The sequence below is a fragment of the Juglans regia genome, chromosome 12 (genome assembly GCF_001411555.2).
Source record: "Juglans regia cultivar Chandler chromosome 12, Walnut 2.0, whole genome shotgun sequence".
In the NCBI taxonomy this organism is placed as follows: domain Eukaryota; kingdom Viridiplantae; phylum Streptophyta; class Magnoliopsida; order Fagales; family Juglandaceae; genus Juglans; species Juglans regia.
This window is the reverse complement of record NC_049912.1, coordinates 14324701-14396789: the sequence shown is the minus strand read 5'-3', so window position 1 is coordinate 14396789 and position 72089 is coordinate 14324701. Positions and strand designations below refer to the sequence as shown.

The following is a 72089-nucleotide window of genomic DNA, read 5'->3' as shown; positions in this document are numbered from 1 at the left end:
CTCAGTGGGGAAAGCTTCGACTAACAGAGGATGAAAAACTCTGTGTTGATTTAGATGATGTTGTTCCAGAGGAAATAAAGAACAAAGGAGAAAGAAGCTTGGTGGGAAAGCAGTGGTTAGAAAGGAAGATTAGCTATGGGATACTGGAGTCTATGATGGCAAAGATTTGGAAACTTAGTAAGGTAGCAAAATTTCTGGAGGTGGGGATGAATGTGTATGTCATCATCTTTGCTAACAATGCAGATAAAGAAAAGGTGTGGGGTGGGAAACCATGGTTGTTTGATAACCAGATAATCGTGCTCAAAATGTTCGATGGTTTTACTCCTCCATCGATGATGAGTTTTGATCATGAGGAGCTATGGGTGCACATGTATAATCTGCCGTTAGCCTTGATGACAAAGGAGAAAGGTGAGCAAGTGGGGGAACACAGTTGGGAAGGTGGAGGATGTTGATGTACAGGGAGATGGAAGTGGTTGGGGAAGTTACCTAAGGGTTCAAATCGATATGGATTTAACTAGGCCTTTGGCGAGAGGTAAAACAGTTTCAGCTCAAAGCAGGAGCATATGGGTTCCCTTCAGGTATGAGAAATTACCTTTTCAATGTTTTTCCTGAGGTAGAATTATTCATGGGTCTAATGGCTGCCCATAGAAGAGAGAGTTGAGGGATGGGAGTAGTGGGAGAGATGAGCAATTTGGGGCCTGGTTAAGGCTATGTTTGGGTACTAAACATTCCTCAACACTTTTTAAGTATTCTCGTATTTTTGAAAATATTTCACATGCCAAACAACTTAAAATACTCTCGATGGGACCCACAAACCCACTTCAATCTCTACTCATAACTATTCACAAACATTCTATAATACTTATCACTATTATATATAAATAAAAAATAAAATCACTATAATATTTATCACTATTAAATATAAATAAACAATCATTATAATATATAAATAAAAAAAATCACTATAATATATAAATAAAAAATATTTATCACTATAATACATAAATAAAAAATAAAATCACTATAATATATAAATAAAAAATAAAATCGCTATAATATATAAATAAAAAATAAAATCACGATAATATATAAATAAAAAATAAAATCATTATAATATATAAATAAAAAATAAAATCACTATAATATATAAATAAAAAATAAAATCACTATAATATTTATCGCTATTAAATATAAAAAAAATTATTATAATATATAAATAAATAAAAATCACTATAACATATAAATAAAAAATATTTATCACTATTATATATAAATAAAAAATAAAATCGCCATAATATATAAATAAAAAATAAAATCACTATAATATATAAATAAAAAATAAAATCACTAAAATATATAAATAAAAAATAAAATCACTATTATATATAAATAAAAAATAAACTACTATAATATTTATCACTATTATATATAAATTAAAAATAAAATCACTATAATATATAAATAAAAAATAACATTACTATAATATTTATAACTATTATATATATATAAATAAAATCATTATAATATTTATCACTATTATATATAAATTAAAAATAAAATCATTATAATATTTATTACTAAAAATAAAATCACTATAATATTTATGGGACCCACACATTTTTCAACTACCTACTCAAAAGTCAATAACTCAACATATTTCACACATCCAAACAACTCAAAATACTCTCAATGGGACCCACAAACTCACTCCAATCTCTATTCATAACTATTCACAAACATTCTCAACACTTCTCACTACCCAAACGTACCCTAAGAGTGAGTTTAGTGGGGAAGAAGAAGGGAGGCTCAAGGTTTAATGGGGAAACAAGAAGCGAGGGGTCATGGAGAACCGAGGTGGAGGAAGAGAGAGTGTCTAGTCTTGTGGGGGGTAAGGAGGTAGGAATGGAGGCAACAACCCAGGTCGCAGGCCAAGTTCATGAATGCGTGGTGGATAATGTGGAGATAAGGGGAGAGCCAGGGGGAGTAAAGGGGTCTATCCAGCCTGGAGATGAGTTTGAAAGGATGGATAGAGTAGCGCATGAGGGTCTTAATGATAAACTTGTTTACCAAGAGGGTGAAGAGGTTCTAAGGGACCTGGTAAAAAACAGGAAGACATGGAAGAGAAGGGCTCGAAATGTGGAGAATAGAGAGGTCCTGTCAATAAAATTATCAAACAAAAAAAGACCTTGTGAGGATGTTAGGATGGTTGATAAGGAGGTAACTCTATAGAAAAAACAGAAAATAAAAAGTAAAGGAAAGTTTATTGCTGCACAGGAAGTTTTAGCGGAGGCTATTAAACAGCCCCGCCTAACATTATGAAAATCTTAAGTTGGAACTGCCAAAGGCTTGGCAACCCTCGAATAGTCCAAGACCTCTTTTGTTTAGCATAGGAGAAGATGCCAAATGTGGTTTTTGTGATTGAGACAAAGTTGCAGCTTCGAAGGTTGGAAGGTATTAGAAGAAGGCTGAGAATGGAAGGGTGTTTTGGGGTGGATTTAAATGGAAGAGGAGGTGGCCTAGTATTGTTTTGGAAAGAGGAAGGTTTGGCTGATATTCTGAATTTTACTCAGAGGCATATCAGTGCATGGATCTGTGATAATAAAGGGAGATAACAATGGCTTTTGACAGGTTTCTATGGACATCCCGAGACAAGCAAAAGACAAGAGGTGTGGCAGTTGTTATCTTCCATAAAACCTGGGAATAATAAAGGTTGGTGTATTCTTGGGGATTTTAATGAGATACTTACGTATGATGAAAAGGAAGGGGGCAGGCCTAGGGGAAAAACTTCATGAATAATTTTAGGAATGCTTTGGAAAGGGGAGGTTTATCTAATCTAGGTTGGAAAAGGGGATAAGTTTACCTAGTGTAATAGACATGGGGATGATACTTTCACCAAGGAGAGGCTGGATAGGGTGGTTGCAAATAAGGCTTGGATTGAAGCACAAAGGGAAGTTAGTGTGGAGGTTCTAGTGGCTAGAAGTTCTAATCACAGGCCTGTTTTACTGAGTTTTTCCCAAACAAATAACTCATATTTCAAGAGCAGTAAATTTTTCAAATATGAGGCTTGGTGGGCTTCTGAAATTGACTGTGAGAGGGTGGTTAAAGAAGGGTGGCAACAATCAACTAGGGGAATGGGACCTTTTGAGAAGCTAAAAGGGTCAATTAGAAGCTGCATTGAAGGTTTGAGGAGGTGGAGCAGTGCTTTAACAAGAAACAAAACTCATGAAATTACTACTAAAACTGAATTGCTGAAGAATTTGCATAAAGAAGAAGGAAGCCATAATATACAGGAGATTAGAGAGGTCCAAAAGGAGCTGGAAAGCCTGCTTGATCAAGAGGACTTGAAGTGGAAATAGAGAGCAAAAAAAAACTGGTACAAGCATGGAGATAGGAACACGAAATTTTTTCAGGCTTGTGCTAGTCAAAGGAAGAGGAAGAATCTGATCACTCAAGTTTTTAATGAACAAGGAATTTTGGTGACTAATAAAGATGAAATAGAGGGGGCTTTTAATGAGTATTTTAAGAAGCTATTTTTTTCGACCTACCCAACTCAAAAAATTCTTAAAGACTATCTAAAAGTGGTGGAGCCTAGAGTGACTGAGGAGATGAATGAGCATCTTTCCAAAGAGTTTACTAGAACAGAAGTTGAAAGTGCTATAAAATAAATGGCCCCATTAAAATCTCATGGACCTAATGGGTTAGGTGTATGTTTTTTTCAAAATCATAGGCAGGTGGTGGGGGAAAATGTTTGTGATGTTGTCTTGTCTTTTCTGAATGGTGGTCCCTTTGATGAACTAATGAATTATACACACATAGCGCTTATTCTTAAAGTCAAGAACCCTACTATGGTGAGTGAATACAGACTTATTAGCCTATATAATGTGGTGTATAAGATTGCCTCTAAAGCATGTATGAGTTATGCTACTTACAAACGGGTATGAAAAGCACCATTTACTTCAAGACATACAATAGTTATAAAAAAATGTCACGCTTTTATATACTAACTAATGTATAATGAAACAAGTCGTTTCATTTAAAACGCAACTAATTGCCTTCTCATTGTGGAAAATGGGAGCTATTTTTATACTGAGAACACTGCCTTAATTGAAACAGCGTGTTCCAACCAGTTTGAGTCCTTCAGGGCAACGGTGCGTATTAACGATGCCCCAAGACTCAGAGACCTCCTTCAAGGCTTGCAGTGGTTGAGTGAGGTGGAGCAGTCGTGGTCACCGTCAGCTTCGTACGGTGGTGGAAACAGTGCGTATTGTCTGGCTGAGTCCTCCATCAAGGCCACGACACATATTACCCTAAGACCCAGAGGCCTCCTTCAATGCTTGCGATGGTTGAGTGAGGTTTTCCAGTCGAGTCCATTGTCCCCTTTGTGCGGTGGTGGAGTGAATTTATCTGAAGTTTTCCAGTCAATTCTGCTGTCCCAGCCTTCCCCCTTTGTGCTACCCTAATTACCACCTTCAAGACTTACGGCGGGCGAAGTCCTTGAAAGCGTTCAATCCATAGAGAAAAGACGGAGCTTGTGCAATATCAAGGGTCGGTTTTGCAGTAATAGGTATACCAATTTTTTTTTTTTTCTTTCAACACCTCTTTGTGATTGGTTTCTTCCAAATTGATTTGGTGAATGAAATATGTTGGATGAAAGTCCCATGTGAGAAGTTTGTTGAGAAGTTTGATGAAATGTGTTTGATAGTGTTCGTAATCAAGTTTCTTGAGAAGTTTGTTGATTTTGGCTCTATAATGAACACTGCAGGGGCAAATGTTATCGGATAAAAATGACATTGCAGGGGCGAATGTTATAATCTAAAAATGAATGCTTTATTTGTTATAAGATAAAAACGAATGCTCTGTTAAGGTAGCAATTTTGGAGAAAAAGATTCAAATCTTCCCGTGGGTTCTTGGAATTAGGGTGCTACCCGCCCAGAATGCGGAGGCGAGGTGCGGGGCGGATTTCAATCTGCCCAGCCTCATTCTATTTAAAAAAAAATACTATATTTTATTTGATTTAAAAATTATTTCTAAGTGTAAAAGTAATTAAAAATACATTTAGACCCAAATTATAAATTTAAATTTTGTAAATATAACTATAATTTAAAAATTATGTAATTTTTAAATTTGCTAGTGTATATTTTGTGTAAATTATAGTGTATTAATTTTTAAACTATGTAATTTTTAAATTTGCCAATGCATATTTTGTGAACAAGTCTAACAAATTGTAATATATATTTATATATACATAATTTGTAAAATGTAAATATATATTTATGTTTATATATGTATATAATATATATATATAAGTAAGCGGGGCCGGGGCGGGGGAAATGCGGGGTGGGGTTGGGCCCTCCCCGCCACCTGCCCCCACTAGGGGCCCTAGATGCGGGGCAGGGGGCCCCGCCCCCACATGGGCGGAGCAGGGTTGCCCGCCCTGCCATGTAGGGGCAGAGTAGAAGCGAGGGCGGAGCCTCGCTGCCCACCCCAACTTGGAATGCACTAATGTAGTATTAAAAATTGACTAATTTAGGACTACTGCCTGCAACACCCCGCTCTCCAATAAAGATAATTTTAAAATTTTTTGAAAAATCAGTGTTCTACTAAACTTGACTAAAATCTTTTCTTTTAATGACGTGTCAGTAAAAAAATTCCATAAATGAAACAAACTTGTTTAAAAAAATAATAAAATCTTATGTACTTATCAAAATAATTTATTTAAACCTTAAATCATAAACTTAACATGACCTAAAGGCCTCTTCCTCACCTCCCTTGGTCAAGTCCTGTCCTGTAGTCTCATCCTCATAAATGGTATTGCCTAGGGTAGTTTAAAAACATAAAAATATATAAAAATAAGTCGAATACCCAATAAATAACACATCATATAGTAAACATAATAAACATAAGGTTTCTTGAAAAATGTGCATACTCATAAATACGTATGTAAATAATATAACATGAACTTATCTTTCACTTATCATAGGTCGATATTCACTGTTGACCCTCATAAGTTGGGATTAACGAATCTAAGAAGATTTTATTTCCACCCGTGGCTGCGGGTTATGAAATCCATACATAAGAAGACATACTTGGTGCACTACCAGTATGTACGATCTGGCAATGCAATATACCCATAACATAGGTACCGTCTTCATATCATAACATAGGCCGTTACATGTCTTATCATTGATACTTTATCATATTCATACTTGCATACTTGTCATATCATATCATAAATTTCAAATGAATTCGCATTCTGTTATATATTTTCGTGATACATGTTTCCTCACATAAAATCATGATTTTTCATAAATATTTTAATGCATAAATCTTCACATAAAATCATGATTTCACATAAATATTTTAATGCATAACTCTCACATACAATTATGTATTTTCATAAATCTTTTGATGCATAACTAATTTCATAAAATCATTAATTTTCATAAATAATTTAATGCATAATTCTTCACGAAAAACCATAGATTCTCATCATTTTATCATTACTTGGGTACGTAAAAAAATGGCTTCCAATGAAGGGTGTACATGCCGTTTATTGTGCATACGTGAAAGTGTATGATCATGCTACTTACCTTGTAGCGCTAATTCAGTATTTTTGACATGTAATCGATCACCTATAAAAGAAGCACGTAATTTGCATAAATTTCTAATGAAACATGTGATTTTATTTAAAACCTAAACTACTAAAATAATCTATATTTCCTAAACCTAAATTCTTCCTAACACTAAAATATTCTCACCCGTACGTTAGTCTTAGACAGGTATGGGTATTTTTGTAATTTAACCCAAACACTTAATATTTTATGCTACAGGGTTCATGCATTCAGAGGAAATAGGCTTACACGTACAAGAGACAATGGTTGTGAGCTTTGACCGTGACCTTCAGTCTTGGTGGTGATTCACGACGGAGCTGGGTGGTTCTTCGATGGCTCAAGACTGGAGAAATAGAGAGAAACCGAAAGCTTGAGAGAGAGAGAGAGGCTGAGTGATGAGAGAAAGAGAGTGAGAGAGTGGTGAGAGAGATTGGGGAGGAGACTGTGGGCACAGCGTGAGCTTACCGAGCGAGAGCGGCGGCTTGGGGTGGCTTGAGGTGCCAGGCGGCACTCTCTATGCAATGTGGTGACGACGTGGAGGGAGTTGGTAATCGTGGGGTGGCTAGGCTGTGGCTCACAGTAGGATGAAAAATCCTCTATTTTTGGTGGTGCAAAACAGAGTACTCCATAGTGCAATTTCGGTGGCTGGGCATGGGGGTGGTCTAAGTGAAGAGCTACGACGTGGTTAGCTTGGCTTTGGCAAGGTGGTGCAGTGGGTTCTCAGTGGCGTGCAGTGGTTCTGTGCATGGAGGCTGGTGGCTTGAGGGGAATTGTTGTGACTTACAAAAATAAGGAAACCCGAGAGGTAATTATGAGAGGGGTGGTTTGTGGTGGAGCTACAGGTAATGGGGCAGATTGGTGGTGGTTCCTCCTTGTCTTGGATTGGACTAAAATAGAGGCCTCCTTAGTGGAGGACTTGCAGCTTGGGTGTGCGGGTTTGAGGGGAGGAGTCGGCGTGATAGTCTGGGAACATGAGGGGCTGGTTGCAGCAACCAAATCCTTGGGCATCTTCTTTTGTGCGTAATGAGTCAGAAAGCCCTAGTTATAAAAAAAAAAGAAAAAAAAAAGGACATACGTGCATGGGAGTGGAACTAGATTCATGTATGGTTGAAATTTATAGAAGGAAATCTGGTAACTAGGAATTTTGATATGAAAGGGAAAGCAGAATGGTAATAGTGTTTGGAGTAACACTAACGAGCTTGGAGTTAAAAAAAATAATAGAGCGTTAACTCTAGTTTAAAATAAATATAACTTATTCGATAAACTATTTTATGGGCTTTAACTCATTTATTGAGCCTAATAAAATTATCCATAGTTTATATCTAAAAATGTAGGATCAGGTCGTTACAAACTTCCATCCTTATAAAAATTCCGTCCTCGGAATTTGCTAGACCTCAACAACCAACGTACTTATTCTCCATATTATTTCTTTTCCTTTATTCTAAATCCTTGATTAATTGGTCAAACTTATTTTTTTCAGGCTTTTAGTCCTTTGAGATTTATTCTTAAACCTCGCTTATTCTCCTAAAATTGTAACACTCGATAATGAATTCGATTATAAGCCTAATAATAATAATTTCACTAGACGATTATCTTAACTCCACATAAATATAATTAAATTCTCCACATAGAATAATAAAACTCTCAACATGCAATAGTAACCTCAAATAAATCATAACCTAAGATTCTCCAAACTTCGGGTCCTAAATCTTACAACTTGTACTTGATAATAGAATCGCGATACCTATAAAACATAAGAATACCACCAATCATTATGGAATACCATACACCATACATAAATCTATGTCATAACTTCAAAAATCCTCTAAATTCATTCCTAATTTCCTCAAATAAAACTCTACAAAATATAAGACTATTCCATCATAAACAAGATGCATCATCAATCTTAAAACCAAAGGTTCTTGACCTCATATTTAGAAGCTTCCTTACCTTATATGCTAAAACCCTCCTCCGTTTAACCCAACACCAAACGGAAACCAGCGATATGCAAGAAGCCGAGCATCCTCCGTTTTAGCCCCACAAAATAGAGCACCCAAACTAGCCACCTCCTCCACACCGCTACCGCACAACTGCATCAAGAACCACCAAGACGAAGCCTACCCGTGACCCAGCCACCGACGAACAACCCAGAGTCCATCGTAAGCCACAGATAACCCTCACATCCAAGCTCTGATCTTCCTCTATAAGTGATCTCTCTCGCTCTCTCTGATAAAACGCAGTACATCCCCTCCCTTGATCAACCTATTAAGTCTTGTGGCTTTAATATATAGGTTGGAGTAATTACATACTTATGTAGTGTACTGTATACGTAATATAGACTTATTATAAATGGACGGGTAGATTTATGTGTTGCGCTTAATGGGTTATATATATATGTACGTATATGTATATATGGTTTTAAGAGAGTTACGTATGAAAGGTTAGACTATTTTAGAAAAATTGGCGAAACTTCAGGAAATTTAAGTTGGACATATAAACTCTAGATATACAGAATTGATGTCAATATTATGGAGTCAATGTGATTTTAGGGTTATGAAGGACCAAGGTTTATGGGAATATAGATTAAGTTTTAATTACGAGGTACATGTTTAAGTAGAAATTGACGTAAGCTACATGCCTATCTTATAGGAAATCAGTCGCACCCCAGAAATATTGGATTAGCGCCACTAGGTAAATAACATGATCATATTCTTACACGTATATATGGTAAACGACATGTAAAATTACCCAAATACTCCTGTAACGCAGCGAAAAATATCTACCAATTCACTCAAAAAATTGGTTAGTCATCAAGCATTCAATTAATTTATTAATTAAGCAATAACATAAAATAAATAAATTGCATAATACCAAGATTGATATCAAAGGGAAACTCTTTAAAGAATTATTTAAAGGTAAAACCATATGCGACAGCCAAACCCAGAAAATTCAATTTTATTATTTGAAAATCAAATTAGAAATAAATCTCAATTACAAAACTTTTGTCAATTGATACTCTTACTTGACTAGATAAATGACTCATTTGTCTTCTACAACAATAGCAGCCAGAACATCTGACGATCTTCAAACATTGACTTTTCTCCTGGAACTCCAGTGGCTGAAACTTGACCAATCAATTCTCCAACATGGAGCACAATCACACTATTTGAGAGAAACAATATGAAAATTCTCTAAGAAATTTTCTCACCAAAATATGCACTAAAAAATGCTCTAGAAAATATCTAGATCTGAAACTTTACAGATCCTAATCAGTAGGATCCTTTAAATAAATAATCTGAAAGTAGTTTTAGTTTCAATAGAACTCTGCTAACGGTCGCGAAGTCGTCTCCTGACGGAATGCTGACATTTTGCGATAACTCTTTAGTGCAGTAACAGATTTCAGATCAACCTCTTCTCTAGATAAGTATAGATTCATTGGGACTCGATTTTTCCACTTATGACTTATCTAAACAATCTCTAATACCTTTTAGATAAACTTTTAATATTATTATAGTTAAAGTTAATAAATAATTTACATTCATCCAAAATTACCAACTTAATGATAAGATAAACTCTATTATTTTAGTCATCTAATCCTATACAAACTTATCAACTTAGTTATCTGGTCCTAACAAAACTTTTACATCTACAACATGTCTTTTATAAAAATATTATGCATGTACGCCCTCCATTGAAAGCCATTTTTACGTACCCAAGTCATGATAAAATTATGGAAATACATTATTTTATGTGAAGGTTTATGCATTAAATTATGTAAGAAAATTCAAGATTTTATGAAATGAGTTATATATGCATCAATTATGAAAAACATGATTGTATATGAGAGTTATGCATTAAAATAAATATTTATAAAAAACCATGCATGATTTTATGTGAAGATTTATGCATCAAAATATTTATGAAAAATCATGATTTTATGTGAAGAAACATGCATCACTGAAATTTATGAAAGAATGCGATTTCATTTTAAATCTATGATATAATATGACAAGTATGCATGCGATTTCTTTTGAAATCTATGATATGACAAGTATGCAAGTGTGATTATGATGAAGTATGAATGATAAGATATGTAACGGCTTATGTTATGATGTGAAGATGGTACCTACCTTATGGGCATATTACATTGCCAGGCGTACATGTTGGTAGTGCAACCGGTATGTCTTTCTTATGTATGGATTCCACAACCTGCGGCCACGGGCGGAATCGGAATCCACTTAGATTTGCTAACACTAACTCACGAGGGTCAACAGTGGGTATCGGCTTATAATAAGTGAAAGATAAGTTCATGTTCATGTTATTTACATAAGTATTTATGAGTATGCACGTTTTTCAAGAAATCTTATGTTTATTATGTTTACTGTACGATGTGTTGCTTATCAAGTATTAAACTCATTTTTGTATATTTTTATATTTTTTTTAAACCATCACAGGTGATAACATTTATAAGGATGAGACTGCAGGACAAAACTTGACCTAGGGAGGCAAGGCAAAGGCCTAGATAGTTTTTGTCATCAGTTTATGATTTAATATTTAAATAAATTATTTTGATAAAACATGAGATTTTAGTATTTTTTTTAAATAAGTGTTTCTGTAGACTTTATGTTGGATTTTAAGTATTTAATAAAATTTGTTTTATTTATGAAGTCTTTTGCAACTGGCGCGTCATTAAAATAAAAGTTTTAAATTCAGGTTTAGTAGCACACTAGCTCCCCAAAAATTCTAAAAATGTCCTTACTAGGGAGCGGGGTGTTACAGGTGTGCTACTAAACTTGACTAAAACATTTTCTTTTAATGGCGCGTCAGATGCGTAAGATTCCATAAATAAAACAAATTAAATACTTAAAATATAAAATAGAGTCTGTGGAAGTGCTTGTTTAAAAAATACTAAAATCTCGTGTGCTTATCAAAATAATTTATTTAAACCTTAAATCATAAACTGAACATGACCTAAACTATCTAGGCCTCTACCTTGCCTCCTTGTGTCAAGTTCTGTCCTGCAGTCTCATCCTCATAAATGTCATCACCTGGGGTAGTTTAAAAACATAAAAATATATAAAAATGAGTCGAATACTCAATAAGCAACACATCATACAGTAAACATAATAAAAATAAGGTTTCTTGAAAAACGTACATACTCATAAACACATACGTAAATAACATGAACTTATCTTTCACTTATCATAGGCCGGTACCCACTGTTGACCCCCGTAGTTGTGGGTTGTGGAATCTATACATAAAGAAGACATGTTGGGTGCACTATCAGCATGTGCGTCCTGACAATGCAATATGCCCATAACATAGGTACCGTCTTCATATCATAACATAGGTCGTTACATATCTTATCATTCATACTTCATCATAATCATACTTGCATACTTGTCATATCGTAGATTTCAAAAGAAATCGCATGCACACTTGTCATATCGTATGGTAGATTTAAAATGAAATCGCATTCTTTCATACATTTCCATGATACATGTTTCCTCATATAAAATCATAATTTTTCATAAATATTTTGATGCATAAATCTTCATATAAAATCATGCATGACTTTTCATAAATATTTTAATGCATAAGTCTCACATACAATCATGTATTTTCATAAATATTTTGATGCATAACTAATTTCATAAAATTATGAATTTTCATAAATAATTTAATGCATAATTCTTCACGAAAAATCATGGATTCTCATAATTTTATAATGACTTGGGTACGTAAAAAGGGGGCTTCCAATGGAGGGCGTACATGCATAATATTTTTATAAAAGACTTGTTGTTTACTGTACATACGTGTAAGGGTATGATCATGCTACTTACCTCGTAGCGCTAATCCACTATGTTCGGCATGTATTTGGTCGCCTATAAAATAAGCACATAATTTACATAAATTTATAATTAAACATGTAAGTTTACTTAAAACCTAAACTACTAAAATAATCTATATTTCCTAAACCTAAATTATTCATAATACTAAAATATTCTCACCCATTAGCCTGAGACAGGTATGGGTATTTTTGTGATTTAACCCACAAACTTGATATTTCATGCTACACGGTTCATGCATTCAGAGGAAATAGGCTTACACGTACGAGAGACAATGGTTGTGACCTTCAGGCTTGGTGGTGCTTCACGGTGGAGTTAGGTGGTTCGTTGGTGGCTCAAGACTGGAGAGATAGAGAGAAACTGAAAGCTTGAGAGAGAGAGTCCAAGTGATGAGAGAAAGAGAGTCCAAGAGTGGTGAGAGAGATCAGAGAGGAGACCGTGGGCACGATGTGAGCTTATCGAGCTAGAGCAGCGGCTTGAGGTGGCCTAAGGTGCCGGGCAGCACTCTCTGTGTAGTGTGGTGACGACATGGAGGGAGTTGGTGTTGTGTGGGGTGGCTGGGCTATGGCTCACGGTGGAAAGAAAAATCCTTTGTTTTCGGTGGTGCAAAACAAAGTAATCCGCAGTGCAATTTCAGTGGCTGGGCATGGTGGTGGTCTAAGTGAGGAGCTGCAATGTGGTTGGCTTGGCTTCGGCAAGGTGGTGCAGTGGGATCTCGATGGCATGCAGTGGTTCTGTGCGTGGAGGTTGGCAGCTTGAAGGGAGCTGGTTTGACTTACAAAAATGAGGAAGCCCAAGAGGTAATTATGAGAGGGGTGGTTTGTGGTGGTGCTACTGGTAATGGGGTAGAGTGGTTGTGGTTCACGCTGGAATATTGGCTTGGATTGGACTAAAACAGAGGCTTCCACAGTGGAGGACTTGCGGCTTGGGTGTGCGGGTTTGAGGGGAGGAGGCGGTGTGATAGTCTGGGAACGCGAGGGGCTAGCTACAACAACCAAATCCTTGGGCAGCTTCTTTTGTGCGTAAAGAGTCTCTATATATAGATCAACGGAAAGCCCTAGTGATTAAAATAATAATAAAAAAAAAAAGACGTACGTGCATGGGAGTGGAACTAGATTTGTGTACGGTTGAAATTTATAGAAGGAAATCCGGTAGCTAGGAGTTTTAATATGAAAAGGATAGCAGAATGGTAATAGTGTTTGGAGTAACATTCACGAGCTTGGAGTTAAAAAAAAAATTAATGAAACCTTAACTTTAGTTTAAAATAAATATAACTTATCTGATAAACTCTTTTATAGGCTTTAACTCATTTATTGAACCTAATAAAATTATCCATAATTTATCACTAAAAATATAGGATCGAGTCGTTACACTGCCACACTGATGGAAGGGAAATAATTTCAAAAATAGTAGTGGGGTCAATGGTTTATGCACCAACAGTTTTGAGAGTCAATATATTTACTTATCAAAACAATAGTTGTAGAGTTGATGGTTTCTTGAGCCATTTGTCTCATTTGGTCAACTCACGAGCTCTCCTTCTCATTAGAAAAGAAAAAAGAAACGAGACAAATGCCCATGAAGGAACTGCTAACAATGACTGTAATTAAAAATATGCACTTAATAGTATAATGGGTTGATGGTTAAAATCCTTGATATTGAATTTCACCTCAATGTCCATATTACTAGATAATATGATTTTGCATCCAATATTTTACACCAATGTTCAAATTATATGATATTGAATTTCACTTTAATGTCCAGATTACTTGATAATATTACACTAGGGAAATAATATGTTTATTGGTAGCTATCTTTGGGGAGTAAACCTCGAAGACATGACATCCACGAGAACCACACATTGGTAATACTAGAGAACTGAGAGTAATAGTTCCTTACCTGGTTGGTGGCGGTGTCATCGATTGATTATGGTCTCATGTTGGGTGGTGCGGCAGTAGAGCTATGCTCTGGGGAGGACGAGAATTGGTCGCAAAGGGATGAGCAGGTCGACAAAGCTACTTGTAGAGAGATGAAGAGGAGAACCAATGGACGTTGCTGAAAAGGGAACTTGAATGGCGGAGGGAAATTCAAGTGGCACGATTTGATTGGAACTCGGAATAGCAGAGGTATTGTCCAATAATGCCCTAGCAGAGGCTTGTTGGTCATTGAACATAAGCTTACGAGGACAAAGAACATGTAAGAGGAGGAGTACGAGGACTACATTTCAAGACTGTATGTAGCATGGTATCAGTTCTCCTTTCATAGTCCCTATACTTAGTCCCCATGTACTCCACTATTTGTCTCTTGTCCATGTTAGCATAGGTCGAATGACCAAAAAGCCCTACTCTCACAATTACCAAAATCTACTACTTTCACAAAAGATTTATTAGACATTATATGTTTGATAATTAGTCACTGGTTATATGTGCTTAGTATTAAACTTCGCTGAATGTTTAATGACCACCTGAATGTGGATCCTAATCATAACTTTCAAGATTTTAAAGACCTAATGCAACACAGACTATGAGTGTATTAATAGATTTGATGTCTCAATTAAAGAAGTATAAAGAAGTGTTATATGAAACATAGACTATGATTGTCTTTACTACATACCAATGGTTCATGATACATCATTATTGATATTGAATTAGCTGAAAGCTTGTAGCTTGTAAATGTAGTCAAATTAATTTCTGATCTTGCATTAGCTTAAAGTTTACATGGAGGTAGGTCCATTTTTTGTGAACAAGTCGATGGAGAAAGGGGAAGAAAACACAAGGTCCACCAACAGTGCTACAAGGCCTCCAACACTATTGCATTCACTAAGGTATTCTTGTCCTATCCGAAAGCCATATTATTGGTGTGATTTATAATTTTGTGATAAATCATTATTTGATATTATTTCAAGAAATATCAAGATTGGTCAGTGTATAGCTATATGCATGGTTACCATGAGACTATGCCACCTACATTTTTTCTATTGTTTGCACCACGTCCAAATGCCAACCCTTATCCATGGAGAAACAAGGTGATAAATTTTGTTTCGAAAGTATTTATGTTTCAAGAGATGTGTCGAGGTTACATTTATGATTTTTTATTGTAAATTGCATAAACCGACGGGGGTACTGTTTGGACCAACGATTTCCTATCCTTTTGGACAGCCAATTCCCTATCCAAGATCTTCAAGTAATCCTAAGGAGATGACAGAACCCACCTCATCTACTAGCTAATCGTTGTTTTCTTCTGAAAGCAATACTTATCAGGATACCTTAACGTGGGAGATGAATTAATTGAACAATAAGTATACCATAAATATTTGCAATCATGTACATATTAAACCAGCATAATATATATTCAAGTTTGATTTATACTTTTCATTCCCTGATATTCTTCTTTATGGTATAATGCAAGAGGCTGATGAGGTATTACTCAGAGAAAAATATATAGAGACGTGCACTACAACTGATTTAGTTGTGCATTCAGGGAATACTAATGTGGATAATTCCCTACTTGTGGAAGTACTATTGATCATCCATGGGAATGATAATGATGGTGTTATAGAGTCAAGGCAAGGGATGTCATTTAAAACTAAGCATAAGCTCTTTGACATCTAAAAGCAATATGGGAAACTGACTAGGTTTGGGGTAATGACCAAAATAAGTAAAATGGAAGATTATGAGAGTATTAAATAAGTAAAACTTAGCTACGCTCATGCTGGTAAGGCAAGGAACCGTGCTTCAAATATTTATAAACCATGCCCGACAAATAAAACGAATTGTAAGGTGAAAATTAATGCAATTTTGGTTGATGGGGTATTGCGTATAACTATTGTTGCGAATGTACACAATTATGGACTAAGTCCATGAAAGGCAAGGTTCTTTAGATGTAATCAAGCTATTGATGATTTCATAAAGAGACATCTAGACATCAACGACAAGGTAGGCATAAGTATGTCTAAAATTTTCAACTCATTGGTTGTTGAGGCAGTTGGATTCGATAATCTTCCATTTGTTGATAAAGATGCGCTAAATTATATTAACAAAGCCTGACACCTTGGGCTTGTCGAGGTAGGTGGATTCGATAATCTTCCATTTGCTAAGAAATATGCGTGGAATTATATTGACAAAGCCTAATACCTTGGACTTGGTAAAAGAGATGCGAATGCACTTCATCATAATTTTGAAATAATGCAGTATAAGAATGATGGGTTCTATTCTTTGATGGATTTGGATGATGATGGAATGGTAAAGAATTTTGTTCAGGCCAATGCACATTTTGGATATGTTGTGACGGTTAATACAACATACCTAACAAATATATATGGCATGCCATTCGCCCTTTTTGTAGGTGTTAACCACCATGGACAATCAATACTTTTTGGAGCAAGTTTGATTTCAAGCGAAAATATTGATACATTTGTTTGGTTCTTTGAGACTTAGTTGAAATGCATAGATGGGAGAGCTCTAAAAGCCATCATCACTAATTAGGACAAGGCCATGAAAAATGTGATAACAATAGTTTTCCCGAGTACCCAACACAGATTTTGTTTATAGCATATTATGGAAAAACTATCAGAGAAGTTGGGTTCCCATTCTAAATACAACTATGGCATGAAAAGTGTATTGCACAAATGTGTTTATGACTGTTAGACTTCTGATGAGTTTGAGAAGTGTTGGGAGGTTTCTTGATACGTACAATTTACAAGAGCATGTATGGCTTCAAAGTCTGTACAGTGAGCAAATATATTGGGTTCTTGTATATTTGAAAGATACATCCTAGATTGGGAGGAGCATAATTCAGAGAAGTGAGAGCATGAATGTATTTTTTTATGGTTTTGTACATTCGGAGACCTCGTTAAAAGAGTTCATTGATCAATTTGACAATACACTAAAGACGAAAGTAGATAATGAGATGGGAACGAACTTTCACTCATTCACCCATTTAGCTATGGAGAAGAAATTTCAGGAAGTGTATACTACTTCTACATTTAAGGAAGTACAGTCCGAAATGATGGGGATTATCTATTCTCATTGTATTCTCATCAAAATGGAAGATGCGATTTCAACATATCAAGTTAATGACTAGTTGCAACTCGAATAGTGCATCAAATGAGTTACATATCAGGCATACTTTAATGAAGATGAGTGTGAGGCGAAGTGCATGTGCAGACTATTTGAGATTAGAGGAATTTTATGTAGGCACATTATTGTTATCTTCTCAACAAGGGATGTCCGATCGTTACCTTCAAAGTACATTATGGACACGTGGACGAAGGACATTAAATATATATATATATATATATATATATATATGCTCTCATTCGAAGTAATTGTGCTGATTTAAGTGGTAAACTAGTTACGAAGTTGCCACAAATGCAGTAGAAAGTGAAGATAATTCCCTGGATATGGCACAAAAGTTACAAGCAGTGAACTTGGATTACACTAAAACAAAGCCCCAACCCACATTTGCAATACCTAGTAATGAGGGCATTGATATTGAAACTGGAAGTTCTAAAAAAGTGTTGAGTCATTATGTTTTTAAAGGCAAAGGGAGGCCCCAATCGAAGATGAGAGTACCTACAATAAAGAAGGTTGCGAAGAGGAAAAGTAAACAGGTCGAACCCGGTGGAAAGAGAGAGAGAAAAAGTATTCAATTTGTTTATCATACAATTTATTCAAAGTATTTACTAAATATATTTAATTTGTTTATGTATTAAAATGTAGGCAATCAAACTCCTAGAGGATGTATTGAACATGAGTGGCGTTGCAGTCACAATAGATGAGGTATTACTACCTAACACAACTAAGGGGTTGTTTAGGAATATGTTTTATCTCATCTTATTTTCTTTTCAAATAATTTCAAATCTTCAATTTTTTCACCTAATTATTACCTAATAATTAAATCTTTTTTTTATAAGTAAACCTAATCATTAAATCTTTTCCAAACTTCCAAACAAAATACAAAAAAAAAAAAAAAATAGTTTCTCAAATTTCAAAATAAAAATTATATTATAAAATTATATTATAAGAATATTTTAACTTTATAATATTTTTATTAAACTTTTTCTCTTTCCTTTCCCAAAACTCTATAAAACATCTTAACTCAAATCATTTCACTACTATTCATAGAATTCTTATCTCATCTCAATCCCCAAGCATTCCCTAAGTGTTATTACATAGGTATGCTACAATTTTTTGAATTTTTCTTTCCTTAATAATGTCCATTTTTACTCATGACTTTCTTTTACAGATTTTTTTCAAACTAGTTGCAGGTGGATTTTCAACATCATGGCACTGATAAGGATAATTGATGATGTAGTTTTACATTATGGTCGTGGTATGTACTGTCGTATATGGGAATTTTGTAACTTGTCATTATTTGAAACTTGTACTCAATGTATTACTTGAAATACGTACTTGATCTTTCATGTTGTAACTTGAAACAGTCTGGGTCTGGGGCATGCTGTAACTCGGTGTATTTTGTAACTTCTCAAAATTGAAACATTTCTTGATGTATTACTTGAAACATGTATTGGGAGTGTAGTGAATTTTGAAACCTGTATTGTGTAAGGTGATTTTTCTTGTACTCAATGTTACGATGGTGCATGCTAGATCAGTCTCCACCATTATACTACATGGTTCAAATGATGTTTCCTTCTAACATACAAATCTGAGTACTGAGACAATAGGATTTGCATCTAACATTAACCAATTTGATTAACATCTAACATCTAGCAATCTCATAGTTAAAAGCCAAACAAGATATTTGTCTTCAAACAGAAAGAAAATATTCCATTAAACTCAGAAATATGTCTAGTACACATAATTACACTGCATGTTATAACATAAACATTACAGGTCAACACTCTGGTACAGAGTTAGGCTACATTGAAAACACTAATAGACTTAACAAAGTTTATAAACCTATTAAGAACATGCAAAGAAGTCCCTAAGACAATCTTAATCTTCTATTGATCTTGATCCTAGCAAACAACATGAGATTAGAATTGTTAGTCCCCAATATACATAGAGTAGCATGCATGCATGGCCAATATCTTTAACTTGACTTCGAAGCTCCTCCTCTCTTTTTTGGGTTTCTTCCCTTGCATGCTGGAGTTCTTCCTCTCTCTTTTGGATGACCAATTCTCTTTTCTTGGCAACGTTTCTTTCATTTCGTTCTTCAATATCTATCCATAAAAAGTAGTTGCAGTATAGCCTTCCCTGCAGTAAACAACTTGTGAAAATCATTGTAGCAAACAGCAAAACACATGTATCGACAACAATATATGAAATTAAAAGTGATGACCACTTATTGTACTTTAGACAAGAAAAAAAATGTCTTCTTGAATTTCTTGGGGTATTCACGAATTTGAGAGGTGATCTCACCTCTCAAATTCGCGAATGCGATGAAGACATTGTAAATCGATGGATTTCTTCCATTCAAAGAAGCAATGGTAAGAATAAAAAAATGACTACAATAAAAGCTGGGTTATCCCTTCTCCCACACTACAGTTGCAAGCAATAATAAACGGTTTAGAGGCTTATGAAGAACTATGGCTCCTCAAAATCCTACACAGAACACAAATGAATTTTGGTATTCAAAAATGCCTTCACAAGGATTCAAACGAACAAAAAAAAAAAAAAAAAGAATTTCACAATTCCTATTATTAATCTAATGAATACACAAATGCCAACCAACTTCTTGTATGCATGCAAAGTGGCTAAAACCAGATCATGGTATAAAACTATAGCGAACCAGGGTGCATCAAATGGTGCTAGACAGAAATATAACAGTAAAAACAAACAATCATGTAAAACTGACGTCTCCTTGAGATCATGCAATTTGTGATCAACCTGCAAGGGAATCAACAAATGACAATTGCCCATATAAGAGAAGGTTGAAACAATTACATGGGCATCAAGAATTTAATCATGAAATCACAATTTATTAGACATACTTTCACATTGTTATCAATAACTCGTGTGTCCTGCATGATCCCATGGCATGGTATTTAAACTATGCTTTGGGTGCCCATTGCCAATTAAACTCAATTGGGGGGGGCACACATGGTCCTATACAAACAAAAATCGATGCAGAACACAATAAATCAAACAAAGACAACACACGAGAAGTATACAATTGTCCCACCCACAATCATAGAGCATCAATCTTCCAAAATCTCTAATAATAAAAATAATTAAAAGAAAAATTCAAAAAATATCAATTAATGGTGGGGAGATGCACAACCTGTCACAGGTTTGATTGCAGTGTAAATACCGTTGGCACGAGGGGGACGTCCGGGACAAGAAGGGGACGGTGCACGATGGGGGTGGAAGGGACCTCTGTAAACATGGGACAAAGGACCTTTGCAGCTCAGGAATCATACGATGCATGGAGGGGAAGAAGGAGGTTAAGGATCAGGAGGATGGGGATGAATCTCGATTAGGGCATAAGTGTTTCAAACGCATCATTTCATATTGTATTTGCAGGCAACATTTGAAGTTGCAGCCTTATGTTTCCACGTTCTCTGTGCATAATAGATGTTTGGGCTTTGGGATGTGAATTTATTATTTCAATTTCTTCAAGATATTTTCATAAGGATCGCTTTTTAAGAAATTTATAGTTTAACTTAACCAAGAGCTCTCCCATTCTGTTTCTCAAAATGTTGCATTTCCTCAAAACTTCATGTTCTCTTCGGACTTATGTTTTTCCATTTTAATTTGGTAATGTATAGAACGTTAAGTTGCGCCCGCATCTTATAAAAATAACATCACTTTATATAAATACTATCATTTTAAAATATACTTATTGACGGGTAAAAATCTGGTTTCAAGAGAACATATATATAGAAAGGTAGACAATGACATTGCAATACTAAGGAAAGTAAGACAGGACAGTTCCTGGAGTGGAACACAAAGCAAATTTCAAAAAATAAAGCTATAAGCTTGTATCATACACAGATCATATATAGGAACTCGATCTACGTTACCGCTGGACGTACCGCTAATTTATTTTTTTTCAACAATTTTTAATATCCTTAATCATTAAGAAAAAAATAAGAAAATACACAATTTCATTAATAGTCACTTCTTTAACTATTAAGAAAAAAAATTAAAAAATTAAAATAATTGAGCGGTAACTTTGTGGGGCTCCACTAGTATTTTCCATTCCTCTTGAGAAAGAAAGATAAATAATAAAATCGCACTACTAGTCATTTGCGAAAAGGGAAAAGAAATAAGAAAACAAAATTGAAAAGCATGGTTTACATTTTCCTTTTCTTCTTTCAACGCCTTGATTGGGTATTATTCAAGTTTTTGGAACCAACGAGACCAATATAGAGGCTACCTTGATAGCATCGGCACTGCATCCCATCCCTCCGCAAATAATGCAAATTCTTAATCATGATTTCTTCCCCTGTATATCTTTTCCCATGTTTTCAACGTCCTCCCTTTCTGCAGCACTAGTCGAAGCTGTATCGGGCTGCCTGCTTAGCCCCGTTTTCCAGCTCCCATCTACATTTCCTTGGTTGCTACTTGCAGAACCAGCCTCCTCATCAAAATGCTTGCTTCTCTCATTATCTTCATCGGCAACGACAGCACGTCTTTGATCCCCCTTTTCACCCCTGCATTAACCATCAGAACATTGGGCATAGATCTATATAATTCTGCTATAGCAAACAAAGAGAAAACTATCAACGTGCCAGAAATTAGTCACTTTCAAGATTATGGTTTGTTTGTTATAGGGAATATTGAACTTGCTCAAAATGGACTTATACAAGGATTACTTATACTGAATTAGTATGCTCGGAAAACAATGAATGATTCAGCTATTGCATCGGCAAATCGAACCCAGCAGAATATGTTGATATTAGAGTGTCTTTGCAACTCAAAGACCAATAAAGTTAAGATGAGCAGAGCGCAGCCGAGCTATTGGATTGTCACAGCCTTGGCTGCTTAACAGGATATGGGTCATCTACATCATACCATCAAGATCAATTAGCTCTGTGGCAGTTAACATCACAGACGTTACCTGATCTCAAGCATGTTTCCAAGCCTACACGGTCCTAAATATTCAATCAAACTTTTTAATGAGTTGAAACCTATTAATATTAATCAGTTCCCTCAATTTTAAGTATCGAGGTTCAGGATGTTGTTTTCAAGCCCTACCTACGGACAACAATGAGAAAATATTGAAAAGAGGATGCAAAATTACATACCCTGAATAAATAACAAGCCCAACGGTAACAGCAGCAAAGGCCACAAAGTACATCCAGTCAACCTGTCAAGGATCGGTGGTTTTAGATGGCAATTACAGATTTTAAAAAATATAGCTTACATATGATTGTCCATTCTACAATAAGATTGAATATATCAAGTCAGTAACAAACCTTCTCATTGTAAGCAAAGACGCGAATCAAGACAGACCACATGTCAGAGGTCAACAAAGACAAGTTCAGCATTGTGGAGCCATTACTCTGCAAGGGAAAAACAAACTTTGTATAGACGAAGTTCTTCAGACAAAATATATCTCAAGATGTTCGACATTGCATTTTTCTATGCAATTCTTGAACCTAAAAATTAAAATCCCTCTTATTTTACTTTTGGTATGCAATTTGAACCTCAGATATTCATCGACTCCCGAACCCTCTTTCAGAAATTTACTTCTCTAATGATATGAAGCATTCATCTAAAATGAAAGTTCACCTTTTATAATGCATGGGAGAAAGATAAGATGTAACCACACCAAGAGAAGGAAATTTGTAGTGTCCACTATGAGCTTAAAATCATCAAGAAAAAAAATTAGAATAAGCATATCCACAATCAAAGCTATAACTGATAAACAGCTCAAAACATACTCCATTGGTAAGGGCAACAAGAGAAACTTGTGCGGCTTATCAATCACTATCCTTTTGGCTTCAATCTTTCATTCTCAATCCCATTGTAAGGCTATATAAAACACATTTAGGAGGAACAAGTACACAATCAAACGTATAAGCTTGGATACTTCAAGTCATACCTTAAGCAAGATTGGTACTAATGAGTAAAAGAGAAACATTGCCACTGCAAATCCAATAAAAGGAAGTGCCTGACACCATAAAATGAACAAAACAATGTCAAATTAAATCATGGTAAACAATTATAAGCAAAGCCATTGCTTTATCAAATAACCATTAGGTGAAGGAAAACCTAAATGTTCACATCTATTTCAAATGAAGTTTCTCCCTCCTGATTGAATCTGATATCCTACACATTTACCAGTGCATCCATTCGAGAATATTTTGGCTGGATATTTGATCAGAGTAAGATTCAAAACATTTATAAACTTCCTCAAAATGTGCTTTGCTGAATGTCTTAACCTAAATAACATGCCTTTGGTTTTACATCTTGACTAAATTTTGTGTGTCAAACTGTTGTACATCTGAAACAGCCAAAATTTATGTGGTGAGACAAGAGGAGTGAAAAAGAAAAGAGATTCTCTACTGATAAAAAGATTCTCTACCACACTGAACAAATCACAACTATCAGTGGCTTCATTGAGGGCAACAATTTAATTATTAGAAACCAAAGGGAGGACAGGAAAATTTATGCCCCAACTCTATGGCATAAAGATATATTATCGAGCATCTTTTCCTAACATTTTATGATGAATATGTTTTGTCTGCAACAGCTATCTTGTCACTTAACATAATGTGCTTCATAGTTTTAATTGAAGTCATATATACAAGACAATTAGATGCCTCGCCAAGAGTAATGAATGTTGTGTGGGAGGGTGTCTGTGTGTATGTGAGGGGGCGAGAGAGAGAGAGAGAGAGAGAGAGAGAGAGAGAGAGAGAGAGAGAGAGAGAGTTACTTACTGCCCCAGCTGACCAGTGAATAGATTTGAGCTCATTGCGCTCGAGTATGCTTCTACAGGAATCTTTAAGGCCACAACTTTAAAATGAATCACATATATAAAACAGCAAAACTTGAGACTGTATAGGTTCTTCCCATTACAACATACAAAAGTCATGTGGAGTGGTAAGAATACGCAATATAATTCATTTGATTACACACATGTATGTCCAGAAAATCGATTACCTCAAGAAAAACAAGCAGAAGTAACAAATTACGAAAAATCAAGCATAACAATAAAATATTAGCTCTGAATTAAGGATACATTTGGATAGCACTGATGATGGCACCAAAAAGACCCAGCATTGCCATGAGTTCAACTCTATCAGCATTCTTCACAAGAAATTCCTGCATTGAAAAGAATATCAAGGCTTGACTGTGAGAAATTTTAATTAACCACTACCATTACAACAACAACAAAAAAAGAAAAACAAGAAACTAAAAATAAATTCAAAACCACATTGGACTTCAAGACAAGTAAAGTTGTGTGTGCACCCAATTGTGAGAGCGATGAATAGTAACAGTAGAGCATCAGGCATAATTTACTGCTCTTATGACATTTCATTTCCACTCAAGCAATTTCAAATGAGCAAAAAATACAGAAAATGGGAGGATAATGAATCAGTTCAAGGGGTCCTAGTGTCAAACACATGGAGGGAGAAGAACAAAAACAAAGAGAAGGGGGAAAGCGAATGACTATAAGAATAAAAAAAAACTGTCATGAAAAAGTGAGGACCTAAACACAATATTAACAATAATATAAAGAAAATAGCACACACCAGTGGCACAACCCAGACTTTGTACGAAGCAGGTAATGAGGAGCAAAGAAAGGCAAACCACAAGAAAAGCAAGGGAAAGGAAGGGGGGGTGTGGAGAACAAGGTTATCAGTCTACCATATTGGACAAAGAAAGACAAGGGTTTCCCACAACGATAATTTTCCACCTGATTTCCCATAGTAACTACGAGCATGAAAAAATCAGCATTCCACACCATCATTTTCATAATAAAAAACTACTTTTAAGAATACCTGCAACCAGAAAAAAAGACCTGCAGTATTAGCGTACCTCACTGACATTACTGATAGCATATAGTGTAGCACCAGCAATTACAAGTGCATCCCCTTTACGGGGGTTGCTCCCTCCTATAAGCCATGAAAGTGCACGTGACATCAGAATAACTACTTGATAACAGATATATAAAAATATTAGCCATAGCATACTGTCTATGAAATTAGACTTGAGCATCACCAGATAATAAAATAGAGGACAAAACGAAGAATGAATATTTGACTACAGATGATTATGCTTACCTGCTCGATCACCAGCGTGAACATCTGAGAAAATAACAACTACAAGGCCAGCGACACAAACAAGTACACCAAATATCTTTCGGAATCTATATTTTGTTTTCAAGAAAATCCAGGTCAGAACCATGACTGATGGTATTGACCAACAATCAAGAAGCATGACACTTGTCAGAGATGTGTACTGATAGGCCTTCACCACTGCACTTCAAACAGAGTAGATCAGTTACCGCTATTGCAATCATATAGACAGATACAGCCTATGTTTGGTTCCCTGGTTTCTCAAAAAATTTCCAAAAAAATAAAATTCAGCTTCAATCCAAACATTTATAGAATTTTTTTTTTTTAAAAAAGTCTATTAAACTTTTCATCATTTCATCCAATCATTTTCCTAGATTTCTGTGAAAAGTAAAAAATACAAAAACCAAAACAAAAAGCACCCTAAAAAAGTTATAATTAAATGACAACTCTACCTATCAAACCCCAAATAAAAACATATTTCAATAATTTTTTTTTTTTTTTGTAAATTTCCTGCCTACTTTCACAAATCCAAATTAACAATACATCTCAACAAAATTAAAACCGAATCCACTCTATCAAATATGTTATACTCAATACCTTATTTGAGCCTAATTTTTTAATTTCAAGATGTCATGTACACTGTATTATATGAAAATCTTACTGAAAACTGAGAACATTTACTAGATACATCTTTCATTAAACAAAGTTTACTTCCAAATAAAAAAATAATTTGAATTTTCTTTTCTCCCTGTCAAGTTTTAGTACTTTTAGATACTGTCAGATTTTCACTATTGTAACCATTCTCTCTTGGTTTTTCTCACCAATTATATTGGCTTTCTTCCCCCCTTTAGTTACCGCTGAAACCAACATGTGAGATAGGCAAAAACAAATAAAAAAGAGCAAGAAAGAGGTAACGTTTTCTTCTTCCTTGCACTACTTTTCCTGTTATTTAAAAATTATTTCTTATAAAAAAAATTGTTTACAAATTCTTGAATCATATTATAGGCTCACATATACATTGTTGCCTATTAGTCAATAATTAGACATCTTCTATAACTTGTTAAAAGTGCATTATATTGTGTGTAGTTAGAGAATTTACATCTGCTCAAACCACTTAAAAGTAATTTAATTTACTTTTCAAAGTTAGACATCTTGTATATGTGTTAACATTGTGGAGGGGGGTGGAAAGCAAAGCATGGGTTCCCTGGCTCATTGATGAGGAGAGTGTGTTAGTGGAGGGGATTCACTTCCAGGGGTAGATCTGCAGAAAAACACCGAAGGGAGAAAAAGGGATTTTTTTTTCCTGCTATGAGATCTCTGTTATGTGGTTCTGGGTCAACTATCATACACTTACAGCATAAGTTTGTAAATCACATTACTCAGGTAACTTCTAGAAATATAAAGAAAAATTGAGTTTCAAGGAAAATTGGGTCCACTAGCAAATTTATAATACAAGCCAGGAGGAAGATAGGGAGCTTTAAAAAGTTCTAAAAGGTCGCATTTTAATTTAAATCCAACATAAAAGAAAAAAAAATGAACAATAACCATATATACAATGTATCAGACTAAAAAACAAAACTTCAGGACTAAATAAATTCGACATAGAGAACAATATAGAGATTCTCACCAAGAAAATTGCCTTCTACATCTACCAATCCAAGCGGTATGTAGTAATACCATTTTGCCTGCACGGGATTTTTTTAAAGGATAACATTGCTAGCATTTATAGATTTAACATAAGAAAAAATTAGTAAAGACAACCATGAAAGGAGGAAAAAAGTATTGGGCCCTTTCACCTCATCTTGCACTAACATATCTCGTGGGTACTGATACTGTTAATCTATTTCACCGTGTCATTGACCAGGGGCTGTTGACCAAGATTTATTCTACTCATCCACCCAAAAATCGTTAAAAGAACAATTGTTATGTCATGACTATGTCATTTCTGTTCTGATTGCTGTCATTTCTTAGTGCTAAAAATGCTGTTCCCTTAAGCAGGGCTCAAATTTTGGCAATTCCATATCACACGCACTGGACCTTGGTAGGATGCCAAAGACGGTCTTTTCTGCATATATCGCACACATTGGACCATGACTTGCATAAATAATTCCAATTTTCTATATTTTAAATTCAATAGTGGTTCCATATTAAGAGATAAAATCAGTGAAGGGTTGAAACAACATGATCACACCAGATTTGCAGACTAACCTCTACAAGAAACCTGATTGTTATTTTACAGACTCTAATGTTCTCTTACTCAACAGCTTGGTGCTGATTCTTTTATTTTATTGTTCTTCCTTATTTGTATATTGGCCAGTAAAATTATGATTGCAGGAAATGGTTTAGCACTTGAGTTGGTTCAATTAGGAAATCTTTTTAAGATGAAACCCACATTTGGTGTTCAAACCAGAAAGTCTCATGCCCCAATAACACAAAGCAACATCATGGCTTCCAACGATTACAATTAGTCATCTCTAATTTGTGATTGCTGAAAGGCATACAAAATGAATAAAAAGATTTATGATTCTTTTCATGCATAACTTTTGCAATCATCTAGTAACTTATCACCAAGATGGGTTATATCTGCTTCTGAACTGAGCATATTCTATAAGGCCAAGGGCCACAACTTGGTTGGCTACACATGTAGAATTCTTTAATCACTTATTCTAGCAGATGGTCTCTGTAGCAGTCAGAGCTAGTGGACTCTAATTTATATTCAAAACCATCAAAATAAGTTCAAGGTTGTATACTATCCTTTAAGGATTGGCTTCAAGACTTGTAGATTTAAGCATATCCATGGCAAACACCTTGCTCAGCTTAATAAATCATCTCAGCATCTCTTATAGGCTGGCTACACGTATCCTATGATTATATTGCAATCTACTAATTGGATACCATTGGAATGCCGGTGTCTCAGACATGAAAATGAAACTAAATAGTAAATAAAAGCCAAGGGGATAACCTTGAGTGCTTTCTTCCGATAAAGCATGATACTTCCATAGATTATCGCCAAGAACACATAGTTTAGAAAAGACTGTGAAGTTGGGGCATTAATTCCTACAAACCATTACAGAATATTATAAGAAAAGGGAGTTCGTTTGGAAAGAGACAAATTATGAAAGATGATGGAATAAATTCCCAGAAAAAGAGAGTAAATAATCTGTTATCCGACAATTTATATCAGACATCTGTATCAATAAAAAAATTCTCCCTTTCTTTCTTTATTCTTCCGATTATTTTTTTGTGGGGTAAAAATCAACATATATAGACACACACATTTACATACATACATGTAAGAAACTTAAACAAAATACCACACTCAAACCAACTAAGCAACAGTTCATCTTGAATATAAAATTAATTATTCAATAAAATTTGAGCAAAAAAACACATCCTTTAGCATATGTCTGGGATTGCGGTGGGTAATATAATTTTAGCTTAAGACTTATAGTTGTAGGGATTAAGTAATAAGCTCTATCATTAAAAAGCTATTTACTATTTGGTAACAATATGTCTAAAACACTTTCAAACATGTTACATTTGTTTGGAATATAAAAAAGTGTTTTTGAGGTAGAAATGACATAAAAGTTCATTTGAAAATAGTAGTTGCCTGTCATAAGATCAAAGGGCAAAGCTGTAATTATCTAAAATTTGTGTGGATGTTTTTGTCCATTGACAGTCTTTTTTAAAACTGGAACTACGTCCGCATTATCCGGAAAAGTGCATTTGAGGAAATTATTTTCCTCGAGCACATTTTTTATCTTATTTGAAATTAAAAAGTAATTTAATATGTAACACCCAAACAATCTAAATTTATCATTAAAGAGCTTTTAAGACTATTTAAACAATTTTTAAGAACTCTAATGCAACCGCAAACAGACCCTTACATAAAAATAAACCGCAATACACATTTTACATATGATATAATCCATCAATGCATAAACATAGGCATATTGGCTTCCTTGGGGAAAACCAGAAAAATAAAATACACGTTTAAATAAAATCTTAATTCCTAATCGGATATCTCAAAGAAACAGTAACTTTAACAAAATTCGAAACAGCAAAGAACAAATGCACACTCCAAAATGTTTGGAAACTACAATATTATCAAAATAATTCTCGAAATCTACTTAAGTTTGAATAAATTATCAACATGATTATTCTTTGAGTCCATACGATCAGAATGGAAGTACGGGACAACTTTGCCAGTAGAATCATATAAAAATATAGCTTCTGGTTGATACAGCAAATGGAAGAAGATGTAACATGCATTAAAGAAGCCATACCTCTTTTAGCGAGCTCCGAAGACGTGAAGCCAGTGGAAGTAATCAAAAGCGAGAGAAACTGTCCCAGCCCAAGACCTATCAACGTCTTCTTGGTCCAAAACTCATTAAAGTTCATCATTTTCTTCTATTCCTCCACCGAATACAGAGCATAAAAGCAACCAAGACGAAATATTCGTCAAACACCCAAGTCAACGAATAAGAAGAATATTCAGATACCCATTCGTAGAAGCTATATTTCTTAAGGGTCTATGGGGCTTCAGGGGGGATAAAGTCCAGCACTTCAATGTCAAATACCAACTTTCGAGTTTTTGTCGGTATTGAGCCTGGAAAGGGTTCGTGATGAAATGCGAATAGAAGTGACGGCGAAAGTGAGGTTTTATCTGAGATGACAAAGTGAATACACGGATGTGGGAGTTTCCGAAATCCTACGTAAAAGAGTTTGCAGCCGTTGAATCGTGAGAAGTATGGCAAAATGACGCAAACTATTTCCTTTTGCTCTGTTCCGCTTTCTGCGCTGATATCAATGACGAAAACAAGGGGAAAAAACAAACGAAATCAATTAGGAATCTATTAATTACTAATAATAATTGAGCTGGCCTCCTCTACAGTTCCCAAACCTTGAAATTATCTTTTTGAGAAGAAAAAAAAAAACTTTTATGCAAACTATCAACGTATTGGATTAATTTGATTTAGGGATTGTTTGGAAAGTTAGATTATGTTTATCATAAAATTTTTCATAATTTCTTTTTTAAGTATTATTCAAATATAAAATATTTTTTAATTTTTAACTTTTAACTTTTTCATCTAATAATTATAACTAGGGCTATAAAAATAAACTAGAAAACCGGCCTGAACTAAACTGGACCGGACCCGTCCGGAATCGGTTCTTCTATTTTAAAAATCAATCATAACCGGTCTGATCTTGGTTTTATATTTTTTAGGACTGGACCGATTCACATATTTATATATTTTTAATTAATTTTTAATATTATATATAATTTTTATAAATTATAATTTTATATGAAATAATGTTATATTATAATTTATAACATAAGATTTTAATCTTAAATATGAATCTTTATTTGATTATATGTTTTAAATATAAAATATATATTAATTAAATTTTATGACTTAATAAATTCTCAACATATTCCTTTGGATAAATATACATTAGTATATTAATTACTATATTATCACTAAAATATAGTAATAGTAATAATACTATACCAATACTATTACTATATACTAATAGTATTAGTGTATTACTAATATTTACATATATTAATATATATATATATATATTTATATAAGTATAAGATATTAGAAATTTAATATATAGAAAAAATTGGAAAACCGGACCGAAACTGTCAAAATCGGAAGTACTGATTTGCAAGGGTAATTGGTGCATCAGTATCAGAAGTCTCAAAAGTTGTCCAAAATCGAACTAGTTACACCCCTAATTATAATTTTTAAAACTTCCAAACAAAATACAAAAACAATACAAATTTTTCAAAATTTAAAATAAATATAATATTAAAAAATTATACTCATATAATTTTTAACTTTATAATATTCTTATTCAATTTTTTCTTCTTCATTTTCTAAAATCCAATAAAACACATAACTCATACTATTTCACTATCATTCACAAACTATATCAATATTCACATAATTCTCATTTCATCTCATTATCCAAACATGGCCTAAATTTGTAATTAATAAAAAAATATTAATATTTTATTTTTAGTTCTTCAGCAAATGATATATTTAAACATCCACTTATAAATGATGAATTTGTTTTAGAAATATCTTCTAATTTAAGGTATCACTTTATAAGTTGGGTTAAAATCTCTTTTATGTTATCTAAATTTGAGGGCTTCAACTTCAAGTGAGAAAGATATATAGATGGAATAGGCCTTACAATACTTATTAATCTCTGTATAAATATTTCGAGTATCATTAAATGAAAAATAAATGATATAACTAACTATATATGTTTATCTCTCGAGTAATGCAAATCTCATTCAATCTTTTTCAAAAAGATTAAGACTTATCATTAAAAATTTGGTTTTTTACGTAAATCTAAAATTTGTTCAATTTTTTTTAAAAGAAGTACTAAAACTCTCAAATTCAAACAACTTGAAAAGATATCTCTCTTATAAAATCGCGAGATTTGTATAATTATGTCACTACTTCGTCGATACTTTGAAAAAATTGCAACGTTTGGTGATTTTCTTTTTATTAAACTGACTTGCCAGCTTAGGCTGCTTTAGTGATTATAAATTGAATTGCATATTTTAGTAGAATGTTTTTGAAATAAGATTATTTTTTATATGATTTTCATTTTGCATTGCGAGGAGGCCTTGAATATGTATATATATATATATATATATATATATATATATATATATCAAGACAGCGGAAAGGGAGAGGAGAGGGATTTGGAGAAGAAGAGAAGGAAGGAGAATATGGAAGGAATAAAGCAAAGCAGATAAATATGCACAATTAGAGGCAGGCAGTAGAACCGACCATATGCATGGATGCATTGCAAAATAATGAAAATAAAACAGATAATATGAAAATAAACATATTCATAAACTTTAATAAGATTACAAAGTTTATGGCACAAGGTAGAGCAAGATTTGCTCTTGGGTAGTATGGAGATTAGGCAGAGAGTAGTAGTTAGCTTACAATATGGTTTTTGCTAAAATTGCCTCTGCCTGGAAATGAAATGAGGTTCTCCTTTTATAGATGAAGGAGTCCCTGTTTACATAAGATCCGTGACTCACAGCTGTCAACTACTGTTGAAGCACGGGAAAGTAAAAGCAAAAGTAAATTCGTGAGTGAACAGTGTAAGCACTGTTTAACCACGGGTGTCATCATTGTGTCTGGCGGCTGAGCTGCTTTCGGCACAAAATGACAAAGCTTAAAGGAGACTGGTGGATCCGGTCTTCTTTGAACTTAAGTAGTAGTTGACAGAAGTGGGACCTTCTGTCAGGTAGTATTTAGCAATTATTCTTCATCTGTGTCGATCCCGATAAATCCGGAATTACCGAAGAAATTGTTGTACGAAGCCTCTGATGCAGAGTTTGAGTCATCTCCAGATTTGCTTTGAGACTTTGACAATGATTCTTTTAATATGTTGATTAAATCCTTTTTATTAAGTCTGTCGAAGAGTAAATCTGTTGTCTTCTTGGACTTAGAGGATTTGCTGGATGAACTTTCTTTGTCCTTATCCTTTACCCCCCCGGATTTTGTTGGAGAAGCAGGGGCCTGAAGTAGTAGTGGGTATTCAGGTCCTTTGGATGGTCCAGCCATGATCTGTGGGAATTCCTTAATATTCTGCAAGTTGGGTGCAGACTGGGGAAAATCCTTGATCAGCAAATCAACAATTTTTTGATTATGGGCGAATTTATCCCACCATTTTGTGAAATAAACTCGTGTCATTACATCACCGTTTCTTTCATAGTTCCATTTGAAGATCCACGGGAAGTGGTACTTCTTACAGAAAAGTAAAGTATGGTGAAATTTTCTGGAATGTTGATCCAGGGTTGGACCAACTTTAGTAGAAAAATGTTGATAAGCTTTTAAGAGCTCATCAGGAAGATTTTCAGGAATATATCCAAATTGGTTCCACCATTGGATGAACCAAAGAGGAAAATTTCCTTTAAAATGTTTATCAAAACAAAAGAACCATGAATGGTCCATAGCAGGAGTTTGGAAGAACATGAAGCGCTTCCAAGCATCAATATAATCAAAATAAGAAACAGGAGTGTCTATTAGGTCAAGTCGTTTAGTAGAAGATGGGGAGGGTCCCCATTCTGCTTGAGTGATGACTCGATGAAAATAGGCACTGTGATAAATCAATTTATTGGCATCAACCTTGTCAGGAATAGGCTTGATAACCAAGGAATTTGTTTGAATTAAAATACTGGAATAAAATTGGAGATTTTTTGAGAAATCTTCAGGAATCCAGTGAAAAAGATGAGGAAAATAGGAAGAAGAGATTTTGAAAGCATCTGTATATATTATGCTATTGGGCTCAATATGAAACAGATACGAAGAAAATGGTTTCTTTAAGTACTCAGCTTTTCCTTTTGGGAGGAAAAATTGAGGAGTAATAGGGATTGGTTTTGACTCAATTGCTTTCGCATATGGGTCAAAAGTAGTAGTTACCGCTGACGAGAAAGTCTGTGGTTGAACAGGTTTGCCAAGTGGCTGAAACCTGTTAGCAATGTCTAATGCTGTAGAAACAGCACTAGAGGTAGCAGATCCAGTCTCATTCTTGATGAGGTTTATATTGGGCATTGGAGGTGGTGGATTCACCTTTTTCTCTCTCTCTCGGGTTTTCTTTTTGCTGGCCATGGTGTGGTTTCTGCAAAAATTCACGGGTGAGAAAGTCAAGGATTGAATTTTGTGTGCCTTTGATATATTCAATATCAAAATCAAAAACACTTAAAATAGCTTGCCATCGTGCAAAAATATGTTTTGATGCAATGTTTTTAACATCTTTTTCTAGAACAAATTTTGCAGACATGCAGTCAATTCTGACCAAAAACTTTTGATTTAAAAGGTCAGATTGAAATTTAGATATGCATAGTACTATAGCCAAAATTTCTTTTTTAATAGTACTATATTTTTCTTGTGCAGGGTTCCAGGTTCCAGAATGGAAACGAACGATTTGTTCGGATGAACCTGGTGAAACACATTGTTTCAGAATGCCACCATAACCAATGTCTGAGGCATTAGTCTGCACTATTTTGAAAGAATCAGAAGTAGGGATACCAAGGCACGGAAGAGTTTTGACATGTGCCTTAATTTTCCTTACTAAATTTGTATGGATCTCTGTCCAAGGAGGAGGATTGGAAAGAAGTCGTTTAAACAAAGGGCGACATTGTTTCCTCATATCATTGTAGAAATCAGCAACATAATTGAGAGATCCTAAGAACCTCTGCAATTGTTTTTTTTATCAAGAATGACATCAGGAAATTTGTCAGCAAATTCGATAGCTCTTTGGATTGGCCTGATTTTGCTTTCAGAGATGTCATAACCAAGGAATCTAATCTTGGTTTGAAACAATTTAATTTTTGTTGCCGAAACAACAAGACCATTGAATCTAATGATGTCAAGAAACGTTTGCAAATGTTTCTAATGTTCATCAATAGATTTAGAATAAACAAGAACATCATCGATATAAACGATGGTGAAAGTGGAGAACGAATTGAAAATATCATTCATGATGTTTTGGAATTCACTGGGAGCGTTTTTAAGGCCGAAAGGCATGACGTTCCACTCGAAATGACCAAAAGGGGTAACAAAAGCAGTCTTATACCTATCTGACTCGGCTATTTGGATTTGCCAAAAACCGGACTTAAGGTCAAATTTAGAAAAGATTACAGCATCACTCAACCTATGAATTAAGTCTTGCTTGTTGGGAATAGGGTACCTAATCCACTCTAAGACTTTGTTCAAGGGTTTGTAATTGATAACTAGACGAGGGGTACCACGTTCTAGTTCTGCATTTTTCTGAACATAAAAAGCAGGACAAGACCAGGGTGACTTGCTATTCCTGATAATGCCTTTATTCTGAAGATCTTTTATCTCCTTTTGACAATATTCCAGTGTTTTGCTATTCATCTGAATAGAATTAGCTTTTGTTGGAATATTGGCTTCATTAAACCCTTTAATGTATGGGAGAGAAACTATGTGTTTCTTCCTATACCAAAAAGCATTGGGTAAATCAGAACAAACATCTGTTATTAAACGTTTGTTAAAAGCATCAATTTTGGAAATCAAAATGGAATTGGATAATTGTTCAGAAATCTTTCTGTACTTGATCTCCTGTTGGAGGAAATTCAAATGTTTTTGTTTTGCTAGAAACAAAGATTTCTTGCTCTTATCCGAATCAATTTCAAAACGAGAAACAAAGTGAAACTTTACTTTCTGACCAAAAGGGTCGGTGGTGATACCGTCTTTCTCAGTCATGAAAGGATATAAAGAAGAGATAAAAGAGATTCCCAAAATCACTTTGTCAGACATGTTTTTGACTAAAACAGAGGGAATCCGGAAACAAATATTATCCTGGCAAACATGAGCATTATTGAGCTCATAATTAATGGTCATCTTTGAGCCATTTGCCGACAATAATCTTTCAGTTGATTTTTCAAAATATTTGCTAGGAATGAGTCCTTCTTGAATGCAATTCAAGTCTGATCCGGAATCAATCATAGCAACAACAGAGAATTGAAAATCATGAGCAACAATAATATTAACTCGTGAAAACCATTTGGGAGGAATAGTTTGACGAATTAAACAAATCTGGTTGTCGGTAGGAGAATCCTGTTGACTAGAACCAGCCTCAGTTTGCTCATTATCAGAAGGAATGTCTTGATCAAGTTGTTTGTCAATCTTGATTAATAAAAATTCTTGTCTTAAAACTTCATTCTCAGATTTGAGGTTATTTATTTCAGATCTGAGATCTAGAATTTCTTTTTTGACAGAATTTATTTCAAATTGTAAATCAGAAACAGAAATATCCTTGGGTTTTTTCTTTGAAAATCTTTCCAAGGTTTCTTGAAAATTAACCCTTTGATTAGAAGGTTTAGGATCCTTTCGGAGCATTACCTTCTTTAGCTTTAGAAGATAATCTTCTTTAAGCTCAGGGTTAGTAATTTGAGAAATCAAGGTTAGCCAAAGATTTTCTTGTTCTTCATCCTTAGTTAAGACATTGATTGTCTTACTAGGTGTCTTACAACAAGTGGAATTACAATTGCAACCCAGCTTTAAGTCAGAAAGATCAGGAGTTGTAGCTTCAGAGTGATATTCAGAATCACTAGAGCTATACTCAAGATTCTCCGATGATGAAGACGAATCAGTTTCTAGGAGTCGAAACAGTTCTTCTTTATCATTGGGATTAATATCCATCTGGCTAAGCTTCTTTTTAAGAGCTTTGGCTTTCTTGGGACATTTATTAGCAAAATGCCCAGTCTTGCCACATTTAAAACATTTTCCAGAAGAATCATTTTTGGAATTTTTGAAATCCCTTTTCTTTGGAAATGGTTTGGAAAATGGTTTTTTATAAGTTTTCTTATAAAATTCATCACGGGGTTTTCTCCTGAAACCACCATGGGGTTTAGCAAGTTTGTGCTTTCTTTTAGATGGAGCAATACTAGGAAGGCCGAATTGTTCACAGAATGTGCCCATTTCATATTTGGCCTTCTTACTATTTCTCATCTGTTCGCGAAACATTCTTTGATCATGACACATACTAATGCCAAGTTTCTTAACAACACTGAAGATATCACCATAGGTGTATTCTTCATAGTTAAGTAATCCATCAGCATCAGTAAGTTCTTCCTTGACTTTATAAGCAAATAGACGAGGTAATCCATCAATAAATTTCTCCTTCCAGTAAGGCTTTTGACTATCGTCACGAAGCATTACTCGAGAAATAAAAACATCTTGATACCATCTATAATCTGACATCTGATGACATCTGAGATTATTCAACTGGTCGCTCACACGACTAGTTATATTAGACGGTGTCCCAATAAAATGTTTTAAAATAGTAAAAATCAAGGTGTTGATACTATCAGGATGTGCCATCCCAATAGCCTCATCAAAAATAGGTAATCCTTCCTTATTGCATTTTACTGCATGTTGGATGGATTCCCTAGCATCACTGGTTAGATACTTATCCCACCAGTTTCTTAAAACACCAGTAAAACCTTGTGTTAAAATTATAACAATATCTGGTTGTTTAATATTATTGTTGATATAAGCATTGGCAACCATTGACATTTTACTCATGGTATTGATGATTTCTTGTTCAGAGAATCCATCAATATTCCATTCGTAAACCTTGTCAGCAGAGTAAGAAGATTGGTTTTGAAAAACTTTTTCTTCAAACTGTAAATCAGGAGGTGTGGGTCTGGAGTACCAATTCTTCGTCAGACTCATTGGCTTGGGTCCTTTTGAAGAGAATCTGGCAATTTCCAGGTTTTGAAAATTCTTTTCAATTAAATCAATATCCTTGTCTTCAGAGGATTCTTCGCAAGAAGATTCTTCTGAGGTTTCTTCAAGAACAAATCTATCACCATTACTGTTAAGAGCACTGGTAGAAGGTTGTTCTTTCTTTATGTCAGCAAGCAGTTGATCAATTTTATCCAAAGTTCTGGCCTGGGGATTTTTAAAATCGATTTTTGGCCTATCTTCAGGTAAACTAATCAAAGGTTTTTCAATTTTTTTCTTTGGCTGATCTTTAGGAAAGATCAAAGGATAATCATTTTTAAAAATAGGAGGAGAAGTAAAAACAGGCTTCTCAACCTTTTCTTCAATCCGATCCAATTGTTCTCCGATCGTATGAAGAGCAAGATTCGCAAAATTATTTTGAGAAATAATCTTTTTTGCTTCTTTCAGAATCTTGTCTTTTTCTGAAACTTTTGAAACAATAGTATCAGACAGTTTGAAAGGTGAAGCGATTACTTCCGATCCTTTAAAAGGAATAACAACAGTCTCCAAAGGAGGGTGACTGGATTGAATCACAGTCCTACCTTCTTCTTTGACAAATTCATTTTTAACAACATTCAACGTGTTTTTTGAAACATAAGTATTTTCTGCAAAATCTAGAAGAGAAATATGCTGTTGAAGCCTATTCATTTCTTCCTTCCATTTGCGTTTAACACGTTGTTTTTCTAAATCTGAAAATTTTGCAACATAGGCTTTACGCCTTTGTTTGTTTTCAGAGGAAGCAAAATCTTTTAATAAAGCAGGTAAATCAATTTCAAAAGATTTGTTCAAAACATTTAAACTGTGATGAACAGGTGCAAAAACAGGTGCAACAGGGGCTTGCATATCTGAAGCAGTTGGAGACATAGAAGACGTATCTTCTTTGTCTGCTTCTTCATTTATGTTCTGGTTTTGTGAAGAACCAGTTTCTCCTTTTGCAGTATAAAAAGCAGAAGTAACTTGAGAGGAAGTAGAAATTCCTTTCATTTTTAACACAGGTTTAACAACAGGTTGGGCTGTTCTTACAGAATTCTTCAAGAAATTGATGGAAATTAATATCCTTTCTTGGATTGTTCTGAACAGGGCCAACAAAACTAGATCTGGAACCAGCAAAAGAATTTCTTCTTCTACTACTGGAGGTTTCAGATTTATCAAAAGAAATTTTAACATCTCCATTGAGGTATTGCTGGATGATGTCAACACCAGCATCCGGAGCAATATTTCTTGGAGGCAATGGCATTTCTTGTTCCAAAATCCATTCATTAGGAAGAGAAATTTCATCCCAATAAATCCTTTTCGGAATTTTAATATCCACATCTGAAGAGCTACTCTGGATCAGGAGAGTATTCTTTCCAGAAGGTTTTGCAATGGCTTTTGGATCTAAATTCGTTTTTAAAAGACGATAATAAATCCTGAAAATTAAAGCAAGAGGTTTACTTCCTTCAATCATATGATATCCAGAAGTTAAAATATTTAAAATTAAACATTTTAAAATATGTTTGTCTGTTAAAGACAAAGTAATATTTGGAAAACAATCAAAATGGACTGGTCCTTCTGAAAGAGAAGACTGGACCATTCCGAGAATGCTATCCTCAAAACCGAGGAATCTGCCATCTCTTAAACAAAAAAGAACAAAGGCATTGATGCCTAACCTTGTTAAAGGTTTAGCAGCAATTTGCACAGAACCTATGTGAACATATTTAAATCCCTCATTTTTGTATTTTTTAATATCTTCCTCATTAAGGAGATAGCATTTTTCTTGGGATTTAGATATACTATAGGTTTGTTCGACTGTTCGAACATTCAAAGTATTCAAAAAAGTATTTTTAAACCAAGTGGTTTTGTAAATAGAAGATGGTTTAATATCTGGGATCTTCCACGATCCTAGATTAGGAGATAGCTCTTCTCCATAAGAGCAATCCTCTTCATTAACAATATCAGGCGGCAAAGTCGACCTGGAACTAATTGAGGAATTACTCCTCCTCATTCTAACAGGTTTTTATCCTAATCTACAGGGAAGGTTGCATCTCAAAGAGGCTGCGAACTTTACCTTGACTGGTTACTTGTTAACCCAGTATGCCCTGGACGCCTACCCCGGCTAAAATGGGACTTATAAGGGTCTTAAAGCAACACAAACATGACACTGAACCACCTAGTGTAGAAACTCCCGCTGTCTTGGTATCAGAGCCAATCTGGTATCTAATTGTTGCACATTATTCTTCATATATATATATATATACATATATAAGAGAAAAGATAGAAAATTGCAGCTAAAAGGTATCATCTCCCGTATGCTCGTAACAAAATAAAGAAAGTTTTACGTACATACCACACTTTCAATATCTCATCTATATCTTACTATGATTAGGTGTTATTATCTATCAACTATTGCAATTTTCTTTTAAAAAGACAAAGGATAATCTAAGAATGATAAAGATGACACACGTTACATAATGAGATGAAAGTTGTATCAGAGTGTGATTTGTAGTATTACTAAAAATATATAAAAATTTGGAAAAAAATGTTGGAGCATTCACTGACGTTTTTTTATCTTATATTAATTAAGCATTTATTCATCTCGATGATCCTATTTCAAAGTGTCCAAATAAGGGCAAGATCTGTAGAAGTTCAGTTTACAAAGATGAGTTTAACCATTTATTTTTAAAGATGATGAACTTGTTTAAGTTTATGTCAAAACTTATTTTTTTTCACTTATCTATTTTATTATATAAAACCGGGTTTTAACTTTCTGAGTTGGCATTCACACCGCAATTTTCGATGTAACACACACACATGATATACACACGCTCGACTCTATATACACACGTTTTCTCAGCATATTATGGGCGATCTACACACGCTTGACTCTATCGTGAGAACATCAAAAGGTTCTCATGACACAAATAAGATCAATTAAAGAAGAGGTACTTATGCACTTGGTATAGAATTCTTTGACGATAACACCTTCATATCCCCCCGTTTAAATTCTCTTTTAAAATGCCTGCAGATTGATAGAGTTAACCAAGAGGTGGAATCTGTTGAGCACGAATATGACCTTAATCGTGCAGTTGAACTCAAGTATGGAACTCTGATGACCCTTCAACGCCAATTAGAAGAGGTAGAGAGAATAACCTTGTTGAATTTTGGAAGTCTGGGCATTCTTTGCTTCGTGAAGAGGTCTCTGATCTTGATATTGCTGAGATTCTTAGCAAATGGACAGGTATACAGTATCAAATCTTCAACAATTAGATAGAGACAAGCTAGTTAAGCTAGAAGAGGTTCTTCACAAGAGGGTGGTTGGTCAAGACATGGCAGTTAAAGCAGTTGCAGATGCCATCCGCTACTCGAGGGCAGGATTGTGTTGACCTGAGTTTTGTTTAGGCTTTGCCCTTAGAATTTGTTCTAGGTTGTCATGACATTTTATGAGCCTTAGTTATTTTGGAAGACCTTAGGACCTTTGATGTAGTAACTTGAGCCCAAGAGGAGAGTGGCCCTAGTTTATTTTAGAATTTCGGCCCTATTTGAAAACTTAGGTCCAATGGTTTAGGCCCATGATCCAATGCTAAGTTGTTAGTGCCATGTGTCATGAGAATGTTATACCTTGAACCTAGTCTAGAAAGTGGGTTAAGGGGGAAAGAGAGGTGTAGGAAGGCCCCAATATGGGCTTACATGCCTAGCCCATTGTTCTTTTGTCCATAATTCATGTTTCAAGGTAGATTTCTTGGAGAAGGGAGCCTAGGGAAGTGAAATGGAGCTTTTCTAGTAGTTTTGCATAGGAAATTGAAGGTAGGCCTTAATGATTTCAAATTTAGCTAGTTTTTGGCATGTGTCAAGCATGCACCAAGTTTCTAGAAGATTTTGTGAAGAGACTTTTGTATCGAGGACAAGTTCGCCCTTAGGGTTTCGGCTAGCACACTCCTAAGCATTCCATTCACTTGCCATTTGTTACTTACTGTATTTTGGACCAATGGTATATGAAAGGTCACCTAGGGAATGAATACTTGAAAGATGAAGCAACATCTTGGAGAAGGCAAAATGGAGAGGACGGCTAGGACTATGGCACACGCCCAACTTGTCTTCCATGCCAAGAGTTACTTGTTGGGAATAGGAAAGGGCATATATGGTTTTACCAAGTTACCCTTGAAAAGATATTTACTTGTTTAAGGAAATGAAGGGTATAAAAGGGAAAAAGGGGATTTCGGCCAAGGAGAAAAGTCCTACATGCCTTCTCCCAAGAATGTCCCTTCTCAATGCAATCCAAGTGGGGAACTCCAAGAGGCATTTCGGCAATAGAGAGAGGGAGAAGAAGAAACTTTGCCACTTGTCATTCATGCAAGGGTTTTTGGATACAACCAAGGAGGGAAGTGAAGGGTCTCATATATAAAGAGAAGGGTTCACGCCTAGGGGCTTTTCCCTTGCCATTTTTCAGATTTGCATGAGCCTCCATTCTCTCCACACAATTCTCCCATGCTCCTTTGAAAGTTCCCTCATTTTCTTGTGCTTTCTTTCCAACCAACCAAACAAGGAGGATCCTTGCAAGAGAAGGGATTTCGGCACTACCAAAAATTAGCTAGGTAAGGATCGGTTTCTTCTAAGTCTTGCACATACACAAGTCTTTTCTCAATCCAAAAATAAGATTCAAATCTCATTAGACTTTGAGAAAGATAGAACACACACACTTTCTACCATTTTCTTGGAAATAACTTAGGGTTTTCAAGAGAAACCCTTGAGGCCGAATAGTGAAGGGGAGTTCATCCTCCATGTTTCGACCATCACATGTATTTTTGCCTACCTTAGGTTTTGTTTTACCTTATGAGTGAAATGAATGGGTTTTAACCTAAAAACCCTAGAAGTCGAATGGTTTAAGACCAAGTGATACCCTAGAAATCCACACACACACTCAAAAACATGAGATAGGGTTTTAGATGCTCTTTCTAATATAGTATGTTTGGATTTACAACTTGCTAATATTTCTTTACGAAGATTTTGTAAGTATACACTCAATTTACTATTGGTTAATATTCGTATATGATTGTGTAAATCTTTCCATGATTTAATTGCTTTGCTTGTTATCTCTTGGTTGTTTGTTTGAATATGTTAGTATGATCTTGAGTAACTCTAAGGAATGAATCATATGTCTTGAATTTATGATGAAAATGCCATGAAATATGCCTATGAGGTTTAGTTTTCATTTGTTTGAGGTTGATGGTTTATGTAATATGAAGTTTCAGTTTGAATATGATTTGGAAGTTCCGAACTTAATAAAAAACCTATGATTTCATGTTTTGTTTCACTATGTCTTGATTTCTATATTATATGTTTGAAGTTTGGAACATGTTTATGTGATAAATCTTCATTTTTTTGTACCTATGAGTTTCGGCCTAAGCAAATTTCCATGGTTCCATGTATATGTTTTGATATCTCTCATGGTTTATGTTATTATGCTATGAAATGAATATGTTATGCTTGGTTATTTCATGCATGGCATTTCCTATGTCATATGTAAAGTATAAGTAAGCAAGTTTAAGTTTCATGTCACATGCATTTGGGGAAGAAGTGTTTTAAAAAAAAAAGTATTTTCAAAGAAAAAGTTTTATCATGATCCCAAGTGCTAGGGTGGGGGAATGTCCTAGTGGAACTCTTCTATCCACTCTAGAGTGCTTAAGAATGGAGTGGTAACCCTGGGTCGACGTAGAACATTTGACAAGCCTCGAATGGATTCTTTATAAAGGATATCGGAGCGAGAAAGCACCTAACGCTAGTGGGTGCATAAGACATGTAACCTGATGAAGTAAGGTCGAGTTAATATGAATATCTGTTTATGACGTATTTATCACGGTGTACGGACCATTGATGGTGCGGTAACTAGCAGGAACACGCGGTGCTAAGGGGAACCGTGTTGTATCCATTCTCTGAATAAGAATATGAGCATAAGTGCTAAGGATCACTCGATGCAAATCTTGTGATATGTTTTGATAAGGCAAGTTCTGAATAAGTTCACGTGAATAAGAAAAAGTTAAGAAGTTTTAATGAAAAGCTAAAGTCTCTGTTACAAGTCTTTTGAAAATGGTCAAGTGCATAAGTCAAGTTCTGGTCAAGGCATAAGTCAAGTACATGTCCATGTACACATATCATGATATAACTTTTGTATGCTTATGTTAACTATGGTATGTTGTGTGATTACTTGCTAAGATTTCTTAAAATCTCATTGTGGTTATTTCCACTACCATTCTCCAACCAGAATGGTAGAAGTTTTAATAGGTTAACGACGACCATGACCAAGAGGAAGAGAACGGCACCTCCTCCTCCGGAGAGGATTGTGCCTCAGATGGCTATGAATAGGCCCAAGCCCTGCATCCTGGAGCAACTCGAGACCATTGATCGGGAGATCATGGGTATACTTGAATTCATTGCGGAGTTTAAGCGGCGTAACTACCAGGACAAGGATAAGGCTTTGGAAAAGTGTGTGAAGCCCAAATCTTTTTGATGAGTATGGGAGCTTAAGTATTGTTTTTTTTAAAAAAAAAAAAGAAGAAGAAGGTAACAGTATTTATGCCAACTTTTGTGGATTTATGTTGCCTTTGTGGAAATCTCGTGTTTTGGGAATTTTAAATTATGCTTCATGGTTTTGGGGATATTATGCCTATATGGCTCATGTTTATGTTTGGACAATGATTTTGGGTTATAATATTAGTATGGTGCCATGTGCTTTGCAATTCCTTATCGCGTTGCTTAATTTATTCAACTTTTATTAATTTTTTGCTACTACGCTATTGCATACTGTCAGTGTACTTAGGTGCATAGCATATTATCTGTCATGTACGAGGGGTGTGTAGCCTTGTGTTACATGTTTCTACATCTCAGTCACCATCCAATCCCAAGAGGGGGCTGGGGGCACCACAGAGCATGGAATTAGAGCAATCATGTCTCTGGATAAACCCACACGTTGTCCTAGGAATGCATGGTACCTTTAACTAGGCTTGAGATCTATAGTTATAGGCTTGGATCTTATAGCTTTAGGCTTGAATTCAGAGGAAGAAGAAGCTACGTCCGTAAGATCGTGAGTTCAAGGGAAGAAAGGTTATTCTCTTTAAGGAAGGGACTGACCCATGCTAGTTTTGTGTATTTTCAGGAAGAAGGAAATTATGGTCCAGAACCGGCTTGAGAATACATCTCTGAGAGGCAGGGATCAAGAGACTGAGAGTCCTCCAATGGAAGGGGATGGGCTATAGCTGAAGCCATTCACCAAATGACTAAAATCGTACGTACTTCGATGGAACAAGGACAGAACGCCAGACAAGTACCGCCTAGAGGAGAACAATGATGTACTTACGAGAAGTTCATAGTGTATAGATACCCAAATTTCGTTGGAACAGAAGGACTTTTGAAGACTAATAAGTGGCTAATGGATTTAGAAATAACCTTCCAAATAGACCCATAGACCCATAGCAAGTTTCATGTTCATGGGCCCTACTGGTGTGGGGAAAACAGAGCTTGCAAAAGCCTTAGCCGATTATCTCTTTAACACAAAAAATGCTCTTGTCAGAATCGATATGAGTGAGTGCATGGAGAAGCATGCAGTTTCATGACTTGTTGGGGCTCCACCTGGTTATGTTGGTTATGAAGAATGTGGGCAGCTAACAGAGAGATCGAGAGAGTCCAACGATTTCGGGATCCCGGGAGAGATCGAAGAAGAGAGAGAAAGCTTCGAGTGATCTCAGTTCTAATAAGAGATCGAAGGAGAGAAAGAGAGAGATTAGGGAGATTTCAATTTGGCAAGAGATCGAAGGAGAAAGAGAGAGAGCTTCAAGCATTTTCAGTTTGGTAAGAGATCAAAGGGGAGATTTCAGTTCGGTAAGAGATCGAGAGAGAGAGAGAGAGAGAGAGAGAGAGAGAGAGAGAGCGTTTTCAGGAGGCATTTCCCATGAGAGATAGACCTGCATGAGAGAGAGAGTCAAGCAGGAAGGAGGAACTAAACATCATTCCCTGCTATGCGTCCCCAAAGTGGGAATGGAGGAAGGCTTACGTGGCAGCATCCTATAACCGATGTAAATTGGAGACCAATGCCAGCTTGACACGTGGGAGAGATCATGGGTGAAATTGAGATTGTGTAAATAGAGAATAACCTCTCTCACTCTCTCTATCTGTCTCTCGATCGCTCACTCTCTCTCTGGCCATGGCCCCTATTCATGTTGAACATTTTAGTTTTGATTTTTGTCTTTCAGCCATTGATCTTGTTGACAAGGTTGCTGCAAAGCTAAGAATGGAAATCACTTCTAAGCCTACAGAGCTGGATGAGAAAGAAAAAGTTGTTATCAAGTTGGAGATGGAGAAGCTCTCGTTGAAAAATGACACCGATAAAGCATCTAAAGAAAGGTTAAGCAAGTAGAAAATGATTTGGCTTTTCAGTTCACAAAAACAGAAAGAATTAAATGAACTGTGGGAACAGGAAAAGGTTCTCACGACATGAATAAGATCAATTAAAGAAGAGGTACTTATGCACTTGGTACATAATTCTTTGAGGATAACACCTTCATATCCCCCCATTTGTGCCAGGAAGGTGGATTTCTGATAATGTTCTTATTGCATATGAACTGGTGCATTTCATTAGCAGGAAGAGGCAAGGGAAGAATGGCTCTATGTCACTCAAACTTGATATGAGTAAAGCTTATAATCGAATTGAGTTGGATTTTCTTGAGAAAGTGATGCTGAAAATGGGGTTTGGTGTGAAATGGATTGGCTTAATTATGCACAATGTTAAGTCAGTTTCATTTTCCATTTTGGTGAATGGGGAACCTAAGGGGCCAATATTTCCTAGTAGAGGGATAAGGTAAGGGGATCCCGTTTCCCCTTATCTATTCTTACTATGTACTGATTTCACTATTAAAGCAAGCTGATGTGGCTGGTGCAGTAGAAGGAATTCGAGTATGCAGAGGGGCTCCAAAGGTTAATCACCTTATGTTTGCAGATGACAGTGTCTTATTTTACAGTGCTAATCTACAAACAAACATGAATATTCTTCAATTATTGGAGAGATATGAACAAGCATCTAGCCAAAAAGTGAACAAGGAGAAGATTTCTATGGTTTTCAGCAAGACAGTTCCTACAAGTTTGCAAACTAAAATTATGTAGTTTTGGGTAGTTCAAAGACACCAACAGTATGACAGATATTTGGGGCTTCCATCTTTGGTTGGTAGAAGAAAAAACCATGCTTTTTCTGAGATAAAGGCAAAGGTTTGGCAGAAACTAAAAGGGTGGAAAGAAAAACTCTTATCACAAGAAGGGAAAGAAGTAGTTATTAAAGCTGTTGCACTATCTATTCCCACTTACTCTATGAGCTGCTTTAAGCTTCCTATTTCTTTGTGTTCTGAGCTAGAGAATTTGATTTCTAAGTTCTGGTGGGGTCAAAGGAATGAATAAAATAAAATTAGATGGGTAAGTTGGAGAGAACAATGCAAGTCAAAAGGCCATGGTGGTATGGGTTTTAAAGACTTACACAATTTCAACATGGCTCTTCTAGCCAAACAGGGATGGAGGATTTTAAAGGACAAAAACTCATTGCTGCATAACATCTTTAAAGCCAAGTATTTTACAACAACAAGTTTTAAAGATGCTAAGATAGGTGCAACACCTTCCTATGTATGGAGGGGTATATGGGAGGCAAAAAGCATACTTTTACAAGGATGTAGATGGAGGGTAGGTGATGGTAAGGCCATCAACATTTGGACAGATTACTAGCTGCCTCATCACAAACTTATCCCAATCCCAGAATCTATCTCATAAGCACAAATGGATTGGACAGTTTCTGAGCTTATTGATGATAACCCTAGGAGATGGGATATGGAAAAGATTACTAGATTTTTACCCCCAAAAGAAGCATATGAGGTCTTCAAGTTACCACTTCCTGCTAATAATAGACCTGATACTATAATATGGGAGACTAAGAAGAATGGGTTGTTTAGTGTTCGAAGTGCATACAAGTTGCTTTTAGCATCTCAAGAAGAGAGGCAGTTAGGGGAGCTATCATATGGATAGGAGCAAAGGAAGATGTGGAGAAGAATCTGGTCATTGCAAGTACCAAATAAAGTCAAAATTTTTGCATGGAGAGTTTTTCATAATGGTTTGACAACTTTAAAAAACTTACAAGTAAAGAAAGTGTTGACAGATGCAAGGTGTAGATGGTGTTACATGGAGGAAAAGGATATAAATCAAGCCATACTGTATTGTTCTAGACTTCAAGATGTTCTACTTTCTCAACTAACTTTCTTAAAAGAAAATGTTGTTCAAACAAATTTTATACATATTGTGGAGAGAGTAGTTCGAAGGAACAAAGCTAGGGAATTGGAAAAGCTATTCTTATGTGCTTGGGGTATTTGGTATAGCAGAAACCAATTAATTTTTGAAAATAAGCGGATAGGTCCAGAACAAGCAATAGATCATGCTCTCTTAGTTGTAAAGGAATATGAGTGTGCAGTAGCAGAACAACAGATGGGTTCTAAACCTCATTATGGCTAGCTCCACCCACCTGTTGGTAGTCTAAAGCTAAATGTTGATGGGGCTCTGTTTCATGATCAAGGTAGATCTGGTGTGGGGATGATACTACGAGATGAAACTAGGAAGGTGCTTTTTACGGCCAGTAAACCCAAGCATGAGATTATTGATCCTATGGAAGTGGAATTGCTGGCAGTACTAAGGGGCCTACAATTATGTTTGCCTTTGGGAATTCATGGCCTTCAAGTGAAAAATGGTGCTCTTTTGGTTGTGCAAGAGCTTACAAAAGGGAAGGAGTCTATGTCTATTTGGGGAAGTCTAGTTCTTGAGATTAGAAATTTGTTACTAAGGTTTCCTAAAGTTGTAATACAACATAGAGGTCGTATGGCTAATGCTGCAGCCGACTGTTTGGCTAAATATTCATGGCATCTTCATGACTTAATGGTGTGGTGGAACTCATTCCCGAAGTGGTTTCACATATCATTGAGCATGATGCCTTTTAGTTTTTTTCAGATGAATAAAGTTAGTCTTGTTATAAAAAAAAAAAAAAAATTCTCTTTTAAAATGCCTGCAGATTGATAGAGTTAACCAACAGGTGGAATCTGCTGAGTGCGAATATGACTTGAATCGTGCAGCTGAACTCAAGTATGGAACTCTAATGACCTTTCAACACCAATGAGAAGAGGCAGAGAAGAACCTTGTTGAATTTCAGAAGTCTGGACATTCTTTGCTTCGAGAAGAGGTCACTGATCTTGATATTGCTGAGATTGTTAGCAAATGAACCGGTATACCAATGTCAAATCTTCAACAATCAGAGAGAGAGAAGCTAGTCAAGCTAGGAAGAGGTTCTTTAGAAGAGGGTGGTTGGTCAAGACATGGCAGTTAAAGTAGTTGCAGATGCAATCCGCCGCTCGAGGGTAGGACTGTCCGACCCAAATAGACCCATACACCATAGCAAGTTTCATGTTCATGTGCCCAACAGGTGTGGGAAACATAGAGCTTGCACAAGCCTTAGTTGTTTATCTCTTTAACATAGAAAATGCTCCTGTCAAAATCGATATGAGTGAGTACATGGAGAAGCATGCAGTTTCACGACTCGTTGGGGCTTCACCAGGTCATGTTGGTTATGAAGAAGGTGGGCATCTAACTGAGAGATCGAGAGAGTCGAGCGATTTCTGGATCCCGTGAGAGATCGAAGGGGAGAGAGAGAGAGAGAGAGAGAGAGAGAGAGAGAGAGAGAGAGAGAGAGAGAGAGAGTTTTCAGCTCGGTAAGCGATCGAAGGAGAGAGAGAGAGACATAGATTAGGGACATTTCAATTTGGTAAGAGATCGAGGGATAAAGAGAGAGCTTCAAGCATTTTCAGTTCGATAAGAGATCGAAGGGGAGAGAGAGAGATTAAGGAGATTTCAATTCGGTAAGAGATCAATGGAGAGAGAGATAGCTTTGAGTGTTTTCTACTTGGTAAGACATCGAAGGGGGAGAGAGAGAGAGATTAGGGAGATTTCAATTCGGTAAGAGATCGAAGGAGAGAGAGAGAGAGAGCTTTGAGCAATTTTGGGAGGCATTTCCCACGAGAGAGAGAGTCGAGCGGGAAGGAGGAACTGAACAAGATCCCCATCTTTGCATCCCAAAAGTGGGAATGGAGGAAGGCCTACGTGGCAGCCTCCTATAACTAGTTTAAATCAAGAGCAATGCCAGTTTGCCACATGGGAGAGATCATGGGTGAAATTGAGACTGCGTAAACAGAGAATAAGCTCTCTCACTCTCTCTGTCCGTCCCTCGATCCCTCACTCTCTCTCTGACCATGGCCACTACTCGTGTTGAACATCTTAGTTTTGATTTTTTCTTTCAGCCATTGATCTTGTTGACGAGGCTGCTGCAAAGCTGGAAATGGAAATCACTTCTAAGCCTAGAGAGGTGGATGAGATAGACAGAGTTGTTATCAAGTTGGAGATGGAGAATCTCTAGTTGAAAAATGACACCGATAAAGCATCTAAAGAAAGGTTAAGCAAAGTATAAAATGATTTGGCTTTACTTAAACAAAAACAGAAATAATTAACGGAACTGTGGGAACATTAAAAGGTTCTCATGACATGAATAAGATCAATTAAAGAAGAGGTACTTACGAACTTGGTACAAAATTCTTTGACGATAACACCTTCATATCCCCCCGTTTAAATCCTCTTTTAAAATGCCTGCAGATTGAAAGAGTTAACCATGAGGTGGAATCTGCTGAGTGCAAATATGACTTGAATTGTGCAGCTGAACTCAAGTATGGAACTCTAATGACCCTTCAACGCCAATTAAAAGAGGCAGAGAAGAACCTTGTTGAAATACGGAAGTCTGGACATTCTTTGCTTCGAGAAGAGGTCACTGATCTTGATATTGCTAAGATTGTTAGCGAATGGACCGGTATAGAAATGTCAAATCTTCAACAATCAGAGAGAGACAAGCTAGTCATGCTGGAAGAGGTTCTTCACAAGGGGGTGGTTGGTTAAGACATGGCAGTTAAAACAGTTACAGATGCAATTCGCCTCTCGAGGGCAAGACTATCTGACCCAAATAGACCCATAGACCCATAGCAAGTTTCATGTTCATGGGCCCTACAGGTGTGGGGAAAACAGAGCTTGCAAAAGCCTTAGTCGGTGATCTCTTTAACATAGAAAATGCTCTTGTCAAAATCGATATGTGTGAGTATATGGAGAAGCATGCAGTTTCACCACTCGTTGGGGCTCCACCTGGTTATGTTGGTTATGTTGGTTATGAAGAAGGTGGGGAGCTAACTGAGAGATGGAGATAGTCGTGCGATTTCTGGATCCCATGAGAGATCGAAAGGGAGAGAGAGAGGTAGCTTCGAGTGATTTTGGGATCTCGTGATAGATTGAAGGAGAGACACAGAGCTTCGAGTGATTTCAGTTCGGTAAGTGACCGAAGGAGAAAGAGAGAGCTTCGAGCATTTTCAGTTCGGTAAGAGATCGAAGGGGAGAGAGAGAGATTAAGGAGATTTCAATTCAGTAAGAGATAGCTCGGTAAGAGATCGAAGGGGAGAGAGAGATAGAGATTAGGGAGATTTCAATTCGGTAAGATATCGAAGGAGAGAGAGAGAGAGAGCTTCAAGCATTTTTGGGAGGCATTTCCCATGAGAGAGAGAGAGAGTCGAGTAGGAAGGAGGAACTGAACAAGATCCCCATCTATGCGTCCCCAAAGTGGGAATGGAGAAAGGCCTAAGTGGCAGCCACCTATAACCGGCTTAAATATGAGACCAATGCCAGCTTGCCACATGGGAGTGATCATGGATGAAATTGAGATTGCATAAACAAAGAATAAGCTCTTTCACTCCCTCTACCTCTCGAGCCTCCTGTCTCTCCTTTCTCACTCTCTCTGTCTGTCTCTCGATCCCTCACTCTCTCTCTGGCCATGGCCACTATTCGTGTTGAACATTTTAGTTTTGATTTTTTCTTTCAGCCATTAATCTTGTTGACGAGGCTGCTGCAAAGCTGGAAATGGAAATCACTTCTAAGCCTACAAAGCAGGATGAGATAGACAAAGCTGTTATCAAGTTGGAGATGGAGAAGCTCTCGTTGAGAAATGATATCGATAAGGCATCTAAAGAAAGGTTAAGCAAGCTAGAAAATGATTTGGTTTTGCTTAAACAAAAACAAAAAGAATTAATTGAACTGTGGGATCATTAAAAGGTTCTCATGACATGAGTAAGATCAATTAAAGAAGAGGTACTTATGAACTTGGGTCAGAATTCTTTGACGATAACACCTTCATATCCCCCCGTTTAAATCCTCTTTTAAAATGCCTGCAGATTGATAGAGTTAACCAAGAGGTGTAATCTGCTGAGTGCGAATATGACCGGAATAGTGGAGCTGAATTCAAGTATGGAACTCTAATGACCCTTCAACGCCAATTAGAAGAGGCAAAGAAGAAGGTTGTTGAATTATGGAAGTCTGGACATTTTCAAGAAGAGGTCACTGATCTTGATATTGCTGAGATTGTTAGCAAATGGATCGGTATAGCAATGTCAAATCTTCAACAATCAGACAGAGACAAGCTAGTCAGGCTAGAAGAGGTTCTTCACAAGAGGGTGGTTCGTCAAGACATGGCAGTTAAAGTAGTTGCAAATGCAATCCGCCGCTCGAGGGCAAGACTATCCAACCCAAATAGACCCGTAGACCCATAGCAAGTTTCATTTTCATAGCCCTACAGATGTTGGGAAAACAGAGCTTGCAATAGCCTTAGTCGGTTATCTCTGTAACACCGAAAATGCTCTTGTCAAAATCGATATTAGTGAGCAGATGGAGAAGCATGCAGTTTCACGACTTGTTGGGGCTCCACCTGCTTATGTTGGTTATGAAGAAGGTGGGCAGCTAACTGAGAGATCGAGAGAGTCGAGCGATTTCTGGATCCCGTGAGAGATCGAAGGAGAGAGAGAGAGAGAGAGAGAGAGAGAGAGAGAGAGAGAGAGAGAGAGAGAGAGAGAGAGAGAGAGAGAGCGTTTTAAGCTCAGTAAGCGATCGAAGGAGAGAGAGAAATAGATTAGGGACATTTAAATTTGGTAAGAGATCGAGGGATAAAGAGAGAGCTTCGAGCATTTTCAGTTTGGTAAGAGATCGAAGGGGAGAGAGAGAGATTAAGGAGATTTCAATTCGGTAAGAGATCGATGGAGAGAGAGATAGCTTTGAGTGTTTTCTGCTCGGTAAGAGATCGAAGGGGGAGAGAGAAAGAGATTAGGGAGATTTCAATTCGGTAAGAGATCGAAGGAGAGAGAGAGAGAGAGAGCTTTGAGCAATTTTGGGAGGCATTTCCCATGAGAGAGAGTCGAGCGGGAAGGAGGAACTGAACAAGATCCCCATCTTTGTGTCCCCAAAGTGGGAATGGAGGAAGGCCTACGTGGTAGCCTCCTATAACTGGTTTAAATCGAGAGCAATGCCAGCTTGCCACATGGGAGAGATCATGGGTGAAAGTGAGATCGCTTAAACAGAGAATAAGCTCTTTCACTCTCTGTCTCTCGAGCTTCCTTTCTCTCCTCTCTCACTCTCTCTGTCTGTCTCTTGATCCCTCACTCTCTCTGGCCATGGCCACTACTTGTGTTGAACATCTTAGTTTTGATTTTTTCTTTCAGCCATTGATCTTGTTGACGAGGCTGTTGCAAAGCTTGAAATGGAAATCACTTCTAAGCCAACAGAGCAGGATGAGATAGACAAAGCTGTTATTAAGTTGGAGATGGAGAAGCTCTCGTTGCAAAATGACACCAATAAAGCATCTAAAGAAAGGTTAAGCAAGCTAGAAAATGATTTGGCTTTGCTAATGCAAAAACAGAAATAATTAACTGAACAATGGGAACATTAAAAGGTTCTCATGACTTGAATAAGATAAATTAAAGAAGAGGAATTTATGAACTAGGTACAGAATTCTTTGACGATAACACCTTCATATCCCCCCGTTTAAATCCACTTTTAAAACGCCTACCGATTGATAGAGTTAACCAAGAGGTGGAATCTGCTGACTACAAATATGACCAGAATCATGCAGCTAAACTCAAGTATGGAACTCTAATGACCCTTCAACGCCAATTAGAAGAGGCAGAGAAGAGCCTTGCTTAATTACTAAAGTCTGGACATTCTTTGCTCCGAGAAAAGGTCACTGATCGTGATATTGTTGAGATTCTTGGCAATTGGACCAGTATAGCAATGTCAAATCTTCAACAATTAGAGAGAGACAAGCTAGTCAAGCTGGAAGAGGTTCTTCACAACAGGGTGGTTGGTAAAGACATGGTAGTTCAAGCAATTGAAGATGCAATCCGCCACTCGAGGGCAGGACTATCCGACCCAAATAGACCTATAGACCCATAGCAAGTTTTCTTATGTTTTGTGGCCTTGTTGTGTGGCGGTGGGGCTAGAGCTTGGTAAAAAAAAGCCCACTGACATTCCGCTTAACACAGTAAAAACGCTTCTTGTCAAAAATCGACATGGGTGAGCACATGGAGAAGCATGCGCCACTACTTGCTGGGGCCTCCTAAGCCAGGTTTGTTACAAGAAGGTGGGTGCTTAACTGAGATCGAGAGATTGAAGGACAAAATCCCAAGGAGAGATTGAAGTGGGAGAGAGAGAGAGAGAGAGAGAGAGAGAGAGAGAGAGAGAGAGACTAGGGAGATTTCAGTTCGGTAAGAGATCGAAGGAGAGAGAGAGAGAGAGAGCTTCGAGCATTTTCAGTTCGGTAAGAGATCGAATGGGAGAGAGAGAGAGATTAAGGAAATTTCAACTCAGTAAGAGATCGAAGGAGAGAAAGCTTGAAGCGTTTTCAAATAGGTAAGAGATCGAAGGAGAGAGAGACAGAGATTAGGGACATTTCAATTCGGTAAGAGATCGAAGGAAAGAGAGAGAAAGCTACGAGCATTTTTGGGAGGCATTTTCCATGACGTAAGGACCTACGTAGTAGGATTCGAGTATTACAGTAGCAGTCTCTTTTAAATTGCCTGCGGATTGATAGAGTTAACCAAGAGGTGGAATCTGCTGAGCGTGAATATGACCTGAATTGTGCAGCTGAACTCAAGTCTAGAATTGTAAAAACCCTTCAACGCCAATTAGAAGAGGCAGAGAACAACCCTGCTGAGTTTCGAAAGTCTGGACCTTCTTTACTCCGAGAAGAGGTCACTGATCTTGATATTGCTGAGATTATTAGCAGATGGACCGGTATACCAGTATCAAATCTTGAACAATCAGAGAGAGACAACTAGTCAAGCTGGAAGAGGTTCTTCACAAGAGGGTGGTTGTTCAAGACATGGCCGTTAAAGCAGTTGCAGATGCAATCCGCCGCTCGAGGGCCAGACTGTCCAACCCAAATAGACCCATAGCAAGTTTCATGTTCATGGGCTCTACAGGTGTGGGGAAAGCAGAGCTTGCAAAAGTCTTACTCGATTATCTCTTTAACACAAAAAATGTTCTTGTGATAATCGATATGAGTGAGTACATGGAGTAGCATGCAGTTTCACGATTCGTTGGGGCTCCACCTAGTTTTGTTGGTTATGAAGAAGGTGGGCAGCTAACTGAGATATCGAGAGAGTCGAGCGATTTCTGGATCCCGTGAGAGACCGAAGGAGAGAGAAAGAGAGAGAGAACTTCGAGTGATTTTAGTTTGGTAAGAGATCGAAGGAGAAAGAGAGAGCTTCGAGCATTTTTAGTTCGGTAAGAAATCGAAGGGGAGAGAGAGAGATTAAGGAGATTTCAATTCGGTAAGAGTTCGATGGAGAGAGAGATAACTTTGAGTGTTTTCAGCTCGGTAATAGATTGAAGGGGAGAGAGAGAGATTAGAGAGATTTCAATTCTGTAAGAGAATAAGCTCTTTCACTCTCTCTGTCTCTCGAGCCTCCTCTCTCTCCTCTCTCACTCTCTCTTTCTATCTCTCGATCCCTCACTCTCTCTCTGGGCATGGCCACTATTCGTGTTGAACATCGTAGTTTGGATTTTTTCTTTCAACCATTGATCTTGTTGACGAGGCTACTGCAAAGCTGGAAATGGAAATCACTTCTAAGCCAACAGAACAGGATGAGATAGACAGAGCTGTTGTCAAGTTGGAGGTGGAAAAGCTCTCGTTGAAAAATGACACCAATAAAGCATCTAAGGAAAGGTTAAGCAAGCTAGAAAATGATTTGGCTTTGCTTAAACAAAAACAGAAAGAATTAACTGAACCGTGGGAACATTAAAAGGTTCTCATGACATGAATAAGATCAATTAAAGAAGAGGTACTTATGAACTTGGTATAGAATTCTTTGACAATAACACCTTCATATCCCTCCGTTTAAATCCTCTTTTAAAATGCCTACAGATTGATAGAGTTAACCAAGAGGTGGAATCTGCTGACTACAAATATGACCAGAATCATGCAGCTAAACTCAAGTATGGAACTCTAATGACCCTTCAGCGCCAATTAGAAGAGGCAGAGAAGAGCCTTGCTTAATTACTAAAGTCTGGACATTCTTTGCTCCGAGAAAAGGTCACTGATCGTGATATTGTTGAGATTCTTGGCAATTGGACCAGTATAGCAATGTCAAATCTTCAACAATCAGAGAGAGACAAGCTAGTCAAGCTGGAAGAGGTTCTTCACAAGAGGGTAGTTGGTCAAGACATGGCAGTTAAAGCAATTGCAGATGCAATCCGCCGCTCGTGGGCAGGATTGTCTGACCCAAATAGACCCATAAACCCATAGCAGGTTTCATGTTCATGGGCCCTACAGGTGTGGGGAAAACAGAGCTTGCAAAAGCCTTAGTCGGTTATCTCTTTAACACAGAAAATGCTCTTGTCAGAATGAGTATGAGTGAGTACATGGTGATGCATGCAGTTTCACGACTTGTTGGGGCTCCACCTGGTTATGTTGGTTATGAAGAAGGTGGGCAGGTAGCTGAGAGATTGAGAGAGTCGAGCAATTTCTGGATCCCGTGAGAGATCGAAGGAGAGAGAGAGAGAGACAGCTTGGAGCCATTTTAGGATCTCGTGATAGATTGAAGGAGAGAGACAGAGCTTTGAGTGGTTTTAGTTCGGTAAGAGATCTCAGAAGAGAGAGAGAGAGAGAGAGAGAGAGAGAGATTAGGGAGATTTCAGTTTGATAAGAGATTGAAGGAGAAAGAGAGAGCTTCTAGAATTTTCAGTTCGGTAAGAGATCAAAGGGGAGAGAGAGAGATTAAGGAGATTTCAATTCAGTAAGAGATCAAAGGAGAGAGAGAGAGAGAGAGAGCTTCGTGCATTTTGAGCTCGGTAAGAGATCAAAGGAGAGAGAGACAGAGATTAGGGACATTTCAATTTGGTAAGAGATTGAAGGAGAGAGAGAGAGAAAGCTTCGAGCATTTTTGGGAGGCATTTCTCATGACGTAAGGACCTACGTTGTAGGATTCGAGTATTACAGTTGCAGCCTCTTATAACTGGTGTAAATCGGAGACCAATGCCAGCTTGCAACGTGGGAGAGCTCATGGGTGAAATTGAGATCGCGTAAACGGAGAATAGGCCCTCTCACTCTCTCTATCTCTCGAGCCTCCTCTCATTGAAAAATGACACTGATAACGTATCTAAAGAAAGGTTATGCAAGCTAAAAAATGATTCGGCTTTGGTTAAACAAAAATAGAAAGAATTAACTGAACTATGGGAACCCGAAAAAGTTCTCATGACACGAATAAGATCAATTAAAGAGGAGGTACTTAAGCACTTGGTACAAAATTCTTTGACGATAACACCTTCATATCCCCCCGTTTAAATTCTCTTTTTAAATGCCTGCAGAGTGATAGAGTTAACCAAGAGGTGGAATCTGCTTAGCGCGAATATGACCTGAATCGTGTAGCTTAACTCAAGTCTGGAACTGTAAAAAACCTTCAATGCCAATTAGAAGAGGTGGAGAAGAACCCTGCTGAATTTCGGAAGTCTGGAGATTCTTTACTTCAAGAAGAGGTCACTGATCATGATATTGCTGACATTGTTGGCGAATGGACTGGTATACCAGTATGAAATCTTCAACAATCAGAGAGAGACAAGCTAGTCAAGCTGGAAGAGGTTCTTCACAAGAGGGTGGTTGGTCAAGAAATGGCAGTTAAAGCAGTTGCAAATGCAATCAGCTGCTCGAGGGCAGGACTGTCCTGCCCAAATAGACCCATTGCAAGTTTCATGTTCATGGGCCCTACTGGTGTGGGTAAAACAGAGCTTGCAAAAGCTTAGCCGATTATCTCTTTAACACAAAAAATGCTCTTGTCATAATCGATATGAGTGAGTAGATGGAGTAGCATGCAGTTTCACGATTTGTTGGGGCTCCACCTGGTTATGTTGGTTATGAAGAAGGTGGGCAGCTAACTGAGAAATCGAGAGAGTCGAGCGATTTCTGGATCCCGTGATAGATCGAAGGAGTGAGAGAGAGCTTCGAGTGATTTCAGTTCAGTAAGAGATCAAAGGAGAGAGAGAGAGAGCTTCGAGCATTTTTAGTTCAGTAATAGATCGAAAGGGAGAGAAAGAGATTAGGGAGATTTTAGATTGTTAAGATATCGAAGGAGAGAGAGAGAGCTTTGAGCATTTTCAGTTCGGTAAGAGATCGAAGAAGATAGAGAGATTAGGGAGATTTCAATTCGGTAAGAGATCGAGAGAGAGAGAGCATTTTTGGGAAGCATTTCCCATGAGAGATCGACTTGCATGAGAGAGAGAGTCGAGCGGGAAGGAGGAACTGAACATGATCCCTTGCTATGTGTCCCCAAAGTGGGAATGGAGGAAGGCTTACGTGGCAGCTTGCTATTGGTATCTGATAAGATCGCTAAATAGGAGCCACCGACCAAAAGAGGAACTGTAATATAATCTTGGATTCGAAGGTGGATTCAAAGAAGGCGCCAAGTCATATGATCTCGCATCGGGTTAGTAAAATCAGAACCCAACGGAAAAAATGCTCTGAAGTTAAATAGAGCCCAACTTCCACTATCTACATTCCACAATTACAAAGCACAGTCCGAATGGGGGGTTGGATATAAAAAGGATAAGGATTCGAAACTCCCTCTATCGAGTGAGTCAAACCTACATGGTTGAGTCTAACTTCCTGTCCGTGTCCAGATCACCAATTTCTCTTGCGAGGATTTATGATCTTCTCCTCTCAGTCGGTTAAGCCGACGTAGTAAAAATCGATATATCTGCCTCTGAAAAGCTCTGTTTAGGCATCGTCTGGTGCATCGTTGCATTTAACGACGAAACCCAAACACACTTGGAGGAAGTGCACGTAACCCTCTCCGAATCATCTTTACACGCCATGATATGATTGCAATCAATGCCATGAATAATTTTTATAATTGAATAGAAAAGTAAAATCTCTCTTTGATGGTTGATGTTGACATTTGAATTCTGCGGTGCAGTGAGATTGAAAATCGCATTGAGGAAGCTCTGAAGTCAATCGGTTGTCCACGCCCTCTTGAAGCTTCTCAAATTGAGACTCTAGACTTCAAAGCCATTTTTTCAATTGTACAGTGGAAAAATGGGTTTTGATTTCACTAACCCGACCCGAGATCATATGACTCGACTCCTTCTTCGAATCCTCCCTCGATCAAATTGAGACTCTAGACTTTAAAGCCATATTTATATCTCTTCACCGTTGACTATGGCTCAGAACCCAACGCTCTTGATCTTGTATGTTTTTCTTTTGAGCAGCGGTACTCCCATCGCTTAGAGCCCCACTAGGGCTTCCGTTAGTACTATTTTTTTTTTATATATATTTTATATATATATTCTTTAATACATTTAAATATATTTAAAAAATAAAAAAATATAATATTATTAAAAATACTTATTTAATTATTAAATAATAAATAATAAAAATAAAAAATAAAAAACTCACAGCGATAAAAATTAACGGTAGAAACTAGTAGTAAAAATAGTATTTTCCTTTTCTTTTTCTATAAAAATTTTATTTACTTATTTATTTCAAAAGGTCCATTTGGTTGCAAATAAAACTGTGTTTGTACTTGTAGACGTGTAATTCTGCAAATAAAACCATCAGGACCAGGGGATTTCAAAGATCCCAGATGTTTTAGTGCTTCCTCTACCTCAATCTTAGTAAACTTCTTCTGTAGCTCTGTATTCATCACCTCAGTCACTCTCGGTTCTATCTCCTTCAGACATTCCTCAATTGCCTCTGTAGATGGCTGTGTGGTGCAGAATATTGACTTGAAATATTCATAAAAAACCTCTTCGATCCCTTCTTTATCTGTCACCATCCTCCCTTCAGCATTTTTAACCTCATTTATCTGATTCTTTTTTCTTCTTTGAGTAGCACAAGAGTGGAAATATTTTGTATTTTTGTCACCCAGCTGATACCATGCTTTCTTGGCTCTCTGCCGCCATTTGAGATCTTCCTGCCCCAACAAAGCCCCCATCTCTTCTTGAAGTTTTCTTATTAGTTCAGCATTATGAGGCCCTTCACTTTCTTGTTCCCTTTTCAGCCATTCAGTTTTTTGCTTCAACAAATTTATCACCTCTTTATCTTTTGAATTACCCCACCTAATTAAAACTCCTTTGCATCTATTCAGCTTTCTTTGGATATTCCTAATTGGGTTTGGATCTGCATCAGCCCTCCTCCACGCCCTTTCTACCACCCCAACCCCCTCCTCATCCCTTATCCATTTTGCTTCAAATCTAAACACCCTTCTTCTCTTTCTATTCACTAAGAATTGTTGTCTCAAGTCAAGCATTAAGGCCATATGATCTGATTGGACTACATTCAGAGTCTCCACCACTCTATCACTAAAAGTTTCAGACCATTTTGGATTAGCTACAGCCCTGTCGAGTCTCTCCTTAGTAAAGGTGCTGTCCATGTGCTTGTTGCTCCACGTATATTTGTTTCCCTTCCATCCTAAGTCAAATAGTCTATTATCATCCAAAGCTTTCCTAAAATCAACCATCTGAGTCTCTGCCCTAGGTCTGCCCTCCATTTTTTCAGATTGACACAAGATCTCATTGAAATCTCCTATTACACACCAAGGTATTTCACAATCAGAATTTAATAAGGATAATAGATCCCAAGTGTTTTTTCTTTTACTCACCATTGGATGCCCATAGAAGCCTGAGAGCAGCCACGACATTTTCTTCTCTTCACTCCTAACCATTGCATTAATATGGTGTTGAGAATAGCTAAGAATTTCCACCTCTTTTTCCTTGCACCACAGCAATGCCAGCCCCCCTTTTCTCCCCATCGGGTCCACAACTAAACATCCCTCCCATCCCAGTCTCCTTTTAACTCCCTCAACCTTACTAGCTACTAGTTTTGTCTCCATCAAGAAGACTACATTGGGTGACTTATCCTTCACCAGCAGGAGAAGGTTCTGAACTGTTCGGGGGTTCCCAAGCCCCCGGCAGTTCCAGCTAAGTATTTTCATTGTTGTTGGTGGAGCTGACTAGCAGCCTCCACCAACATCACATCATGTTTTGAAACTCCCTCCTCCATACATGCTTTCCCTTTTTTCGTTGCTCCCTTACTGTTGTCTCCAGGTTTTTCACTTCTCAGCTTGCGTTTTCCCCCCAAAAAAGAATCTCGTGTATCCTTTGTAACTGCCCCTCTAGCCCTTCTTTTCCACCTTCTTCTGTCCTCTCCCCCATAGTTTTCAGACATTTCCTTATCATGTTCAAGTTGCTGTAATCTAGTTACTACCCCACAATCCTCCACCGTCTTCCCACTTCTGCCTGCCCCTTCAGTCCTCTCCCCTGTCCCAGAGTTTTTATCAAACACTTGCTGTGCACCCTTTCCCTTCACTGCCTGAGACTCATTCCCCCCGTCTCCCAACTCCTTTTCTCCCAAAGACCCAATGGTATGATTAAACTCACCCTCGCTCTCACTCATATTCCCGCTAATCTTATTGCTCGAAGACTCTGAAGACTTTCCCCTTCCCAAATAGCTAGCTCTAAGCCATACCCCATATTGAAGTTTATCATTATTACCTTCCGTCTCAAGACAACCCTCACCCCCATGAAAGATCTTGCCGCATTTAAAGCACACTTTAGGGAGCTTCTCATAGCTCAACGGAATCCACAATTTGTTGCCCATTACATTAGCTATTCGACCCCTTGAGATTTTCTTTCTCAGGTCTATTTCTATCTTAACCCTTAGATAGCTTCCCCATCCTATTCCATCCTCCCTTATATCCACGCCTTTTACATTTCCAACCGTAGCTCCAATCTGCATTCCCACTTCTCTTGACATACATGCTAAAGGTAGATTGTTTAGGTGTACCCAGAACTCCTCGAAATCAAAGTTCATTTTCCGCGGGGGGGTTAAGCCATCAAACAACTTCAAAACAAACAGTTGGTTATCGAACAGCCACGGCTTCCCCTCCAGGACTCTCTCTCTGTCCTTCTGGTTCTCGAACGATATAACAAACATGTTGGGCACAATATTTCGCACTTGCCTTTATTTTCTCAATTGGCCATTGCAGCATATTTCTTGCAAATTTTGATATTTTCTGTGCAGGATATCCTATTTAGTTCTCAATCAGGTCTCATACTACTTGTATCTATTTTACATTTTTTTTTATTTAAACAATATTTTCTCTTTTTTCTTTTTCAATAAGAAATTGAACAATCATTTATATATATGAATTATATTTTTAATATTGTAAATTGACCATGAAATATTTATTGGTTTATATATGCATGCTCCATTTTATATCATTTTGTGGTAGTGATTGTGTATAATAAACTATTTACATTTATAAAATTCAGCATAAATAACGATGTGCGTATTGCGCAAGTTATAGGCTCGTAATTATAATGGGTTTGTCGTGCCATTTAGGCTGGTGTTGAAGTTGCGACCGTGTATGATCAGATCTATTCAATATTACCCAAAAATGTTCAGACTCGTTTACTTTTTGCCGAATGCATCACGTCGACTTGTATTAGAAATATTAATAGGTACAATACCTGATCCCTGTCCCTGCCGGAACTCCTTTGCACAACCAAATTAGTGCAATGTGTGGCCGGTAATCCTTTTCGACTCTTCCTTCAGCTTTAGCATCTTTGACTTGGGCAACAAGCCGGGGTTGCAGACTGCAGTTGTCTGTATTCTGGAGTTCTCCAGGTTTATCCGGCTGGACCCTTTGGTTACATAAAAGGACACATTAATCGACCGACTCCCCCATTAACGTCAGCCCACGACTGGGTTGATCGGGACCGGTTTAACAAAAAAAAGATTGTCAAGTTCGTTGCTTCCAGTTTTGGTTCATGATCCTACGTACGTATGTTTAATAAATCATTAAATAAAACTTGAGGGAAACCAAAACCAACGTAAGCAGCCTCTTCCATTCCTCCAAAGGGCAGAGACGCAGTTTCAAGGAACATCGTTCAGGTTATGATTAGGATTTTGACTGTCCTCGTATATTATTATTGCAAGGATATTAGAATATACAAGTTTTATAAAAATAAGTGGGCAAAAGTGTAACTAACCTTTTTGTTGTCCAGATGACTAACTTAAGAAGCGGTGAATTGGGTTGTTTTCAAAAAAATAACAATTATAAATCAAATACATAATATAAAATGTGAATAAAATACTAAACAACAATAAAATAATGAGTAAGGGTAAGAGATATGTAAGCTCAATATTTTAACAGGGTTCAGTTCCACTACCTACATCCTCACCTCAAGCTACTCCTTGGAAATTTTCAAATTTACTATTCAACCTCTTTTAGGTGAAGATAGAAACCTATTACACATTTGAACAACATTGTTTCAAAAAATTCAAGTAGAATACCTTCTACACTTACAATCACATTCCAAGCGGTGATTTAGCTAATTTCCATATAGAACTCCTACTACTCACAAAAGTTACACACCATTTTCTATTTATACAAGAGTTGATAGTTGGTAGGTTATCAGACTATACTTCTTAATAAGTGAAATGAAAATAATACGATGCAAACTATATCTCTCTCAAAACAAACGAGTGTTAAGGCTCAAAACGTAAAAGAAAAGATATTGAAGTTTTTGATGAATGAATGTTGTAAAACTTGTAGTTAATGTATATTTTTAAAGATCTCAAATGAGCTATTTATAGACATATGAGACTTCATTTTCAAGTTTCAAACATTTAAATATATCATGCACATGTGAAAAATGACAATCAATCATCTTTCAAATTTTCTAATTTAAAACTTTTAAACATATGATGCACATGTGAATGACAATCAATTATCTTTCCAATTTCAAATTTCAAACTTCTAAACATATCATGCATTTGGAAAATCTCAATCAATCATCTTTCAAATTTTAAATTTGTAATCATATCATGCACATGTTAAAAATCTCAATCAACCATCTTTCAAATTTCAAATTTCAAACATCTAATCATGTTATGCACATGTGAAAAATGCAAAATGATTTTTCATGATTATATTAAAATACTTTTGAGCCTTAACCCTTTTTTGAATTTTGGAAGAGATGTACAAAAATACTCATAAAATTACATTTGTAAGCTTGTTCCATTGTTGCTCATGCTTGATTTGTTAATGTCCTTGATATTCAAAACTTCATTATGTAGACAACTTGAGACTCCTTTATGCTTAAATTCATTTGTTATCAACAAAATTCACAAGTAGGAATATAATTTTATGAAGCTTGAAACCTTATATTCAACACTTTTTTTTTTTTTAATAAAACTCTTATGGAGCCAAGTTTAAAAGATTCCATAATTTTAAAATAATATATATATTTTTATAAATCAAAATTTTAAAAGAGAGTTAATGGAAGTAGTTTTTAAAAATTAATTAGAAGTCTTCTTTTTTTTTTTTTTATAACAAAGCAAATAACTTTATTCATCAGAAAAGAACTACAGTAGGGGATCATGCTCAATGATATGTGAAACAATCTCAGGAAAAGAGTTCCACCAAACCATTAAGTCATGTAGATGCCAATAATACTTTGCCAAACAATTGGCTGCAGCATTGGCCATACGGCCTCTATGCTGTACTACAACTTTAGGAAATCTTTTTAACAGATTTTTTTATCTCAAGAACTAGATTTCTCCAAATAGACATCGACTCCTCCTCTTTTATAAGCTCTTGAACAACTGACAAAGCATCACTTTCCACTTGAAGCTCATGAATTCCCAATGGCAAACATAACTAAAGGCTCCTTAGCAAAGCCAAAAGTTCAACTTCCTTAGGGTCATTGATCTCATGCTAGAGTTTGCTAGCTGTAAAGAGCACCTTACTAGTTTCATCTTGAAGTATCATTCCCACACCAGATCTACTTTGATCATGAAAAAGGGCTCTATCAACATTCAACTTTAGACTACCCATAGGAGGAGGGATCCAACCACAATGAGGCTTTACTCCTTTTTTTTCTGTTCTTCTGCTGCAAACTTGTACTCACTTGCAACTGAGACAGCATGGTCTACTGCCTGTTCTAGAGCTATCCTCTTGTTCTCATAGATGAGTTGGTTTCTGCTTTACCAAATTCCCCAAGCACATAAAAACAATTTTTCTAGTTCGCCAGTTTTCTTCCTTCGAAGTACTTGATCCATAACATGTATAAAATCTATTTGTGCTGCATTTTCTTGTAAGAAGTTTAGTTGAGATAACAGAACAATTTTGAGTCTAGAACAATAAAGGAGTGCATGATTGATATCCTCCTCCTCTATGTTACACCATTTACACATTGTACCTGTGACTCTATCAGTACCTTCTTTGCTTGCAGGTTCTTAAAAGTTGGCAAACCATTTTGACATACCCTCCAAGCAATAATTCTTACTCTATTTGGGACTTTCAGTTTCTAGATTTTCCTCAACATCTTTCTTTGCTTTTCTCCATATGAGACACCTCACCAAGCTGCCTCTCTTCTCTAGATGCTAGGAACAACATGTAAGCACTTCAAGCACTGAACAAATCATTCTTCTCAGGTTCCCATACTATAGTATCAGGTCTATTATCAGCAGGAAATGGTAAATTGAGGACCTCATATGCTTCTCTTGGGGGTAAAAATCTGGAAATCTTCTCCATATCCCACCTCTTTGTATGAACACCAATTGACTCAAAACCTGTCCAATTCATTTGTGCTTGTGAGACAGAAGCTAAAACTGGAACACGTTTATGATGAGGTAGCCAATAATCAGTCCAAATGTTGATTGCCTTACCATCACCTACTCTCCAACAACACCCTTGTAATAATAACCTCTTTGCCTCCCATATTCCCCTCCACACATATGAGGGTGTTGCACCCAACTTAGCATCTTTGAAAGTTGTTGTTGGAAAGTACCTGGCTTTAAAGATGTTATGTAGCAGTGAATTTTTCTCCTTTAAAATCTGCCATCCGTGCTCAGCTAGAAGAGCCATATTGAAAGTGTGTAAATCTTTAAAGCCCATATCACCTTGACCTTTGGACTTGCACAGTTTCCTCAAACTCACCCATCTAATCTAATCTTGTAGATTAGCCCTGCGAAACAACGCACTGTCATTTGCAAACATAAGATGGTTAACCTTTGGAGCCCCTCTACAAACTTGAATTCCTTCCATTGCACCTTGCACATCAGCTTGTTGTAAAAGTGATATAAGGCCCTCAGTGCAAAGGAGGAATAGGTAAGGGGAAATGAGATCCCCTTGCCTTATACCTCTACTAGGAAATATTGGCCCCTTAGGTTCCTCATTCACCAACGTGGAAAATGAAACTGATTTCACACAGTGCATAATTAAACCAACCCACTTAGTACCAAACCCCATTTTAAGCATCACAGTTTCAAGAAATTCTCATTCTATTCGATCATAGGCTTTACTCATGTCAAGTTTGAGTGACATGAAGCCATTCTTTCTTTGCCTCGTTTTGCTAATGAAATGGACGAGCTCATAAGCAATAAGGACATTATCAGAAATCAACCTGCCTTGAACAAATGCACACTAAGCCTTGGAGATCAATTCAGGTAGAATACTCTTTAGTCAATTTGCTAGCACTTTTGACACCAATTTATAAATCACATTACAGAGGCTTATTGGCCTAAAATAAAAAACTAGCTCAGCTTGCTTTTTCTTTGGTATTAAGGTAACAAAAGTATGATTTAATTGAGTAGGAAAAGTACCATTTTTAAGAGCATTCAAAACAACATTTGTAATATCTCTACTCACAATAGACCAATACTTTTCATAAAACAAAGGGGCCATACCATCTGGTCCAAGGGCTTTGCTGGGATACATCTCCTGAGGGCTACTTCTACCTCTTCTACAACAAACACCATGTCAAGCTTTGCCTTCATCTCAGTAGTCACTCTCCCCATCAACCTGTCTAGGAATTGTAGACTGCCTCTCTCAGTTGAAGCAGTAAAAAGAGTTTGAAAATAATTGAGGATCACTGCATCTCCAGCTTCATCCACTTGCCAATTCCTTGAGGAGTTGCATATACCCTTGATCAAATTTCTGGCCCTTCTCTATGAAGCCTTATAGTGAAAGAAAGAAGTGTTTTTATCCCCATCAGTCAACCACAAAACTCTTGATCTTTGTCTCCACATTATCTCTCTTCTTTCTAACCACTTATGCACCTTTGCTCGAGCCTATTTAATCTCCTCTTGACTATGTCCTCTAGGATCTGATTCTTAAAGTAATTGTAATTGCAATTTAGCCTTTTTCATATTCTTTTGAACATTGCCAAAGCATTATCTATTCCAAGAGTCTAACTGCTCCCCACATCTTTAATCTATCTCATCACTCCCTCCATACTTCTATCTCCATCACACCCTCGCCAAGCATTTGTTATAATTGTTTTACACCCTACATTGTCCACCCACAAAGCGAAATAACTTCTTACCTCTTCTCTGTGACATGTCATTCTGTACATGCAGCTTGATTGGGACATGGTCAGAATAAACAACATTACCATGTCTAACATAAGCCATAGGAAACATGTATTTCCATTTCAGATTTGCCAAACAACGATCCAATCTCTCCCATATACAAGGTGCAGGTTCCCTTTTATTACACCAAGTGAAGGGTGTACCATGAAAACTCAAATCCAACTGTTCACATTCATCCACCACCTCTCTAAAATCTTGCATCTGTCTTTCTGTTCTCTCCCTCCCTCCACACTTCTCAGTTGGGCTCAATATCTCATTAGAATCTCCCATCAACAACCACCCTTGCTCCCTTGGCACCTTAAGAGATCTCAATAGGTTCCAAGTTTCCTGTCTTTTATTAGCTTCAGAGTGGCCATGCACCCTAGTAAAAAACCATAAATCAGAAAAACCTGTTATTTCCTAAATAGATGCATGAATGTGATATCGAGAGAAGTTCTGAATAATTACATTGATATCATGCTTCCAATATAAGGCAATACCACCAACTTAGGAGCCTTATTGGGGTCGGCAGAGATCAACTTAGCTTGGTCAACATCCAAATATAAATCTTCTGTCATTCTACTTTTCTTAACCCCCGCTCAAGTAGAGATGCCACTCACCGAGTCTTCTAGAAGTCGTTTGCTGCCCGAGATCAAAGGCTGAGTAGAAGAAGACATATCAGACTTATGAGCACGCTTCTTCCAAGTATTACGAGAGGAATTGTTTGATGGCATCTGTAAGATTTTATGGGCCGAAAGCTCTATATGGGCTACGGCATGTGGAGAGCACCCGTAGCCCAGTTCATTTATATCCTCCCGCCCAGAATTCAAATGACTTTTATAACTATCATCTTCCACCAATTGTGTAACTGGCATCCCATGATCCTTCTGTAACTACTCCATATCATTAAAATCAGGATTCTCAAGCGACTTACCCTTATCCCTGCGTAACGTTGGGGACGTATGATCACCTACATTCCCGCTTCCTATAACTGAGTGATCAGAAGATCCACCGTTACTTTTTGAACTATCGGCAACCTTATTGCCACCTTCCTCCACCACCTGCTTCCCCATCTTTGAGTGTACCTTATTCCCTTTCGAACTATTACCAGACGGTGCAAAAGATTTGAATTTTCGACCTCCTGATTCCGCACCACCAACTACCAAATTGCTTACTATCCGCCATCACAGAAGCAGAAGATGGACATCCTGATTTCTCATGGATCACACGGCCACATTGTAGACAGAACCTTGGAAGTTTTTCATACTATATTGGAAACCAGGTCTTCACACCTTGCAGCATCACAGTTCTACCCCTCGCCAGTGGCTTCCTTAAATCTAATAAAATTTTCACACGAAGAGAGAAGCCCCACCCCACATCATTAGCATTAACTTCAACAGCCTCCACTACCAGCTCCAACGAACTCCCCAATTTTGTTCCATAATCTTTGGATATCCCAACCAGTGGCAAGTTATGAAACTGAACCCACATGGCTGCCACATCAAAAGACATATTACTGATAAGAGTATACCCATCAAATTCATTCATCACAAACATATTACGATCAAAGAGCCAAGGCCTCCCATCCTCCACCCGATGTTTATCTGCTTGGGTGGCAAAGGTAATGATAAAAGTGCTCTGCCCCATCTCAGTAAGAGTCTTGAGTCATCTCGTCTTGTAGAATTATCTTTATACCATTCATTATCCGGAGTGGTTAAAAGATTGGATCATGCTACAGCCCCGTTGGGGGCTCCCGCTAGGGGTGTAGTACTATTGTTTTAGATGTATTTTTTTTAAGTTATTTTTTATATAGATTTTTTAATATTTTAAAAAAATAAAATAAATTTATAATATCATTAAAAAAATACTTCCTTAATCAGAAAGTAAAAAAAAAAAAAAATCATTAAAAAATATTTCTTTAATCACGAAATAAAATAAAAAATCATAAAAAATATATTTTTTATGATTTTTTATTTTATTTCGTGATTAAAAAATATTTTCTAATAATATAATGATTTTTTTTATTTTTTAGAAATATTTAAAATTATTAAAAATTTTATATAAAAAAAAAAACTTAAAACAACACATAAAAATATATTTGTTAGATCTAGCGTGACATCTAGCATTTTTCTAAAATATTTTAAAACTTATAAAAATGAGTCAGATACTCAATAAAATTTATATTATATAGTATACATAATAAGCATGTACGTTTTCAATTTTACAAAAAGTACGTTTTCAATTTTACAAAAAGTATTCACATTCATACATTTAGTCACATTATACATAAACATTTATTTTAATGCTTATGCATTCCTTTCCTTGTATCCTCAATAGTTGGTACACACTATTACCCATGTGTGTAAAGGGTTAGCGGCTCTTGTGATCATGGTTCTTTCCATGGTAATAAAATAAGAACCTAGCTAACTTCATAATGATCATCACTAGTTGTATCGCTAGCAAGCCAATTCGGTATTGCAATTTACCCATCAACGGTACCATATCCTCATGGCCCTTATAAAACTTTTTTTTATAACATGCATTAATTTATTCATTAATAAAATTTCTTTTCCATTCGTTTCGTTTCGTTTCGTTATTTTAATATATAGAGATGAGAAATGCTACTTATCATATACACACAACACACCAACATGTGATTTGTCATTTTTATCCTTATATTTAAACACATATATTTACACTCAATATATGTGTGCTTAAATAGAAGGACAAAAATAATAAATCAAATGTTGTTGTGTGGTGTAGGGGATGACAAGTAGAACTTTTCTTCATCATAATAATAATAGGAATCATATAAAATAGACTACCAATAAATAGGCTAATACAAACACACACACACACATATCCTTTAAAACACACGCATGTATTTTTGTTAATAAATCATAAATTACAAATTCTTTGTGAATGATCTAGACCTTTACCTCCTCTCCCCAAACCAAGTTATGTCTTGTAGTTTCATCCTCACATTACATATTATTGAGGACGTTCAAGCATTGAAGCAAAAATGAGTTGAATATTCAGATAAAACTACTTCATATAGTAAACGTATAAAAGAAATAGATTTTCAGTTGTGCCATTACATTCACAGTCACAATTGGTCTCATTACTAGTAGAATCTTTTTCCTTTAATCTATCGTTGATTAGTGCATACTATTACCCTGTGTGTTAGGGTTAGTAAACTTTGTGGTCATAGATCTTCCCAAGACTATCGAGAAGAACCTAGTCTTGCTCAAGATGGTCAACACTAGGTACACTGCCTATAAGCCATCCACCATTGCAATTCGTCCCTCACCCTATGGTATTGTCTTTATAATCATGACCATTTGAAAACTATTTAAATTACCTCGTACTGTCTTTCATTCATTTTCCAATCTATTCATTTTCTTTCTTTATGCCTTTCATTTCGCTACTTTTCATTTATTGACTACATAGGGTTACTTTACATACAAGAATAACAGTTAAGAAGCATATAGTTCATTATGCTCATGCTTCACATTAATAATAAGAGTGTATGCAAACTATGCTACCAATAAATGGTCTATATTAAACATTTAAGACTTGTATATATATTGTGGCGCCCTTGGCCCCCGGTTGTTGTTTGGTGAGGAACCGTGGTGCTCAGGATGCACGCTGAACGATTACATCCCTCACATGGAGTTGGAACTTATGTTCTCGTATGCCAAGCACACATGTATATCAAAGTTGCAATGGAAGTTAATGGTACATAGGTATGTACATTACCTGTCCCTAAATTGAAGTATCCACAATTTACTATTAATTAATCTATAAGATAATTACAAATCAATATTTGTTCATTGCCCAATTCAAATAACATTGTATCCTAAATTTACAAAAGATTATCAACTTAATGGGGACAAGCTCCCATGGCTATTCCACAGACTAAACGGGTCCTTCATCCTCGAAGTAACCCTCCTGAGTTACATTTGGATCAAAATCTACAGTTCCAATGGGCAAAACCGTAGGGAAGACCACCACAGTGAGATTTCAATGAAATCTCAATATGTTACAACTCATAACAACATTATTAATGTAAGAAAATGAAGATGGATATGAATGCATAAAATTTATGTAAATAAACATTGAAACCACATATATCATAAGTATACCAAGGAACCAATCCTCCAAGTGAAACAACATAGCCATGAGCCATCATAAGCCTTACAGAGCACCCAGTGTCCAAATACACAATAAACATCTTGTAACGTATCATTTTCCGGACCACGGGTCCAAATGAGTATGTGGGATCTCACCATCACATTAACACAAGGAATCTATTAA

The 72089-nt window shown here is 36.5% G+C and overlaps 2 protein-coding genes and 1 pseudogene across 2 annotated transcripts; 1 reads left to right on the top strand and 2 right to left on the bottom strand.

Annotated features, from left to right (window-relative positions):
- Positions 1–21590: 21590 nt before the first annotated feature.
- LOC108992530 (solute carrier family 35 member F1-like) lies at positions 21591–30481 on the bottom strand. Its single transcript, XM_018967128.2, has 11 exons — positions 29957–30481; positions 28633–28727; positions 27298–27355; positions 25656–25850; positions 25411–25487; positions 24611–24693; positions 24309–24360; positions 23471–23539; positions 22842–22928; positions 22671–22732; positions 21591–22076 (listed from the first exon to the last, which is right to left on the bottom strand). The coding sequence occupies exons 1-11, from the start codon at positions 30072–30074 to the stop codon at positions 21854–21856; spliced, it is 1119 nt and encodes a 372-aa protein (XP_018822673.1). The 5' UTR covers positions 30075–30481; the 3' UTR covers positions 21591–21853.
- A 9585-nt stretch (positions 30482–40066) lies between these two features.
- Positions 40067–41328, top strand: LOC118344021 (annotated as a pseudogene).
- A 20015-nt stretch (positions 41329–61343) lies between these two features.
- LOC118344020 lies at positions 61344–62348 on the bottom strand. Its single transcript, XM_035683756.1, has one exon. The coding sequence runs from the start codon at positions 62346–62348 to the stop codon at positions 61344–61346; it is 1005 nt and encodes a 334-aa protein (XP_035539649.1).
- Between the last annotated feature and the right edge of the window lie 9741 nt (positions 62349–72089).

Excerpts from the sequence above, each read along its gene's own strand:
- LOC118344020 (XM_035683756.1), bottom strand. The coding sequence starts at position 62,348 with ATGTTTGTTATATCGTTCGAGAACCAGAAGGACAGAGAGAGAGTCCTG.
- LOC108992530 (XM_018967128.2), bottom strand. The coding sequence starts at position 30,074 with ATGATGAACTTTAATGAGTTTTGGACCAAGAAGACGTTGATAGGTCTT. Across the intron at positions 22,929-23,470 it reads TAGTACCAATCTTGCTTAAG|AGTAATGGCTCCACAATGCT; the intron begins GTATGACTTGAA and ends TTTCCCTTGCAG. Across the intron at positions 22,077-22,670 it reads GGGCTTGTTATTTATTCAGG|GGGTGAAAAGGGGGATCAAA; the intron begins GTATGTAATTTT and ends TGGTTAATGCAG.